Source organism: Scyliorhinus canicula, chromosome 13, assembly GCF_902713615.1.
Source record: "Scyliorhinus canicula chromosome 13, sScyCan1.1, whole genome shotgun sequence".
Classification (NCBI taxonomy): Eukaryota; Metazoa; Chordata; class Chondrichthyes; order Carcharhiniformes; family Scyliorhinidae; genus Scyliorhinus; species Scyliorhinus canicula.
Window position 1 is genome coordinate 1,054,553 of NC_052158.1, and position 67,148 is coordinate 1,121,700.

General features: G+C 50.1%; 1 protein-coding gene across 2 annotated transcripts; it reads right to left on the bottom strand.

Annotated features, from left to right (window-relative positions):
* Positions 1 to 25,249: 25,249 nt before the first annotated feature.
* daxx (death-domain associated protein) lies at positions 25,250 to 60,495 on the bottom strand. Of its 2 annotated transcripts, none has more exons than XM_038815303.1 (5): positions 59,586 to 60,495; positions 58,013 to 58,528; positions 48,789 to 49,758; positions 35,423 to 35,591; positions 25,250 to 26,619 (listed from the first exon to the last, which is right to left on the bottom strand). In XM_038815303.1, exons 1-5 carry the CDS (start codon positions 60,427 to 60,429, stop codon positions 26,560 to 26,562), a joined length of 2,559 nt encoding a protein of 852 aa, XP_038671231.1. In that variant the 5' UTR covers positions 60,430 to 60,495; the 3' UTR covers positions 25,250 to 26,559. The 2 variants fall into 2 exon arrangements, with proteins under 2 accessions (XP_038671231.1, XP_038671230.1); XM_038815302.1 differs by having other exon boundaries at positions 35,408 to 35,591.
* Positions 60,496 to 67,148: the final 6,653 nt, after the last annotated feature.

Consider the following 67,148-nt stretch of genomic DNA (forward strand, 5'->3'; position numbering starts at 1 on the left):
GCCACTCACAAGGTCTCCCCAGGACAGTAGATCCAGATTGAAACTTAACATAAGAGGCAGACTCAGGGGCGCCTATTCACCTTATTTGGGAGGGCATACGTGCCTTGGACAATAACAACTAGGACCCACCCAGCCACCAAGTACCAGCCCCTAAGTGGCCAGAATCGATCAGGGTGATTAAAATCCTATTGATCCATTTGATCCCTACCTGGGACTGCCCAAAACAGCACGAAAGATCGGAGGGTAAGAGGCACCGTGCAACCAACATTCTGCCTCTTTTGGGACCAGCCTCTGCCCCATCAACTGCAGCACATCCACCAGCCAAGTACAAGGAGCCGTGGCCTTCCCCTTAAGACGACACTCAGCCGAGGACAAACCAGACAACTTCCAGCCGCCACACATGGGGACCAGGTAAAGGCCTTATCTACCCTGCACAAAGCCGCTCACTTGGAAGTTAAGTAAAGGTCGTTTAACTGCTAGGTATAGTAACGTGTAGTGGCATGTAATTTATCAAGTGTAGAACCAATCCTATGTTTGACAATAAACTATAGTTGCACTAAACACTGGTTGTGTGGTCATTTGTCCAATACACGAACACACTCGCACATTATGGTTATTAATAAAGGTAGGAAGTCAACAAATTGGCGAATCTGGTGGGGATCGACCAGAAGTCAATTTGTTACTCCGAAAGATCCCACAACTTTGATTAAATTGGTAAAGGGGAAAAACGAACCACAACTGTGAGTTCCGTCTTGGCCAAAAAAACGAATTTGGGAAGTGTGTACTAACCGCGTGCAAAACTAAAAGGGAAGGCTAGGGTAAACTCTGCTCGCAAATCCAGAGGGATTGTGAACGGCAACACAGACATAAGCCGCACCCGTTGTTCGATCGACTCCCTTGATCCAAATTAAATAGTGAGGAAATGGCAATGCAATTGATAGAAAAGAAGGTGAATCCATAGCAAACTGAAGTAGAGGTATTGACATGTTGGAGAAGTGCCCCATTTGGGAGGATGTACTGAGGAAATACTTAAAAGGGAAAAGATGGCCCCTATGGGCAGATTTCTGTGCGAACACAAAGTCAGGTCCAGGGAAGATAGGGCAAACTTGGTGGGAGGATATATGCAAGATTTACAAGAAGAATGTGACAAAGTTTTAAAATCCAATGGCCGTAGTGTGCTGCTTGCCTCAGTTAAGGGAACCGAGGAAGTCTTGGAGACGCTCCGCGGTCAGTTAGTAGAGAAGGCGTAGGTGATTAATAAAAAAGATGAGGAACAGCTGGAAAAGTTAGCCGCGAAGGACAGGGAAATCACGGATGTTGACATGCCCACCAGTCCAGTCCAATCCAATCCATTTTAACAGCTCCCAACGCAGTACGACAAGGCCTACCAGGACACATAAAGTGCTGTGTCGGTAAGAGAGAAGACCAAACAGAAGGTCACACAGTTAGAGAATAAATGTGCCAATTTACAGGCAGCTCCACCAGTCAACTAAGGAGCAAAGGTAAAGTACCGCTGACCACACCAAGTGTCAGTGAGAAATAGAGAGACTCCATTCATTGCTTTCAGTTCAAGGGGGATTTGTATGTACCTTCGGGACAATAGGGTCAGAGGAAGCAGAGATGGCTGATTGGGAGGAGTTACAGGAAAGCGCTCAGATATATGTAATAAGAACAGAAAGCCAATAACAACCACCACCAGTCCCAGTAATAAATACAGGAGCCGGACCAATAGACACGGCTGGATAGGATAGGCCAGCCGCAGGGAGTAGAGAAACTGCCACAGCAGCCAGGAATCTGGTCACTTCAAAAAGAAGGGTATGAATATTGCAGATCCCCCTACCACATTGAAAAACACCAACCATTTCAACAACTTCACTGAAAAACACCAACAAATCCAACAACAACTTCACATTGAAAACACCAACAAATCCAACAACAACTTCACACTGAAAAACACCAACAAATTCAACAACAACTTCACACTGAAAAACACCAACAATCCAACAACAACTTCACACTGAAAAACACCAACAAATTCAACAACAACTTCACACTGAAAAACACCAACAAATCCAACAACAACTTCACACTGAAAACACCAACAAATCCAACAACAACTTCACACTGAAAACACCAACAAATCCAACAACAACTTCACACTGAAAACACCAACAAATCCAACAACAACTTCACACTTGAAAACACCAACAAATCCAACAACAACTTCACACTGAAAAACACCAACAAATCCAACAACAACTTCACACTGAAACACCAACAAATCCAACAACAACTTCACACTGAAAACACCAACAAATCCAAAACAACTTCACACTGAAAACACCAACAAATCCAACACACAACTTCACACTGAAAAACACCAACAAATCCAACAACAACTTCACATTGAAAACACCAACAAATTCAACAACAACTTCACACTGAAAAAACACCAACAAATTCAACAACAACTTCACACTGAAAACACCAACAAATCCAACAACAACTTCACATTGAAAACACCAACAAATTCAACAACAGCTTCACACTGAAAAACACCAACAAATTCAACAACAACTTCACACTGAAAACACCAACAAATCCAACAACAACTTCACATTGAAAACAGCAAAAAATCCAACAACAACTTCACACTGAAAACAGCAACAATCCAACAACAACTTCACACTGAAAAACACCAACAATCCAACAACAACTTCACACTGAAAACACCAACAAATTCAACAACTTCACACTGAAAAACACCAACAAATCCAACAACAACTTCACATTGAAAAACACCAACAAATTCAACAACAACTTCACATTGAAAAACACCACCAAAAACACTGGGCAGCATGGTAGCATTGTGGATAGCACAATGGCTTCACAGCTCCAGGGTCCCAGGTTCGATTCCGGCTTGGGTCACTGTCTGTGCGGAGTCTGCACATCCTCCCTGTGTGTGCGTGGGTTTCTTCCGGGTGCTCCGGTTTCCTCCCACAGTCCAAAGATGTGCAGGTTAGGTGGATTGGCCATGATAAAATGCCCTTAGTGTCCAAAATTGCCCTTAGTATTGGGTGGGGTTGCTGGGTTATCAGGATAGGGTGGAGGTGTTGACCTTGGGTAGGGTGCTCTTTCCAAGAGCCGGTGCAGACTCGATGGCCGAATGGCCTCCTTCTGCACTGTAAATTCTATGATAATTCTATGATTAACTCAGAAAAACACCAACAACAACTTCACTCTGAAAACACCAACAACTTCACACTGAAAACACCAACAAATTCAACAACAACTTCACATTGAAAACACCAACAAATCCAACAACAACTTCACATTGAAAAACACCAACAAATCCAACAACAACTTCACATTGAAAAACACCAACAAATTCAACAACAACTTCACACTGAAAAACACCAACAAATCCAACAACAACTTCACACTGAAAAACACCAACAAATCCAACAACAACTTCACACTGAAAACACCAACAAATCCAACAACAACTTCACACTGAAAACACCAACAAATCCAACAACAACTTCACACTGAAAACACCAACAAATCCAACAACAACTTCACACTGAAAACACCAACAAATCAACAACAACTTCACACTGAAAACACCAACAAATCCAACAACAACTTCACACTGAAAACACCAACAAATCCAACAACAACTTCACACTGAAAAACACCAACAAGTCCAACAACTTTACATTGAAAAACACCAACAAATCCAACAACAACTTCACACTGAAAAACACCAACAAATCCAACAACAACTTCACATTGAAAAACACCAACAAATCCAACAACAACTTCACACTGAAAAACACCAACAAATCCAACAACAACTTCACACTGAAAAACACCAACAAATCCAACAACAACTTCACACTGAAAACACCAACAAATCCAACAACAACTTCACATTGAAAACACCAACAAATCCAACAACAACTTCACACTGAAAAACACCAACAAATCCAACAACAACTTCACACTGAAAACACCAACAAATCCAACAACAACTTCACATTGAAAACACCCACAAATCCAACAACTTCACATTGAAAACACCAACAAATCCAACAACAACTTCACACTGAAAAACACCAACAAATTCAAGAACTTCACCCTGAAAAAAAACAACAAATCCAACAACAACTTCACACTGAAAAAAACAACAATCCAACAACAACTTCACACTGAAAAACACCAACAAATCCAAAAACAACTTCACATTGAAAACACCAACAAATCCAACAACAACTTCACACAGAAAAACACCAACAAATTCAAGAACTTCACCCTGAAAAAAACAACAAATTCAACAACAACTTCACACTGAAAACACCAACAAATCCAACAACTTCACACTGAAAAACACCAACAAATCCAACAACAACTTCACTGAAAACACCAACAAATCCAACAACTTCACACTGAAAACACCAACAAATCCAACAACAACTTCACACTGAAAAACACCAACAAATCCAACAACAACTTCACATTGAAAACACCAACAAATCCAACAACAACTTCACACTGAAAAACACCAACAAATCAACAACAACTTCACACTGAAAACACCAACAAATCCAATACAACTTCACACTGAAAACACCAACAAATCCAACAACAACTTCACACTGAAACACCAACAAATCCAACAACAACTTCACACTGAAAACACCAACAAATCCAACAACAACTTCACACTGAAAACACCAACAAATCCAACAACACTTCACACTGAAAACACCAACAAATCCAACAACAACTTCACACTGAAAACACCAACAAATCCAACAACAACTTCACACTGAAAACACCAACAAATCCAACAACAACTTCACACTGAAAACACCAACAAATCCAACAACAACTTCACACTGAAAACACCAACAAATCCAACAACAACTTCACTGAAAACACCAACAAATCCAACACAACTTCACACTTGAAAACACCAACAAATCAACAACACTTCACCACTGAAAACACCAACAAATCCAACAACAACTTCACACTGAAAACACCAACAAATCAACAACAACTTCACACTGAAAACACCAACAAATCAACAACAACTTCACACTGAAAAACACCAACAAATCCAACAACAACTTCACACTGAAAAACACCAACAAATCCAACAACAACTTCACATTGAAAACACCAACAAATCCAACAACAACTTCACACTGAAAAACACCAACAAATTCAAGAACTTCACACTGAAAACACCAACAAATCCAACAACAACTTCACACTGAAAAACACCAACAAATCCAACAACAACTTCACATTGAAAACACCAACAAATCCAACAACAACTTCACACTGAAAACACCAACAAATCCAACACACTTCACACTGAAAACACCAACAAATCCAACAACAACTTCACACTGAAACACCAACAAATCCAACACAACTTCACACTGAAAACACCAACAAATTCAACAACAACTTCACACTGAAAACACCAACAAATCCCAACAACTTCACATTGAAAACACCAACAAATCCAACAACAACTTCACACTGAAAACACCAACAAATCCAACAACAACTTCACACTGAAACACCAACAAATCCAACAACAACTTCACTGAAAACACCAACAAATCCAACAACTTCACACTGAAAAACACCAACAAATCCAACAACAACTTCACACTGAAAACACCAACAAATCCAACAACAACTTCACACTGAAAACACCAACAAATTCAACAACAACTTCACTGAAAACACCAACAAATCCAACATCTTCACACTGAAAACACCAACAAATTCAACAACAACTTCACTGAAAACACCAACAAATCCAACAACTTCACACTGAAAAACACCAACAAATTCAACAACAACTTCACACTGAAAAACACCAACAAATCCAACAACTTCACATTGAAAAACACCAACAAATCCAACAACAACTTCACTGAAAAACACCAACAAATCCAACAACAACTTCACACTGAAAACACCAACAAATTCAACAACAACTTCACTGAAAACACCAACAATCCAACAACTTCACACTGAAAACACCAACAAATCCAACAACAACTTCACACTGAAAACACCAACAAATCCAACAACAACTTCACAATGAAAAACACAACAAATTCAAACAACTTCACACTGCAAAACACCAACAAATTCAACAACAACTTCTCTCTGAAAAACACCAACAAATCCAACAACAACTTCACACTGAAAACACCAACAAATTCAACAACAACTTCACACTGAAAACACCAACAAATTCAACAACTTCACACTGAAAAACAACAACAAATTCAACAACAACTTCTCTCTGAAAAACACCAACAAATCCAACAACTTCACACTGAAAACACCAACAAATCCAACAACAACTTCACACTGAAAACACCAGGAAATCCATCAACAACTTCACACTGAAAACACCAACAAATCCAACAACAACTTCACACAAAAACACCAACAAATCCAAGAACAACTGCACACTGAAAACACCAACAAATCCAACAACAACTTCACACTGAAAACACCAACAAATCCAACAACAACTTCACACTGAAAACACCAACAAATCCAACAACAACTTCACACTGAAAACACCAACAAATCCAACAACAACTTCACACTGAAAACACCAACAAATTCAACAACAACTTCACACTGAAAACACCAACAAATCCAACAACAACTTCACACTGAAAACACCAACAAATCCAACAACAACTTCACACTGAAAACACCAACAAATCCAACAACAACTTCACACTGAAAACACCAACAAATCCAACAACAACTTCACACTGAAAACACCAACAAATCCAACAACAACTTCACACTGAAAACACCAACAAATCCAACAACAACTTCACACTGAAAACACCAACAAATCCAACAACAACTTCACACTGAAAACACCAACAAATCCAACAACAACTTCACACTGAAAACACCAACAAATCCAACAACAACTTCACACTGAAAACACCAACAAATCCAACAACAACTTCACACTGAAAACACCAACAATCCAACAACAACTTCACACTGAAAACACCAACAAATCCAACAACAACTTCACACTGAAAACACCAACAAATCCAACAACAACTTCACACTGAAACACCAACAAATCCAACAACAACTTCACACTGAAAACACCAACAAATCCAACAACAACTTCACATTGAAAAACACCAACAAATTCAACAACAACTTCACACTGAAAACACCAACAAATCCAACAACAACTTCACACTGAAAAACACCAACAAATTCCAACAACAACTTCACACTGAAAACACCAACAAATCCAACAACAACTTCACACTGAAAACACCAACAAATCCAACAACAACTTCACATTGAAAACACCAACAAATCCAACAACAACTTCACACTGAAAACACCAACAAATCCAACAACAACTTCACACTGAAAACACCAACAATCCAACAACACTTCACACTGAAAACACCAACAAATCCAACAACAACTTCACACTGAAAACACCAACAAATTCCAACACAACTTCACACTGAAAAACACCAACAAATTCAACAACTTCACACTGAAAACACCAACAAATCCAACAACAACTTCACATTGAAAACACCAACAAATCCAACAACAACTTCACACTGAAAACACCAACAAATCCAACAACAACTTCACACTGAAAAACACCAACAAATCCAACAACAACTTCACACTGAAAACACCAACAAATCCAACAACAACTTCACACTGAAAACACCAACAAATCCAACAACAACTTCACACTGAAAACACCAACAAATCCAACAACAACTTCACACTGAAAACACCAACAAATCCAACAACAACTTCACACTGAAAACACCAACAAATCCAACAACAACTTCACACTGAAAACACCAACAAATCCAACAACAACTTCACACTGAAAACACCAACAAATCCAACAACAACTTCACACTGAAAACACCAACAAATCCAACAACAACTTCACACTGAAAACACCAACAAATCCAACAACAACTTCACACTGAAAACACCAACAAATCCAACAACAACTTCACACTGAAAACACCAACAAATTCAACAACAACTTCACACTGAAAACACCAACAAATCCAACAACAACTTCACACTGAAAACACCAACAAATTCCAACACAACTTCACACTGAAAACACCAACAAATCAACAACAACTTCACATTGAAAACACCAACAAATCCACAACAACTTCACACTGAAAACACCAACAAATCCAACAACAACTTCACACTGAAAACACCAACAAATCCAACAACAACTTCACACTGAAAAACACCAACAAATCCAACAACAACTTCACACTGAAAAACACCAACAAATCCAACAACAACTTCACACTGAAAACACCAACAATCCAACAACAACTTCACATTGAAAACACCAACAAATCCAACAACAACTTCACACTGAAAACACCAACAAATCCAACAACAACTTCACACTGAAACACCAACAAATCCCAACAACACTTCACATGAAAACACCAACAATCCACACAACTTCACATGAAACACAACAAATCCAACAACAACTTCACACTGAAAACCAACAATTCAACAACAACTAACAAATCCACATTTGAAACCCAACAATCACAACAATTCACATTGAAAAACCCATCCAACACATTGACCGTTGAAAACACCACAAATCCACAACACTTCACATGAAAACCACAAATCCAAACACTTCACTGACGAACTTGTTGTCCACAAAACTTACATTGAAATTTTCACAAATCCAATTGTTGTTGGATTTGTTGGGTTTTCAATGTAAGTGTTGGATTTGTGTTTTCAGTGTGAGTTTGTTGTATTTGTTCAGTGTGAAGTTGTTGTTGATTTGTGTGGTTTCATGTGAGTTGTTGTGGATTTGTTGGTGTTTTCAGTGTGAAGTTGTTGTTGAATTTGTTGTGTTTTTCAGTGTGAAGTTGTTGTTGGATTTGTTGGTGTTTTCAGTGTGAAGTTGTTGTTGGATTTGTTGGTGTTTTCAATGTGAAGTTGTTGTTGGATTTGTTGGTGTTTTCAGTGTGAAGTTGTTGTTGGATTTGTTGGTGTTTTCAGTGAAGTTGTTGTTGAATTTGTTGGTGTTTTCAATGTGAAGTTGTTGTTGGATTTGTTGGTGTTTTTCAGTGTGAAGTTGTTGTTGGATTTGTTGGTGTTTTCAGTGTGAAGTTGTTGTTGGATTTGTTGGTGTTTTCAGTGAAGTTGTTGTTGAATTTGTTGGTGTTTTCAATGTGAAGTTGTTGTTGGATTTGTTGGTGTTTTTCAGTGTGAAGTTGTTGTTGGATTTGTTGGTGTTTTCAGCGTGAAGTTGTTGTTGGATTTGTTGGTGTTTTCAGTGTGAAGTTGTTGCTGGATTTGTTGGTGTTTTCAGTGTGAAGTTGTTGTTGAATTTGTTGGTGTTTTCAATGTGAAGGTGTTGTTGGATTTGTTGGTGTTTTCAATGTGAATTTGTTGTTGGATTTGTTGGTGTTTTCAGTGTGAAGTTGTTGTTGGATTTGTTGGTGTTTTCAATGTGAAGTTGTTGTTGGATTTGTTGGTGTTTTCAGTGTGAAGTTGTTGTTGGATTTGTTGGTGTTTTCAATGTGAAGTTGTTGTTGGATTTGTTGGTGTTTTTCAGTGTGAAGTTGTTGTTGGATTTGTTGGTGTTTTCAGTCTGAAGTTGTTGTTGGATTTGTTGGTGTTTTCAATGTGAATTTGTTGTTGGATTTGTTGGTGTTTTCCAGAGAGAAGTTGTTGTTGAATTTGTTGGTGTTTTCAATGTGAAGTTGTTGAATTTGTTGGTGTTTTTCAGAGAGAAGTTGTTGTTGAATTTGTTGTTGTTTTTCAGTGTGAAGTTGTTGAATTTGTTGGTGTTTTCAGTGAAGTTGTTGTTGGTGTTGTTGGTGTTTTTCAGTGTGAAGTTGTTGTTGAATTTGTTGGTGTTTTCAATGTGAAGTTGTTGTTGAATTTGTTGGTGTTTTCAATGTGAAGTTGTTGTTGGATTTGTTGGTGTTTTCAATGTGAAGTTGTTGTTGGGTTTGTTGGTGTTTTACAGTGAAGTTGTTGTTGAATTTGTTGGTGTTTTCAGTGTGAAGTTGTTGTTGAATTTGTTGGTGTTTTCAGTGTGAAGTTGTTGTTGGTGTTTTCAGTGTGAAGTTGTTGTTGAATTTGTTGGTGTTTTCAATGTGAAGTTGTTGTTGGATTTGTTGGTGTTTTCAGTGTGAAGTTGTTGTTGGATTTGTTGGTGTTTTCAGTGTGAAGTTGTTGTTGGATTTGTTGGTGTTTTCAATGTGAAGTTGTTGTTGGATTTGTTGGCGTTTTCGGTGTGAAGTTGTTGTTGGATTTGTTGGTGTTTTCAATGTGAAGTTGTTGTTGGATTTGTTGGTGTTTTCAGTCTGAAGTTGTTGTTGGATTTGTTGGTGTTTTCAGTGTGAAGTTGTTGTTGAATTTGTTGGTGTTTTCAGTGTGAAGTTGTTGTTGGATTTGTTGGTGTTTTCAGTGTGAAGTTGTTGTTGGATTTGTTGGTGTTTTCAGTGTGAAGTTGTTGTTGGATTTGTTGTTGTTTTCAGTGTGAAGTTGTTGTTGGATTTGTTGGTGTTTTTCTGTGAAGTTGTTGTTGGATTTGTTGGTGTTTTCTGTGTGAAGTTGTTGTTGGATTTGTTGGTGTTTTCAGAGAGAAGTTGTTGTTGAATTTGTTGGTGTTTACAATGTGAAGTTGTTGTTGGATTTGTTGGTGTTTTTCAGTGTGAAGTTGTTGTTGAATTTGTTGGTGTTTCCAGTGTGATGTTGTTGTTGGATTTGTTGGTGTTTTCAGAGTGAAGTTATTGTTGGGTTTGTTGGTGTTTTACAGTGAAGTTGTTGTTGAAATTGTTGGTGTTTTTCAGTGAAGTTGTTAAATTTGTTGTTGTTTTTCAGTGTGAAGTTGTTGTTGGATCTGTTGGTGTTTTTCAATGTGAAGTTGTTGTTGGATTTGTTGGTGTTTTCAGTGTGAAGTTATTGTTGGATTTGTTGGTGTTTTTAGTGTGAAGTTGTTGTTGGGTTTGTTGGTGTTTTACAGTGAAGTTGTTGTTGAAATTGTTGGTGTTTTTCAGTGAAGTTGTTAAATTTGTTGTTGTTTTTCAGTGTGAAGTTGTTGTTGGATTTGTTGGTGTTTTCAATGTGAAGTTGTTGTTGGATTTGTTGGTGTTTTCAGTGTGAAGTTGTTGTTGGATTTGTTGGTGTTTTCAGTGTGAAGTTGTTGTTGGATTTGTTGGTGTTTTCTACGTGAAGTTGTTTTTGGATTTGTTGGTGTTTTTCAGTGTGAAGTTGTTGTTGAATTTGTTGGTGTTTTCAATGTGAAGTTGTCAAGGGCAGCACGGTAGCATGGTGGTTAGCATAAATGCTTCACATCTCCAGGGTCCCAGGTTTGATTCCCGGCTGGGTCACTGTCTGTGCGGAGTCTGCACGTCCTCCCCGTGTGTGCGTGGGTTTCCTCCGGGTGCTCCGATTTCCTCCCACAGTCCAAAGATGTGCGTGTAATGTGGATTGGCCATGCTAAATTGCCCGTAGTGTCCTAAAAAAAATGTAAGGTTCAGGGGGAGCGTTATTGGGTTACGGGTATAGGGTGGATACGTGGGTTTGAGTATGGTGATCATGGCTCGGCACAACATCGAGGGCCGAAGGGCCTGTTCTGTGCTGTACTGTTCTATGTTCTATGTTGTTGTTGGATTTGTTGGTGTTTTCAGTGTGAAGTTGTTGTTGGATTTGTTGGTGTTTTCAATGTGAAGTTGTTGTTGGATTTGTTGGTATTTTCAATGTGAAGTTGTTGTTGGATTTGTTGGTGTTTTCAATGTGAAGTTGTTGTTGGTGTTTTCAGTGTGAAGTTGTTGTTGAATTTGTTGGTGTTTTCAGTGTGAAGTTGTTGTTGGATTTGTTGGTGTTTTCAGTGTGAAGTTGTTGTTGGATTTGTTGGTGTTTTCAGTGTGAAGTTGTTGTTGAATTTGTTGGTGTTTACAATGTGAAGTTGTTGTTGGATTTGTTGGTGTTTTTCAGTGAAGTTGTTGTTGAATTTGTTGGTGTTTTCAGTGTGAAGTTGTTGTTGGATTTGTTGGTGTTTTCAGTGTGAAGTTGTTGTTGGATTTGCTGCTGTTTTCAGTGTGAAGTTGTTGTTGAATTTGTTGGTATTTTCAATGTGAAGTTGTTGTTGGATTTGTTGGTGTTTTCAGTGTGAAGTTGTTGTTGGATTTGTTGGTGTTTTCAGTGTGAAGTTGTTGTTGGATTTGTTGGTATTTTCAATGTGAAGTTGTTGTTGGATTTGTTGGTGTTTTCAGTGTGAAGTTGTTGTTGGATTTGTTGGTGTTTTCAGTGTGAAGTTGTTGTTGGATTTGTTGGTGTTTTCAGTGTGAAGTTGTTGTTGGATTTGTTGGTGTTTTCAATGTGAAGTTGTTGTTGGATTTGTTGGTGTTTTCAGTGTGAAGTTGTTGTTGGATTTGTTGGTGTTTTCAGTGTGAAGTTGTTGTTGGATTTGTTGGTGTTTTCAGTGTGAAGTTGTTGTTGGATTTGTTGGTGTTTTCAATGTGAAGTTGTTGGATTTGTTGGTGTTTCAGTGTGAAGTTGTTGTTGGATTTGTTGGTGTTTTCAATGTGAAGTTGTTGTTGGATTTGTTGGTGTTTTCAGTGTGAAGTTGTTGTTGGATTTGTTGGTGTTTTCAGTGTGAAGTTGTTGTTGGATTTGTTGGTGTTGTCAATGTGAAGTTGTTGTTGGATTTGTTGGTGTTGTCAATGTGAAGTTGTTGTTGGATTTGTTGGTGTTTACAGTGTGAAGTTTTTGTTGGATTTGTTGGTGTTTTCAGTGTGAAGTTGTTGTTGGATTTGTTGGTGTTTTCAGTGTGAAGTTGTTGTTGGATTTGTTGGTGTTTTCAATGTGAAGTTGGTGTTGGATTTGTTGGTGTTTTCAGTGAAGTTGTTGTTGGATTTGTTGGTGTTTTCAGTGTGAAGTTGTTGTTGGATTTGTTGGTGTTTTCAGTGTGAAGTTGTTGTTGGATTTGTTGGTGTTTTCAGTGTGAAGTTGTTGTTGGATTTGTTGGTGTTTTCAGTGTGAAGTTGTTGTTGGATTTGTTGGTGTTTTCAATGTGAAGTTGTTGTTGGATTTGTTGGTGTTTTCAGTGTGAAGTTGTTGTTGGATTTGTTGGTGTTTTCAGTGTGAAGTTGTTGTTGGATTTGTTGGTGTTTTCAGTGTGATGTTGTTGTTGAATTTGTTGGTGTTTTCAATGTGAAGTTGTTGTTGAATTTTTTTGTGTTTTTCAGTGTGAAATTGTTGGATTTGTTGGTGTTTTCAACGTGAAGTTGTTGAATTTGTTGGTGTTTTCAGTGTGAAGTTGTTGTTGGAATTTTTGGTGTTTTCAGTGTGAAGTTGTTGAATTTGTTGCTGTTTTTCAGTGTGAAGTTGTTGTTGGATTGGATTGGATTGGATTTGTTTATTGTCACGTGTACCGAGGTACAGTGAAAAGTTTTTTTCAGCAAGCAGCTCAACAGATCATTCAGTACATGGAAGAAAAGTTGAAGTTGTTGCTGGATTTGTTGGTGTTTTTCAGTTTGAAGTTGTTGTTGGATCTGTTGGTGTTTTTCAGTGAAGTTGTTTTTGGATTTGTTGGTGTTTTCAGTGTGAAGTTGTTGTTGGATTTGTTGGTGTTTTCAGTGTGAAGTTGTTGTTGGATTTGTTGGTGTTTTCAGTGTGAAGTTGTTGTTGGATTGGTTCGTTGAATAGACGTTTTCGCTTCTGTGTTGCAAGACGCTGAACCCAAAATGAAGGCAGTAGGAAAGAAGCCTTTGCTCATCTCTGTGCTCCCATAGCTGGCCCTATGCTGTGCCAATAGTGTCTGTTCAGGAAAGGTCCCTCGGCAAGTGCTACATGACGTGCCAGACAGATTTGTGGCTGCTGTGTTAGCACTTGCACAGCCTCATGACCAGAATGTACCACTCTGTACGAGTTCAGGAAAATGCTGATATGGTTCCACTCGTACATTCGTTCCAGTGTCTCACCTTTGGGAATGGAGTGGGAGGAATATATTTTTGTTTGCACTGGAGTGCTGAACTTGGTGCATTTGTGTGCCACAGTGAGTTTGGTGACTGAGGGAGTATACGGGTTCATTTTTATCTAAAGTCTAGTATTTCTTTTATTGAGTTAATTAACTTAAAAGTTGCTGTTTGATTTAGTAGAAGGTGAATTTTGAATCAGCTTTAAACAAGGTTCTACCTGTCGGTACTTGCAGCTGGAGCTTGTTAATTAGTTAATTGGATTAGGCTACTTTTCAGAGGCTCGATTCACAGTATAAAAGGATCCAGCCACAGTGCAGACTTTGTTTGCACTGGAGTGCTGAACTTGGTGCATTTGAGTGCTATAGTGAGAGTTTGGTGACTGAGGGAGTGCTGAACTTGGTGCATTTGAGTGCTACAGTGAGAGTTTAGTGGGAGTGCTGAACTTGGTGCATTTGAGTGCTATAGTGAGAGTTTGGTGACTGAGGGAGTGCTGAACTTGGTGCATTTGAGTGCTACAGTGAGAGTTTGGTGACTGAGGGAGTGCTGAATTTGGTGCATTTAAGTGCTACAGTGAGAGTTTGGTGACTGAGGGAGTTAGGTGAGGAGGGAGCAAGGTGCTCCTTTCATTTCATTTCCGCAAAGAGCGAGAAGGGAGCCAGGGGTTTACAGAGAGTGCAGCTGACTGGAAGCAGTGTCGGAGGGTGGAGGTCCAGTTGGTCCACAGGGCAGCTTTATTCTGTAAAGTAAGAGGGGATGGAGGCTAGGGCAGTTGCATGATCCTCCTGTAGGATGTGGGTGGTGAGGGATACCACCGGTGTCCCTGCTGACTATACCTGTGGGAAGTGCACTCAACTCCAGCTCCTCAGAGACAGTGTTAGGGAACTGGAGCTGGAGCTGGATGAACTTCTGATCATCCGGGAGGCAGAGGGCGTCATAGAGAAGAGTTACAGGGAGGTAGCCACACCCAAGGTACAGGACAAGAGTAGCTGGGTTACAGTCAGGGGAGAGAAAACTAACAGGCAGACAGTGCAGGGATCCCTCGTGGCCGTTCCCCTTCAAAACAAGTATACCATTTTGGATGCTGGGGGGTGGGGACCTACCGAGGGAAGGCCCTAGCGGCCAGGTCTCTGGCACTGAGTCTGGCTCTGGGGCTTAGAAGGGAAGGGGGAGAATAGAAAAGCAACAATAATAGGAGATTCAAAGGTTAGGGGAATAGATAGGAGATTCTGTGGTCGCGAGCGAGACTCCCAGAAGGTAAGTTGCCTCCCGGGTGCCAGGGCCAGGGATGTCTCGGATCGTGTCTTCAGGATCCTGAAGGGGGAGGATGAGCAGCCAGAAGTTGTGGTGCACATTGGTACGAACGACATAGGTAGGAAAAGGGGTGTGGAGATAATAAACAAGTTTAGGGGGTTAGGCTGGAAGTTAAAGGCCAGGACAGAGTTGTCATCTCTGGTTTGTTGCCGGTGCCACGTGATAGCGAGGCTAGGAATAGGGAGAGAGTGCAGTTGAACACGTGGCTGCAGGAATGGTGTAGGAGGGAGGGCTTCAGGTATTTGGATAATTGGAGCGCATTCTGGGGAAGGTGGGACCTGTACAAGCAGGACGGGCTGCATCTGAACCAGAGGGGCACCAATATCCTGGGAGGGAGGTTTTCTAGTAGACTTCGGGAGGGTTTAAATTAATTTGGCAGGGGAATGGGAACAGGATTTGTAGTCCAGCAACTAAGGAAGCCGATATTCAGGACGCCATAGCACGCAGTGATGCAGTGGGGAAGGTAACAATGACAAAGGAGAGTACTTGCAGGCAAGGAGATGGGTTGAAATGTGTATACTTCAATGCAAGAAGCATCAGGAATAAGGTGGGTGAACTTAAGGCATGGATCGGTACTTGGGACTACGATGTGGTGGCCATCACAGAAACTTGGATAGAAGAGGGGCAGAAATGGTTGTTGGAGGTTCCTGGTTATAGATGTTTCAACAAGATTAGGGAGGATGGTAAAAGAGGTGGGGGGGTGGCATTGTTAATTAGAGATAGTATAACAGCTGCAGAAAGGCAGTTCGAGGGGGATCTGCCTACTGAGGTAATATGGGTTGAAGTCAGAAATAGGAAAGGAGCAGTCACCTTGTTGGGAGTTTTCTATCGGCCCTCCAATAGCAGCAGAGATGTGGAGGAACAGATTGGGAAACAGATTTTGGAAAGGTGCAGAAGTCACAGGGTAGTAGTCATGGGTGACTTCAACTTCCCAAATATTGAGTGGAAACTCTTTAGATCAAATAGTTTGGATGGGGTAGTGTTTGTGCAGTGTGTCCAGGAAGCTTTTCTAACACAGTATGTAGATTGTCCGACCATAGGGGAGGCCATATTGGATTTGGTACTTGGTAATGAACCAGGGCAGGTAATAGATTTGTTAATGGGGGAGCATTTTGGAGGTAGTGACCACAATTCTGTGAATTTCACTTTAGTAATGGAGAGGGATAGGTGCGTGCAACAGGGCAAGGTTTATAATTGGGGGAAGGGTAAATACAATGCTGTCAGACAAGAATTGAAGTGCGTAAGTTGGGAACATAGGCTGTCAGGGAAGGACACAAGTGAAATGTGGAACTTGTTCAAGGAACAGGGACTGCGTGTCTTTGATATGTATGTCCCTGTCAGGCAGGGAAGAGATGGTCAAGTGAAGGAACCATGGTTGACAAGAGAGGTTGAATGTCTTGTTAAGAGGAAGAAATAGACTTATGTAAGGCTTAGGAAACAAGGTTCAGACAGGGCGCTGGAGGGATACAAGATAGCCAGGAGGGAACTGAAGAACGAGATTAGTAGAGCTAAGAGAGGGCATGAAAAATCTTTGGCGGGTAGGATCAAGGAAAACCCCAAGGCCTTTTACACATATGTGAGAAATATGAGAATGACTTGAGCGAGGGTGGGTCCGATCAAGGACAGTAGCGGGAGATTGTGTATTGAGTATGAAGAGATAGGAGAGGTCTTGAACGAGTACTTTTCTTCAGTATTTACAAACGAGAGGGGCCATATTGTTGGAGAGGACAGTGTGAAACAGACTGGTAAACCCGAGGAGATACTTGTTAGGAAGGAAGATGTGTTGGGCATTTTGAAAAACTTGAGGATAGACAAGTCCCCCGGGCCTGACGGGATATATCCAAGGATTCTATGGGAAGCAAGAAATGAAATTGCAGAGCTGTTGGCAATGATCTTTTCGTCCTCACTGTCAACAGGGGTGGTACCAGGGGATTGGAGAGTGGCGAATGTTGTGCCCCTGTTCAAAAAAAGGGAATAGGGATAACCCTGGGAATTACAGGCCAGTTAGTCTTACTTCGGTGGTAGGCAAAGTAATGGAAAGGGTACTGAGGGATCGGATTTCTGAGCATCTGGAAAGACACTGCTTGATTAGGGATAGTCAGCACGGATTTGTGAGGGGTAGGTCTTGCCTTACAAGTCTTATTGTTTAAGGAGGTGACCAAGCATGTGGATGAAGGTAAAGCAGTGGATGTAGTGTACATGGATTTTAGTAAGGCATTTGATAAGGTTCCCCATGGTAGGCTTATGCAGAAAGTAAGGAGGCATGGGATAGTGGGAAATTTGGCCAGTTGGATAACGAACTGGCTAACCGATAGAAGTCAGAGAGTGGTGGTGGATGGCAAATATACAGCCTGGCACCCAGTTACCAGTGGTGTACCGCAGGGATCAGTTCTGGGTCCTCTGTGGTTTGTGATTTTCATTAATGATTTGGATGAGGGAGTTGAAGGGTGGGTCAGTAAATTTGCAGATGATACGAAGATTGGTGGAGTTGTGGATAGTGAGGAGGGCTGTTGTCGGCTGCAAAGAGACAGAGATAGGATGCAGAGCTGGACTGAGAAGTGGCAGATGGAGTTTAACCCTGACAAGTGTGAGGTTGTCCATTTTGGAAAGACAAATATGAATGCGGAATACAGGGTTAACGGTAGGGTTCTTGGCAATGTAGAGGAGCAGAGAGATCTTGGGGTCTATGTTCATAGATCTTTGAAAGTTGCCACTCAAGTGGATAGAGCTGTGAAGAAGGCCTATGGTGTTCTAGCATTCATTAGCAGAGGGATTGAATTTAAGAGCCGTGAGGTGATGATGCAGCTGTACAAAACCTTGGTAAGGCCACATTTGGAGTACTGTGTGCAGTTCTGGTCACCTCATTTTAGGAAGGATGTGGAAGCTTTGGAAAAGGTGCAAAGGAGATTTACCAGGATGTTGCCTGGAATAGAGAGTAGGTCTTACGCGGAAAGGTTGAGGGTGCTAGGCCTTTTCTCATTAGAACGGAGAAGGATGAGGGGCGACTTGATAGAGGTTTATAAGATGATCAGGGGAATAGATAGAGTAGACAGTCAGAGACTTTTCCCCCCCGAGTGGAACAAACCATTACAAGGGGACATAAATTTAAGGTAAATGGTGGAAAATATCAGGAGATGTCAGAGGTAGGTTCTTTACCCAGAGAGTAGTGGGGGCATGGAATGCACTGCCTGTGGAAGTAGTTGAGTCGGTAACATTAGGGACCTTCAAGCGGCTATTGGATAGGTACATGGATTATGGTAGAATAATGGAGTGGATTAATTTGTTCTTAAGGGCAGCACGGTAGCATTGTGGATAGCACAATTGCTTCACAGCTCCAGGGTCCCAGGTTCGATTTCGGCTTGGGCCACTGTCTGTGTGGAGTCTGCACATCCTCCCCATGTGTGCGTGGGTTTCCTCCGGGTGCTCCGGTTTCCTCCCACAGTCCAAAGATATGCAGGTTGGGTGGATTGGCCATGATAAATTGCCCTTAGTGTCCAAAATTCTATGATTAACCTAGGACAAAAGTTCGGCACAACATCGTGGGCCGAAGGGCCTGTTCGGTGCTCTATATCTCTTTGTTCTAAAAAGTCACTCCCACACCTATCAATGCAAAATGCTCATCCATATTGTGCTTTTTAACCATCTGAAATGAGTCAAAATATTAAAGATTTCAAAGCAAATTGCAAAACAAATCACAATGATTTCCATTGGAATTTATTATTTTTTTTAAGAATTGGATACTTTAGAGTACCTAATTCCTTTTTGCCAATTAAGGGGCAATTTAGCGTGGCCAATCCGCCTACCCTGCACATCTTTGGATAGTGTGGGCGAAACCCACGCAGACACGGGCAGGATGTGCAAACTCCACATGGACAGTGACCCAGAGCCGGGATCGAACCTGGGACCTCGGCGCCATGAGGCAACACTGCTAACCCACGCTGCCACCGTGCTACCCTCCAATGGAATTTCAAATGAGTGAATTATGTTTTTTTAAACACGGGATATTTTTAATATATTCACATTCAGTGGCCCGTAAGTAAAAGCAGAGGCTGGAAATGTGAAATATAAACAGAAAACGCTGGATAAACTCAGGTCTGACAGCGGCTGTGGAAAGAGGAAGAATTAACGTTTCGAATCTGAATGACACTTTCAGAGCTTACCGTGTGGTTCAATAGACAGGCTGCTAATAGTAAAACGCTTGTGCTATACCTCCTGCCATAACATGGAAAGGCTCTGACATTTCAAACTGATTGACATGGGAAATCGGACAGCGTCTTGTCCTCCACAGCCTCTGCGGTTGGCATTTCCACAGGTTCACTCGCCAGTCAAGAAGTTTCACCTCATCTCTGTCCGAAATGGCCCACCCCACATCCTGAGAATCTTTTGTCCCCCCCCCCCCCCCAGCCAGAGAAAAAAAAAAACCATTGAGTCTGAATTTTGTATGTTTCAATGCGATTCCCTCTCGTGGTTCCTTTTCTTCTCAATTTAAAGTACCCGATTCGTTTTTCCAATTAAGGGGCGGTTAGCACGGCCAATCCACCTACATCTTTGGGTTGTGAGGGCGAGACCCACGTCGACACGGGGAGAACATGCAAACTCCACACGGACAGTGACCCGGGTCCTCAGCGCCATGAGGCAGCAGTGTTAACCACTGTGCCACCGGGCTGCCCCTGGGGAATATTTCCACACATTTCCAGTGTCAGCAGGCTTCCGCTTTCGGCCAACTTGTTGGGCACCTGCCCCAGTCTCTCGTGTGGTGTGGCTTGTGGGGCACTTTTAGCCAATGGGATACTTTAAGGTTGGTAAAAGGTGGCATATAAGCACACGTCGTTATCGAAAACATGAAGCTTCAAACACCAGCGGTAGATTTTCAACATGCTCAGGTGGCTGCCGGTCCGATTAGTGAGGGTCACCAGGCAGTCATCCGGGACAGAGGGCGATCAAACAATGCCCGTCACTGCGCAAGCAGCAGAGACAAGTTCAGCCAGTCCCCCCCCCCCCCCCCCCTGCCATGATGCTGTGGACAAGTAGGTTCCAAAAGGGCAGTTACGCGAGAATACAACACTTCCAAAGAACCAAGCCTCGTTCAAAAAAAAGTACCTTTAATGTGACACCAAACCCACAATTCAATTGTTCATGAGACATCAACAGAAAATTAACGTTGGAATTTGAAAACTTGCAGTGTACAGCATACTTGAGGTAAACGCTTAATCCCTGTTCGCCAACTCCACCCCACCCACCCATCCATACTTACTCTCTGTAAGCCCTCTGAGCAGCAAGTTGGAAGAGCCTGGGTTACGAATGTGACACGGAAGGACATTATTCTCCCCTCTCGTGATGTTGGATCACACTTATACAGTTCACCCGAAAGATCGCCCAGTGGCAAACCTTTCCAGCACCAAACAAGGGGCTCGGAGTGTTGCGTTAAGGGGCGCTCCTTAAAAACCAGTTCATCAAATTAATTCACCCCAAAGAGCGCAGCAGGAAAGATAAAAATGAACCCTGATCCATCGGTGTCGTGACCTGTTCGCTCGGCCTCGATCTATCAAGTGGGGAGGTTGTGGCAGAGACGAGAGGCAGAAGCCGGGGGAGTGAAGCACCTCGTGCAAGGAGAGGGTGGAGGGCAGCGTCGGAGTGCGTGCGCGTGCTTGCGAGTGCGAAGGACAGAGACGACACATCGGAAGGAGAGCCAACAAATCCTGATATTAATAAAATTCTCCCCCCTGGTGGTGGGAGGAGAAAAGAGAGATTTTGGGGGAATGGGGGGGGGGGGGGGGGGGGGGGGGGGGCGATTAAGAGATAAGATATGGGGGGGGGGGGGGGGGAAGGAACAACGAACCAAAGGCAGAAAGATAAATATTCTCACAGAAACTGCCCCACGGCAGTTTAGAAACCCACCTGCCATGATAGCACCAGAGAGCCGCATGGCGTATGTCCAAAATCCCCAGATTAGTGGGTGGCAGGGTGTGAGGGGGAGGGGGGCAAACGTCACTAAACCACCCCGTGCCATTGTCACCTTGCAGCTCATTATTTTTAAATAGCATTATTTAAAAAAAGAAAAGACCTTGACATTATGCGTAAAAAAGATGTAAATGACTCTGGAATAAATCCTGTTTTGTATGAAAGAAAAAGGAACATTTATCCAGCATTTCTTCCCTGCATTGCTTTGCTGGGATCAGATAGGAGATGAGGCAGGGCACCCCCCCTTGCGACACTGCCCCTTTGAAGACACTCTCCGCAGTGTTCAGCACGTCCCAAAGCAACCCCGGGGCGGTGGAGCAACTTTGAAATGTTGTCATGAGTGTTGTTTTTAAACTTGAGTGTGTCCAATTCATTTCTTCCGATGAAGGGGCAATTTAGCATGGCTGATCCACCTAGCCTGCACATCTTTTGGGTTGTGGGGGCGAAACCCATGCAGACACGGGGAGAATGTGCAAACTCCACCCGGACAGTGACCCAGGGCCGGGATTCGAACCTGGGGCCACGGCGCCGTGAGGCAGCAGTGCTAACCCACTGCGTCACCATGCCGCCCCGTAGTTTCTGAAGCAGGAAATACGGCAGTCAATCTGTGCAGAGATCCCGCAAAGAGATAAACGCAGCCTGTTCGAAAAAGGCTTTTGTGAAGGCGGCTTGCGGACGCACATTCTCCCCACCCCCAAACATCAAATAGGTCATTTACACATCCAACCCGGTGTCTGCATGTATCTCCACACATGCTGCCTAACCGGTTCACTGTCTCCATAAATTCTCTTTTATACAATCAAGCCCTGCTCTCTCACTATCAGCCTTGAGAAAGCAGCCCGACGTCCAAAGTTCACATTGTCAAATCAAAACTAGACCGAGGAGGGAGTCAGTTTGACAAGTGAGGCTCAGGGAGTAGGAATAAAATTAAATTACAGTTGCTGAGAGAGGGTTCAAAGCGAAGGCTCGTCACCTCCGGCAGGAGGTTGGGATTCAGTGTCACGGGAGGAGAGAAGCTGAAATATTCATTGAAGAATCACAGCAGCCCTGCAAAGAGGTCGAGGGAGCGGCGCCCAACGTCCGCTGCTTGGGGGCAGGTGATGGGTTTGGCTTTTCACAGAATAAACAAGGTGAAATGGTAAAGTTTGACCAGGCCGCACGTGCAGTACTGTGAATGGGATGGACAAGGAACAAAAAAAAAAACAAGAAGCCATGTTGCAGGACGGATAGAGGGGAACTGGAGGATGTGCAGAGAGAGTGACGAGAATGATACCAGAGAAGGGTGTGGGATAAAAACAGAAAATACCGGACAATCGCAGCGGGTCTGACAGCATCTGCAGAGAAAAGGGAGCTCCCATCGAGTCTGGATTTTGTAAAATAAATTTCTAGCGCCCAATTTAGAGTGGCCAATCCCCCCACCCTGCACATCTTTGGGTGTGGGGGCGAAACCCACGCAAACACGGGGAGAATGTGCAAACGCCACACCGTCAGTGACCCAGAGCCGGGATCGAACCTGGGTCCTCGGCGCCTTGAGGCAGCAGTGCTAACCCACTGCTCCACCATGCCACCCTCTCGTTTCGATTCTGGATCACTCTTTGTCAAAGTGAATGGGATAGGCCGAGACCTGCTCCTCTGAACAAGGAAAGTGGAAAGGAGTGTCGACCAGATAAAAGGTCTTCACGGTCATGAGCAGGTTCAATAGGATAGTTCAAGATGTTTTGTCTTGCACGGGGGACTGGAAATGAGAGATAATTCATCAACAGGTAATTTGGGAGACCCCCCTTCACCCAGGGGAGAATGTGGAACACCGGCGAGGAAGTGGAGGAGAAAGGAAGAGGATACTTTCACGGGGTCAGGTGGAGGAAGGTGGGAAGAGGTTTATGTGGAGTAAATACCAGCAGAAGCTGAACCCCTGGATTGAATGGGCAGTTCCTGGGCTGTACACTTGTTGTTATAAACCTATGTTTCCAACAAAGATCAGCAATTCATTCCCTTTCTCAATCATTTACGCAGGAACTTAGTAGGTTGGAAAGATGGTGAGGTGGAGGACGGTAGGGAAAGCATGGTGAAGAGAAGTCAGGGCGGGAGGGGGGGGGAGGAGAGAGCGATAGAAGGAGCAAGAGAGAGGGGAGAGAGAGGGTAAGCCACAGAGGGGGGATGAGAGAGGGTAAGCCACAGAGGGGGGATGAGAGAGGGTAAGCCACAGAGGGGGGAGCGAGAGAAAAGGGAGGGAGAGAGAGGGGAAAGAGAGACAGGGGGAAGCGAGAGAGGGGGAGAGAAGAGAGAGGGGGAGCGAGAGAGTGGGGGGTGAGTGAGAGGGGAAAGAGAGAGAGGGGAGTGAGAGAGAGGGGTGAGTGAGGGGGGAGCGAGAGTGGGAGAGAGAGAGAGGAGCGAGAGGGAGGGAGGGGGGGGGTGGGGAGGGAAAGAGTGGAGAGAGGGAGCGAGAGAGAGATAGGGGGCGAGAGAGAGAGAGGTGGCGGTGGGGAGGGATAGAGGAAAGAGAGAGGGGGCGAGAGATGTGGGAGGGAAGAGAGAGGGGGGAGCGAGAGAGAGGGGAGGAGTGAGAGCGGGGGAGCGAGAGAGAGGTGGGGGAGCGAGAGGAGGGGAGGAGAGAGCGGGGGAGCGAGAGAGGTGGGAAGGAAGAGAGGGGCGCGAGAAGGGGGGAGCGATAGAGAGGGGAGGAGTGAGAGCGGGGGAGCGAGAGAGAGGTGGGGGGAGCGAGAGGAGGGGAGGTGAGAGCGGGGGAGCGAGAGAGAGGTGGGGGGGAAGAGAGATGTGGGGGGGGGAGAGAGAGGTGGGGGGGGAAGAGAGAGGTGGGGGGGGAAGAGAGAGGTGGGAGGGGAAGAGAGAGGTGGGAGGGGAAGAGAGAGTGGGGGGGGGAAGAGAGAGGTGGGGGGGGGGAAGAGAGAGGTGGGGGGGGGAGAGAGAGGTGGGGGGAAGAGAGAGGTGGGGGAAGAGAGGGGTTGGGGGGGGAAGAGAGAGGTGTGGGAGGGGGGGGGAAAGAGAGGAGGGGACAGTCTGTTCATCAGGAAATAATTTGTGCTGAAAAGTTTCTGCTTTGGAGCACTTTGGAGGTCCCAGTCACCTGGTATGTTTATAGCCCTGTGAATTGGGACAATCGCTGCATAACTACAGGAACAAGCACCTCGCAGGAAGCTCTTGGGTTAACGTTCAAACTTGGTACCTACTTAAATTCACTGCTTCCCAACAACACTTTCACAAAGGCAAACGCACAAAGGATACGGGAGTCCACTTATGGAGGCAAAGGGGCCTGGTGGCCGGGTCAATGTTTTTCCACAGTGGTTGAGGATGAAATCGTTGCCTCTTCCAGGCGCTGGGTGCTCCCGAAAGCCAGGTACAAGGGCCAGCTCACCATCTCCAGTGCCGTCAATGTGCACAGAAGGTAGTGTGAAAATTGCAAGGCCTCTATTAGCACAGCGGACGCTTGGGAGGCAGCTTCTTTGATGGGTGGAGAATATACAGGCACTCCATTCCTTGGTCAAAGGGGAGGTGAACGAATGGCTGCCACCCTCGCCCCGTGCAAGCGGTCAGTGTCACCCGGCCTGAGCCTCGTTGTCAGCTCACGCTGTCGCTGTTTGGGACTCGAAAACCGTTCCTCGTTACCCTTTATCGCTTCCTAACTGCTTAAGGACGAGACGGGCGTTTGTGCGGAGTCGTATCATTGAGAAAGGAGACACTGGTCAAAAATGGTCAGCTCTGTTCAGCCCGACTCCAACCTGATATTGTCTTAAAATACACCCCTCTGGAAACTGGGGGGGGGGGGGAGAATCAGAGCCACGGGGCGGGATTTCACTGTAACCCCCCCCTCCTGTAAACACCCCACATTAATCCGCACCGATCAGCTGGCCAACGAGGCCATGAGTTAATTTCTATTCACAAGACATTCAGTAAAAACCGTCTACGTTTTCATACTCAGCTTTATTAATTCACCTAGAGCTAGATTGGCAGAATCGCCGCCCGGTAAACTCACTGGAGCTCTCTCAGTATACAATACATATAATACACGGTTCCCTGGGATTAATAGCATCAGCTTCTGTGACGTGTTCACTCGCTTGGAGCTCGTGCGAGCCCTTTTCGCTGCTCTGGGTCCGAAGATGTGCCGCGGGTCCCACTGCGAGGAAGCACAACGCGGAACGAGGGCAAACGACACGTTCCAAGGTGGCGAAAGGCGGCAGGAGTTCCAACAAAGTTAGCCAACACGCTTCTCTTGTCCCGACCAGGAATTATTTTTTTTTTTTTTTTTTTTTTGCAATTTAAACTTTTTTAGTACAGAAAGGAGAGCTCTGCCTGCATTAAAAAAAATGTTTGGCTATTACAAATTCTATCAAAGGGACGAGAAACTGTAAACCCCGGACCCCGCCCCCCCCCACGAGGCTGGGAAGGACAGCAACATCGAGCAATGAAACGGCCACCTCAACCCAGGCCAAGCAGTGATGTTAAACCTCACCCCATTCATTAAAAAAAGGCAGAACGTGTGCGCGGCTGCACTCCTGGGGGGAGGGGAGGGGGGTTTGTCACATGGTGTTGTACAGCTGATTACGGAATGGCCTTTCAACACCGGGGACCCAGAGGAGAATTATCAATCTCAAATTCTCTCTGGTTAATCCATTTTTTGGAAAGCACAGATATGAAGGGTTGATGCGAACAACCAGGCCCCGAAAGATATTTATATATTTTAAAAAGTACGGCTAATCTTTCGCTGTCAGAAAATGCACCGACTGCATTTGGTACGGTCTGATCTGTAGAAAGGACCTCTAACAAAAGATAGCAGATTAATTTATACATCAATTTCAAAAACAACCTTCCACCTTAAAGACGGTCAAAAATCCCTTCATCTCACCCCCCCCACTTCACCCTGTAAAACAGTGAAGTGGATATCTGATCGCTGGGGCGAGATTAGATGGGGAAAACCGCGTCCAGTTTGACAGCCTGGATCCCGACATTTCAATAAAACAGGAGTTCCCTTTGGCCCCAAATTGGGACCCAACTCAATATATTTTTTTTTAAAAAAAGTTTTCCTGCAGCTTCCATCTTGCACTGTACGAGAGAGAGAGCGCACGAGTGAGAGCGCGCACGTGTGTGAGAGAGAGAGAGAGAGAGAGAGAGAGAGGAGGCAGCACAGAGCATCAGTGCAAGCTTTCCCCCCCATTTCCTTGACAATTTACACTAACTCCCTGCCGTCGAGCAGAGTCCAATGGGCCTCAGTGCTTCAATCAGAGTCCGACAGAACAATGATTTCTTCCGGGTCACACTGGGTCGCCACGTTGACCTGGAAACAGGGGCAGACAAACACAAGAAGGTCAACTCAGCAGGAGGGCGAGGCTTTCAATTCAATATGCTACTTTTCCTGGCCCTCCATCTATGGGGCATTAGAACACACAGTGCAGGCCATTCGGCCCATCAAGTCTGCATCCATTAAAGCCCTCACTTCCACCCTATCCCCATAACACTTCCTAACCTTTTTGCACACTAAGGGCAATTTAGCACAGCCAATCCACCCAACCTGCACGTCTTTGGACTGTGGGAGGAAACCGGAGCACCCGGAGGAAACCCACGCACACACGGGGAGAACATGCAGACTCCGCACAGACAGTGACACGGCGGGGAATTGAACCTGGGACCCTGGCGCTGTGAAGCCACAGTGCTATCCACCTCTGCTACCGTACTGCTCGAATTAGGGTTCAATTCAACTGTTGTTTTAGCATTGCAAGCAAGAGGCTAATTCCCAAAGCTGGGAAAATATCCTGGAAACCCCATGCTTAAACACCTTCAGGTCGCATGCAGCCTGCATTCCTGCCCAGTAATTCACACCTGTATATGCCACTGTCTGTGACAGCAGAGAGATGGGCTGATTTCCCCAAGGCCATATGTGGGAAGGTGGCAATCAGGGAGACAAAACCCCTCCGCTCATCACCTCTCTGGTTCCAGGCCTGCTAACACAGCCCGACGACAGAGTACCTCGCTCGCTAATGCAGAGAGCTCGGAAAAGGGGCAAAGCAACAGGCCAAAGTGGGACCACCACGGCAAGCTGATTGCACGTTGGTTACCTGGTACAGGGCAGGAGGAGGTACCCAGGTCAGTAAATCCTAGTGTCACTCCTCTGTGCGGGCTTGCCTCCAGAGACACTTCTATCATCCTTACAGTATTCAACGTCCCTCCTTCAGTCAGTCAGGCAAGCTGGAAACTAAATCAGGTCCCCTTCCCCCAGCCCGTGGAGTTACCAGGGAAGGACAGGGTCAGTCTCAGCTCTGAGCCCACTGGTCTGGGCCCACTAATCAATGAGGACAGTGTACTCCAGTCCCTCGCTCACACAGGACGGCCACTGCAGTAAATAAATGTCGTGCAATCTAACCAGCACGCCGGAGAGGAACAGCAGCATCAACCCAGCCGGAATAAACACTACTGCCCACTTCTCTCCACACTCTGGCTCGTTAGCCAGTAGCCTATGAACAGCGAACAGCGAGCAGACTCGCGGAGAGCAAGCAGCCGGAGAGCAAGCAGCCGAACAGCGAGCAGACTCCCGGAGAGCAAGCAGCCGAACAGCGAGCAGACTCCCGGAGAGCAAGCAGCTGAGCAGCGAGCAGACTCCCGGAGAGCAAGCAGCCGAACAGCGAGCAGACTCCCGGAGAGCAAGCAGCTGAGCAGCAAGCAGACTCCCGGAGAGCAAGCAGCTGAACAGCGTGCAGACTCCCGGAGAGCAAGCAGCCGAACAGCGAGCAGACTCCCGGAGAGCAAGCAGCTGAACAGCGAGCAGACTCCCGGAGAGCAAGCAGCTGAACAGCGAGCAGACTCCCGGAGAGCAAGCAGCCGGAGAGCAAGCAGCTGAACAGCGAGCAGACTCGCGGAGAGCAAGCAGCTGAACAGCGAGCAGACTCCCGGAGAGCAAGCAGCCGGAGAGCAAGCAGCTGAACAGCGAGCAGACTCCCGGAGAGCAAGCAGCTGAACAGCGAGCAGACTCCCGGAGAGCAAGCAGCTGAACAGCGAGCAGACTCCCGGAGAGCAAGCAGCTGAACAGCGAGCAGACTCCCGGAGAGCAAGCAGCCGAACAGCGAGCAGACTCGCGGAGAGCAAGCAGCCGGAGAGCAAGCAGCTGAACAGCGAGCAGACTCCCGGAGAGCAAGCAGCTGAGCAGCGAGCAGACTCCCGGAGAGCAAGCAGCTGAGCAGCGAGCAGACTACCGGAGAGCAAGCAGCTGAACAGCGAGCAGACTCCTCCGGAGAGTCAAGCAGCTGAACAGCGAGCATACTCCGAGAGTAAAAAAAAAAAAGCAGCCGGAGAGCGAGGCAGACTCCCGGGGGGGGAGAGCGAGCAGCTGAACAGCAAGCAGACTCCCGAGTAGCAAGCAGCAGGCCGAACAAGCGAGCAGACTCCCGGAGAGCAAGCAGCCGAACAGCGAGTCAGATCCCGGAGAGCAAGCAGCCGGAGAGCAACAGCCGAACAGCGAGCAACTCCCGAGAGCAAGCAGCTGAACAGCGTGCAGACTCCGGAGAGCAAGCAGCCTAACAGCGAGCAGACCTCCCGGAGAGCAAGCAGCCGAACAGCGAGCAGACTCGCGGAGAGCAAGCAGCTGAACAGCGAGCAGACTCCGGAGGACAAGCAGCTGAACAGCGAGCAGACTCCCGGAGAGCAAGCAGCCGAACAGCGAGCAGACTCCCGGAGAGCAAGCAGCCGAACAGCGAGCAGACTCCCGGAGAGCAAGCAGCCGAACAGCGAGCAACTCCCGGAGGAGCAGCAGCCGAACAGCGAGCAGACTCCCGGAGAGCAAGCAGCCGAACAGCGAGCAGACTCCCGGAGAGCAGCAGCCGAACAGCGAGCAGACTCCCGAGAGCAAGCAGCCGAACAGCGAGCAGACTCCCGAGAGCAAGCAGCCGAACAGCGAGCAGACTCCCGGAGAGCAAGCAGCTGAGCAGCGAGCAGACTCCCGGAGAGCAAGCAGCCGAACAGCGAGCAGACTCCCGGAGAGCAAGCAGCCGAACAGCGAGCAGACTCCCGGAGAGCAAGCAGCTGAACAGCGAGCAGACTCCCGGAGAGCAAGCAGCTGAACAGCGAGCAGACTCCCGGAGAGCAAGCAGCCGGAGAGCGAGCAGACTCCCGGAGAGCAAGCAGCTGAACAGCGAGCAGACTCCCGGAGAGCAAGCAGCTGAACAGCGAGCAGACTCCCGGAGAGCAAGCAGCTGAACAGCGAGCAGACTCCCGGAGAGCAAGCAGCTGAACAGCGTGCAGACTCCCGGAGAGCAAGCAGCCGAACAGCGAGCAGACTCCCGGAGAGCAAGCAGCTGAACAGCGAGCAGACTCCCGGAGAGCAAGCAGCCGGAGAGCAAGCAGCCGAACAGCGAGCAGACTCCCGGAGAGCAAGCAGCCGGAGAGCAAGCAGCCGAACAGCGAGCAGACTCCCGGAGAGCAAGCAGCTGAACAGCGTGCAGACTCCCGGAGAGCAAGCAGCCGAACAGCGAGCAGACTCCCGGAGAGCAAGCAGCTGAACAGCGAGCAGACTCCCGGAGAGCAAGCAGCCGGAGAGCAAGCAGCCGAACAGTGAGCAGACTCCCGGAGAGCAAGCAGCTGAGCAGCGAGCAGACTCCCGGAGAGCAAGCAGCTGAACAGCGAGCAGACTCCCGGAGAGCAAGCAGCCGAACAGCGAGCAGACTCCGGAGAGCAAGCAGCCGGAGAGCGAGCAGACTCCCGGAGAGCGAGCAGCTGAACAGCGAGCAGACTCCCGGAGAGCAAGCAGCTGAACAGCGAGCAGACTCCCGGAGAGCAAGCAGCTGAACAGTGAGCAGACTCCCGGAGAGCAAGCAGCTGAACAGCAAGCAGACTCCCGGAGAGCAAGCAGCCGGAGAGCGAGCAGACTCCCGGAGAGCAAGCAGCCGGAGAGCGAGCAGACTCCCGGAGAGCGAGCAGACTCCCGGAGAGCAAGCAGCTGAACGCAACAGACAGAATCAGCCTGATGCTTCTTGGGATACAATCCTTGCCTTCCCAACAACCTGCTCTTTCCCAATCTGTAACATAATCATCTTTATTGTCACAAGTAGGTTTACATTAACACTGCAGTGAAGTTACTGTGAAAAGCCCCTCGTCATCACATTCCAGCGCCTGTTCGGGTACACAGAGGGAGAATTCAGAATGTCCAATCCACCTAACCTGCACATCTTTATTCTTTGGGAGGAAACCGGAGCACCTGGAGGAAACCCACGCAGACACGGGGAGAACGTGCAGACGCCGCACAGATAGTGACCCAGCCGGGAATCGAACCTGGGACCCTCCAGCTCTGAAGCGACAGTGCTAACCACTGTGCTACTGTAATGGGTGGGGGAAGAAACGACTGTGTATCCAGTCTAACATGGAGGCACTGACAGATCTGCTTGGGAATGAGGTGAGCCCAGGATCAAAGTGTCAGGAACACAGAATTTAGGAAACAGTGACCATTACATCGTAAGGTTTAAGCTGGCTAAGGAAAAGAACAAAAAGCAACCCAGAGTGAGATTAACTGGGGAGGGGAAAGGCAGCTTCAAAGGGGTAGCAATGGATCAGGTCTAGGCTAATTAGAATCAAAGATTAGCAGGCAAAATTAGAACAGAACGACGGTCTGCCTTTAAAGGAGAGTGTTGAGGTACAGTCAGTGGGAACAGGTGGCAATAACATCGAGGACTCCGCGTGGCATGGGGTAGATTAAAATGAAGCACACTTTGTAGTTGTAGAAGTTAACCTAAAACATGGCAGGAGATCCCAGACCCGTGTCATGCTCCTCTTGTGCAATGTGGGAGCTCAGGGACATGTCCACTGTCCCTGACTCCTTCACGAGCAAGAAGTGTGTCCAGCTGCAGCTCCTCTTAGACCGCTTGACCGCCGTGGAGCTGCAGATGGGCTCACTTTGGAGCATCCGCGATGCTGAGGACATTGTGGATAGCACATTTAGAGAGTTAGGCACACCGCAGATAAAGAATACTGAGAGAGATAGGAAATGGGTGACCAAAAGGCAGAGCAAGAGTAGGAAGGCAGTGCAGGGGTCCCCTGCGGTCATCTCCCTGCAAAACAGGTATACCGTTTTGGATACTGTTGGGGGAGATGGCTCACCAGGGGAAGGCAGCAGCAGCCAGGTTCATGGCACCGTGGCTGGCTCTGCTGCGCAGGAGAGCAGGAAGAGGAGTGGTAGAGCCATAGTGATAGTGGATTTGATTGTAAGGGAAGTACACAGGCGTTTCTGCGGACGCAAACGAGACTCCCGAATGGTGTGTTGCCTCCCGGGTGCAAGGGTCCTGGATGTCTGAGGGGCTGCAGGATATTCCCAAGGGGAAGGGTGAACAGCCAGCTGTCGTGGTGCACACAGGCACCAATGATATAAAAAACAGGATGAGGTCGTACATGCTGAATTTAGGGAGTTAGGAGCTAAACTAAAAAGTAGGACCTCAAAAGATAGTAATCTCGGGATTGCTGCCAGTGCCACGTGCTAGTCGAAGTAGGAATGACAGGATAGACGGGATGAATGCGTGGCTTGAGAGATGGTGCAGGAGGGAAGGGTTCAGATGTTTGGGACTTGGAACCAGTTTTGGGAGAGGTGGGACCATTACAAACCGGACGGTCTACACCTGGGCAGGACTGGAACCAATGTACTAGGGTGTTTGCTCGAGCTGTTGGAGAGGGTTTAAACTAATGTGGCAGGGGGATGGGATCCAATGCAGGAAGTCGGAGGGTAGTAAAGAGAGGACAGAAACAAAAGTCAGGAAGGAGAAAAGTTGAAGGCAGAGAAACAGATTGAACTGCATTTATTTCAATGCAAGAGGCCGAATGGGCAAGGCAGATGAACGGAGGGCATGGATAGGTACATGGGACTGGGATATTATAGCTTTAATGAAACATGGCTAAAGGAGGGGCAGGACTGGCAGCTCAAGGTTCTATAGGAAAAATAGAACAGGATGTGGAGGAGAAGGGGAGTTACGTTTTTGATTAGGGACAGTATCACGGCAGTACAGAGAGAGGATATATCCGAGGGTTCGCCCACTGAGTCTATATGGGTACAACTGAAATATAAGAAGGGTGAGATCACTTTGATAGGCCTGGACTATAGGCCCCCAAATAGTCAGCGGGAAATCGAGAAGCAAATATGGAAGGAGATTACAGATAGCTGCCGGAAAAATAGGGTGGTAATAGTTGGGGACTTTAACTTTCCCAACATTAACTGGGACAGCCATAGCACTGGGGGTTTGGATGGAGGGAAATTTGTCAAGTGTATTCAGGAAGAATTCCTCATTCAATATGTGGATGGCCTGACCAGAGAGGGAAAAACTTAACCTCCTCTTGGGGAATAAGGAAGGGCAGGTGACAGAAGTGTTAGTGAGGGATCACTTTGGGACCAGTGGCCATAATTCCATTACTTTTAAGATAGTTATGTGGAATGATAGTTCTGGCCCAAAAGTTAAAATTCTAAATTGGGGCACGGCCAACTTCGATGGTATTGGACAGGAACTTTCAAAAGTTGATTGGGGGAGTTTACAGGCATGGGGACAGCTGGAAAGTCTTTCAAAAGGGTGTTAATCAGGGTTCAGGGTGAGCACATTCCTCTTCGAGTGAAGGGAAAGGCTGGTAGGAGGGAATCCTGGATGACTCGGGATAGAGGCTCTGATCAAAAGGAAGACTGAGATATTTGACAAGCATAGGCAGCTGGGATTAAGTGGATCCCTTGAAGAGTATCGGGCCTGTGGGAATAGAGTTGAGAGAAATCAGGAGGGCAAAAAGGGGGCATGAGATTGCCTTGACAGATAAGGCAAAGGAAAATCCAAAGAGCTTTTACAGAAACATAAAGGGTAAAAGGGAGAGGGAAGGGCCTCTTCAGGATAAACAATGTGCAGATCCACAAGGGATGGGAGAGGTCCTAAATGAATATTTCTCGGCAGTATTTGCTGTTGAGAAAGGCAGGAATGTTCGGGAAATTGGGGAAATAAAAAGTGATGTCTTGAGGAGTGTACATATTACAGAGAGGGTGGTGCTGGAGGTATTAAAGTGCATCAAGATAGATAAATCCCCAGGACCTTATGAAATGTATCCCAGGGCATTGTGGGAGGCTAGGGAGGAAATGGCGGCCCCCTAGCTGAGATATTTGAATCATCGACAGGCACAGGAGAGGAGCCTGAAGATTGGAGGGTAGCAAATGTTGTGCATTTGTTTAAGAAGGGCTGGAGGGATAAGCCCGGGAACTACAGACCTCACCTCTGTAGTGGGTAAATTATTGGAAGGTATTCTGAGGGACACGGTCTACAGGCATTTACAAAGAAAAAAGAAAAGTACAGCACAGGAACAGGCCCTTCGGCCCTCCAAGCCTGCGCCGACCATGCTGACCGCCTAAACTAAAATCTACACTTCCGGGGTCCGTATCCCTCTATTCCCATCCTATTCATGTATTTGTCAAGGTGCCCCTTAAATGTCACTATCGTCCCTGCTTCCACCACCTCCTCCAGCAGCGAGTTCCAGGCACCCACTACCCTCTGTGTAAAAACACTTGCCTCGTACATCTCCTCTAGACAGGCAAGGGCTAATTAGGGAAAGTCAGCATGGCTTTGTAAGGGGAAATTCATGTCTCCAAAATTTGATTGAGTTTTTTGAAGGGGTACCAAACAGGTAGATATGGGAAGCGAGGTCGATGTTGTCTACATGGACTTTAGCAAGGTCTTTGACAAGGCACTTGTAGGTTGCTGCAAAAGGTGAAATCTCACGGAATCCAGGGTGAGGTGGTCAATTCAATACAACATTAGCTTGGCGACCGAAGCCAAAGGGTGATTGTGGAGGGTTATTTTTCAAACTGGAGGCCTGCGACCAGCGGTGTGGCTCAGGGATCGGAGCTGGGTCCACTGTTATTTGTTAGTTTTATAGGTCAGAACGTTGAATACAGGAGTTGGGACGTCTTGTTGAAGTTGTACAAGACATTGGTAAGACCACACATGGAATACTGTGTTCAGTTCTGGTCACCCTATTATAGGAAGGATATTATTAAACTAGAAAGAGTGCAGAAGAGATTTACGAGGATGCTACCAGGACTTGATGGTCTGAGTTTTCAATAATGTCTAATTTTGAATCCTTTATGTCCAGAGAATTGTGACGCTGAAATTGGTCACACTTAGATCATAGAATTTACAGTGCAGAAGGAGGCCATTTGGCCCATCGAGTCTGCACTGGCTCTTGGAAAGAGCACCCTACCCAAGGTCAACACCTCCACCCTATCCCCATAATCCAGTAACCCCACCCAACACTAAGGGCAATTTTGGACACTAAGGGCAATTTATCATGGCCAATCCACCTAACCTGCACATCTTTGGACTGTGGGAGGAAACCGGAGCTCCCGGAGGAAACCCACGCACACACAGGGAGGATGTGCAGACTCCGCACAGTGACCCAAGCCGGAATCGAACCTGGGACCCTGGAGCTGTGAAGCCATTGTGCTGTCCATAAGGAGAGGCTGGATAGACTGGGACTTTTTCCCTGGAACGTAGGAGGCTCAGGAATGATCTTATAGAGGTCTGTAAAATAATGGTAGATAAGGTAGATGGCCGACATCTTTTCCCAAAGGTAGGGGAGTCTAGAATTAGAGAGCAGAGGGTTTAAGGTGAGAGATATACAGGAGACCAGAGGGGCAATGCTTTCACACAGAGGGTGGTGAATATCTGGAACGGGCTGCCACAGGCAGTGGTAGAGGTGGCTACAGTTTTATTTTTTAAAAAGCAGTTAGACAGTTACATGGGCAGGGTGGGTATAGATGGATATGGGCCAAATGCGGGCAAGTGGGACTAGCTTAGTGATAGAAACTGGGCGGCATGGACAAGATGGGCCGAAGGGCCTGTTTCCATGCTGTAAACATCTATCTATAGTCACACGGCATGCTGATGGCAGATCTCAGCTGAGAACCTGGCTGAATAGAGCAAGTTCAGAGGTGGAGTGAAACGTTAGCTCTTTTCTCTCCCTACAGCTGCTGCCAGACGGGCTGCCCCCTACCACCCCCCCACTGCCCCACAGGGTGTTCCCAAACAGCAATGGTAACATGAAAACTGAAAGGCAATGAGAAGTAGGTTTACCCGTGTGTGTCTTACAGGGCTGGGTTGAGAGCTGGTGACCACACTGACGAGGGGCGAATCTGCTCGTGTTGAATCAACGGCAGGGAGAGGACTCTTCACCCCGACTCCACCCTCTGTTCGGTCGATCAGCGGCTCCTCCATCCCTTCGTCAGACTCCATCAGTTCGATGACTTCGACACCACTCCTTTGCGGGAGAAACAATGAAACACGAGGTGAGAAAGTGCTGCAGGGTCGATCAGTTTTCAATTCCAATCGGCTTGAAATTATTAAATGGCAGCCAACGGTAGATCCATTTCTTAATCAACGTCTCAAACCCATGACCCACAATCTGCCAGACGGTTGGCGATTGGGACTCACACTCAGTCTAACCTGCACCATCCGGATTCACACTCAGCCTAACCTGCACCATCCGGATTCACACTCAGTCTAACGTGCACCATCCGGATTCACACTCAGTGTAACCTGCACCTTCCGGATTCACACTCAGTCTAACGTGCACCATCTGGATTCACACTCAGTCTAACCTGCACCATCCGGATTCACACTCAGTCTAACCTGCACCGTCCGGATTCACACTCAGTCTAACCTGCACCGTCCGGATTCACACTCAGTCTAACCTGCACCATCCGGATTCACACTCAGTCTAACCTGCACCATCCGGATTCACAGTCAGTCTAACCTGCACCATCCGGATTCACAGTCAGTCTAACCTGCACCATCCGGATTCACACTCAGTCTAACCTGCACCATCCGGATTCACACTCAGTCTAACCTGCACCATCCGGATTCACACTCAGCCTAACCTGCACCATCCGGATTCACACTCAGTCTAACCTGCACCATCCGGACTCACACTCAGTCTAACCTACACCATCCGGATTCACACTCAGTCTAACCTGCACCATCCGGATTCACACTCAGTCTAACCTGCACCATCCGGATTCACACTCAGTCTAACCTGCACCATCCGGATTCACACTCAGTCTAACCTGCACCATCCGGATTCACACTCAGTCTAACCTGCACCATCCGGATTCACACTCAGTCTAACCTGCACCATCCGGATTCACACTCAGTCTAACCTGCACCATCCGGATTCACACTCAGTCTAACCTGCACCATCCGGATTCACACTCAGTCTAACCTGCACCATCCGGATTCACACTCAGCCTAACCTGCACCATCCGGATTCACACTCAGTCTAACCTGCACCATCCGGATTCACACTCAGTCTAACCTGCACCATCCGGATTCACACTCAGTCTAACCTGCACCATCCGGATTCACAGTCAGTCCAACCTGCACCATCCGGATTCACACTCGGTCTAACCTGCACCATCCGGATTCACACTCGGTCTAACCTGCACCATCCGGATTCACACTCGGTCTAACCTGCACCATCCGGATTCACACTCAGTCTAACCTGCACCATCCGGATTCACACTCAGTCTAACCTGCACCATCCGGATTCACACTCAGCCTAACCTGCACCATCCGGATTCACACTCAGTCTAACCTGCACCATCCGGATTCACACTCAGTCTAACCTGCACAATCCGGATTCACACTCAGTCTAACCTGCACCATCCGGATTCACACTCAGTCTAACCTGCACCATCCGGATTCACACTCAGCCAAACCTGCACCATCCGGATTCACACTCAGTCTAACCTGCACCTTCCGGATTCACACTCAGTCTAACCTGCACCATCCGGATTCACACTCGGTCTAACCTGCACCATCCGGATTCACACTCGGTCTAACCTGCACCATCCAGATTCACACTCGGTCTAACCTGCACCATCCGGATTCACACTCGGTCTAACCTGCACCATCCAGATTCACACTCAGTCTAACCTGCACCATCCGGATTCACACTCAGTCTAACCTGCACCATCCGGATTCACACTCAGTCTAACCTGCACCATCCGGATTCACACTCAGTCTAACCTGCACCATCCGGATTCACACTCAGCCTAACCTGCACCATCCGGATTCACACTCAGTCTAACGTGGGCCTTCCGGATTCACACTCAGTCTAACCTGCACCATCCGGATTCACACTCAGTCTAACCTGCACCATCCGGATTGACACTCATCTAACGTGCACCATCCGGATTCCAACTCAGCCTAACCTGCACCTTCCGGATTCACACTCAGTCTAACCTGCACCTTCCGGATTCACACTCAGTCTAACCTGCACCATCCGGATTCACGCTCAGTCTAACCTGCACCTTCCGGATTCACACTCAGTCTAACCTGCACCATCCGGACTCACACTCAGCCTAACCTGCACCATCCGGATTCACACTCAGTCTAACCTGCACCTTCCGGATTCACACTCAGTCTAACCTGCACCATCCGGATTCACACTCAGTCTAACCTGCACCATCCGGATTCACAGTCAGTCTAACCTGCACCATCCGGATTCACACTCAGTCTAACCTGCACCTTCCGGATTCACACTCAGCCTAACCTGCACCATCCGGATTCACACTCAGCCTAACCTGCACCATCCGGATTCACACTCAGTCTAACCTGCACCATCCGGATTCACACTCAGTCTAACCTGCACCATCCGGATTCACACAGTGTAACCTGCACCATCCGGATTCACACTCAGTCTAACCTGCACCATCCGGATTCACACTCAGCCTAACCTGCACCATCCGGATTCACACTCAGTCTAACCTGCACCATCCGGACTCACACTCAGTCTAACCTGCACCATCCGGATTCACACTCAGTCTAACCTGCACCTTCCGGATTCACACACAGTCTAACGTGGGCCTTCTGGATTCACACTCAGTCTAACCTGCACCATCCGGATTCACACTCAGTCTAACCTGCACCATCCGGATTCACACTCAGTCTAACCTGCACCTTCCGGATTCACACTCAGTCTAACCTGCACCATCCGGATTCACACTCAGTCTAACCTGCACCATCCGGATTCACAGTCAGTCTAACCTGCACCATCCGGATTCACACTCAGTCTAACCTGCACCATCCGGATTCACACTCAGTCTAACCTGCACCATCCGGATTCACACTCAGCCTAACCTGCACCATCCGGATTCACACTCAGCCTAACCTGCACCATCCGGATTCACACTCAGTCTAACCTGCACCATCCGGATTCACACACAGTCTAACCTGCACCATCCGGATTCACACTCAGTCTAACCTGCACCATCCGGATTCACACAGTGTAACCTGCACCATCCGGATTCAGACTCAGTCTAACCTGCACCATCCGGATTCACACTCAGCCTAACCTGCACCATCCGGATTCACACTCAGTCTAACGTGGGCCTTCCGGATTCACACTCCGTCTAACGTGGGCCATCCGGATTCACACTCAGTCTAACCTGCACCATCCGGATTCACACTCAGTCTAACCTGCACCATCCGGATTCACACTCAGTCTAACCTGCACCATCCGGATTCACACTCAGTCTAACCTGCACCATCCGGATTCACACTCAGTCTAACCTGCACCATCCGGATTCACACTCAGTCTAACCTGCACCATCCGGATTCACACTCAGTCTAACGTGGGCCGTCCGGACTCACACTCAGTCTAACCTGCACCATCCGGATTCACACTCATCTAACGTGCACCATCCGGATTCACACTCAGTCTAACCTGCACCATCCGGATTCACACTCGGTCTAACCTGCACCATCCGGATTCACACTCGGTCTAACCTGCACCATCCGAATTCACACTCGGTCTAACCTGCACCATCCGGATTCACACTCAGTCTAACGTGGGCCATCCGGACTCACACTCAGTCTAACCTGCACCATCCGGATTCACACTCGGTCTAACCTGCACCATCCGGATTCACACTCGGTCTAACCTGCACCATCCGGATTCACACTCGGTCTAACCTGCACCATCCGGATTCACACTCAGTCTAACGTGGGCCATCCGGACTCACACTCAGTCTAACCTGCACCATCCGGATTCACACTCATCTAACGTGCACCATCCGGATTCACACTCAGTCTAACCTGCACCTTCCGGATTCACACTCAGTCTAACCTGCACCATCCGGATTCACACACAGTCTAACCTGCACCTTCCGGATTCACACTCAGTCTAACCTGCACCTTCCGGATTCACACTCAGTCTAACGTGCACCATCCGGATTCACACTCAGTCTAACCTGCACCTTCCGGATTCACACTCAGTCTAACCTGCACCATCCAGATTCACACTCAGTCTAACCTGCACCATCCGGATTCACACTCAGTCTAACCTGCACCATCCGGATTCACACTCAGTCTAACCTGCACCATCCGGATTCACACTCAGCCTAACCTGCACCATCCGGATTCACACTCAGCCTAACCTGCACCATCCGGATTCACACTCGGTCTAACCTGCACCATCCGGATTCACACTCGGTCTAACCTGCACCACCCGGATTCACACTCGGTCTAACCTGCACCTTCCGGATTCACACTCAGCCTAACCTGCACCATCCGGATTCACACTCAGTCTAACCTGCACCATCCGGATTCACACTCAGTCTAACCTGCACCATCCGGATTCACACTCGGTCTAACCTGCACCATCCGGATTCACACTCGGTCTAACCTGCACCATCCGGATTCACACTCGGTCTAACCTGCACCATCCGGATTCACACTCGGTCTAACCTGCACCATCCGGATTCACACTCGGTCTAACCTGCACCATCCGGATTCACACTCAGTCTAACCTGCACCATCCGGATTCACACTCAGTCTAACGTGGGCCATCCGGATTCACACTCAGTCTAACGTGGGCCTTCCGGTTTCACACTCAGTCTAACCTGCACCATCCGGATTCACACTCAGTCTAACCTGCACCATCCGGATTCACACTCAGTCTAACCTGCACCATCCGGATTCACGCTCAGTCTAACCTGCACCATCCGGATTCACACACAGTCTAACCTGCACCATCCGGATTCACACTCAGTCTAACCTGCACCTTCCGGATTCACACTCAGTCTAACGTGCGGTGTATGCTCAGTCTGCCCTGACTTTTACCAAGTCCCCTTTACTGATCGACCCGTGCTCGACTCCCGGTCCACCAACACCTCCATTTTAAAAATCCCATCTGTGTTCCCAGTCGCTCCATAGCTTCACCCCCGCCGCCCCCTCTCTGATGCTTCTCCAACACACACCTAATGCACCTCTTGCCCTTGATGCTTCCTAAAGCCAACTACTGGCAAGCTTCTAACCTCTCCCACATCGCCTTTGGCTTGGTGTCAATTTACGACCCCCTCCCCGGAGTGCCTTGTAGCCAGGAATACTTCATCTCCAGCACTGCCCGTCATCCTGCTCACTGTGTGAAAATGGTCCATCACGTCTTTCGCCCGTCACACAGTGTTCCCGATCCTTCCAGTAAAAGCAGAGTGGTAAAGTGGTGCAGCAAACCAGAGCAGCAACGGTGAAACAACACTGATAGGATTGTGCATACATTGTGCCCCCAACCCAATAACTCCAGTCCCCAAAACTCACCCACCTCGGAACCTGGCAACATTAGGAGGCCTGGAATTAGGAGGTCAGTGGCATCGCAGCCGATTTGCCATCTTAATGCCACCTTGCTGCAGATTATTGACATTAAACAAACACCAGTCTTGGTCCTGACACTTCCAACACACCGTACAAATCCATATAGATAACAACCGTGGACACACCCCGCCTGAAATCATTCAGTTCATCTTGTGTGGCGTGCCCGTTACCAATCCACACCATCCACTCAGATTTCTCCACATGCCCATTGTAGCTTCAGTACAATAAATGCTGAACCGATAGGCCTGCAGTTAGCCTGGTTCCCCTCTCCAGCTTGGACGCGATATGCTCCCAGGAGACTGAAATCCTGCACGGGGCGGCACAGCATCACAGTGGTTAGCACTGTCGCCTCACAGCGCCAGTGTCCCAGGTTCGATTCCCGGCTTGGGTCACTGTGCGGAGTCTGCACGTTCTCCCCGTGTCTGCGTGGGTTTCCTCCGGGTGCTCCGGTTTCCTCCCATAAGTCCCGACAGACGTGCTTGTTAGGTGATCGGGCTGGTTTAGCTCACTGGGCTAAATCGCTGGCTTTTAAAGCAGGCCAAGCAGGCCAGCAGCAAGGTGCCATCGGTCCGTGCCGTCGGTCCGTGCCGTCGGCCCGTGCCGTCGGTCTGTGCCGCCAGCCCGTGCCGTCGGCCCGTGCCGTCGGTCTGTGCCGTCGGCCCGTGCCGTTATCCGTGCCGTCGGCCCGTGCCGTTATCCGTGCCGTCAGTCTGAACAGCCGGTGCCCAGGAGAATCAGCAAACGTGATGATCTGCACAAAATGGCTCATTGGCAGCATTGACTGGAAAACAACCACGACAGTCTTGGATACCACCACCCCTCGCCAATTCTACTACCTTCAGACCACTCCAGCCCCTCAACAGAAATAAAAACCAACATCAGCCAGATTTTAAAAAAAACATTTGGGGCGATGCCAGACCCCTGCAGCAAGAGGGAGCCAGCTAGCGAGGGCTGGGTCTGCTCTTTGTCTGGCTCACTGGTATATGCTGCCGATCAAATACAGACGGGACACAGGCAGACCACAATAACCTCAATGCCCCAGGAGGCGTACAACTCCTCAACATAAAATACAGGTGCTGCAGAGAAAGGACATATGGTCGGCTCAATCAGCACCAATTAGCTAGACTGAAAACAACGCGCATGTTTTGCAATTGAAGGGGGGCACGGTGGCGTTGTGGTTAGCACTGCTGCCTCACAGCGCTCAGGACCCGGGAAAAAAAATAATTGGGTACTTTAAATTTATATTTTTTAAAAATATGTTTTGCAATTGAACTCTGGACGGTTAAACAATGGCAGAGGGACCTGGGTAAATCTCAGATTTAATGTGCACCGTAGCAGTAATCAGGAAGGCCAACGGCACGTTAGCTTCTGTTACAATAATCCTGCTCCAATGAAACGGGATCTTGGCAAGAGTACTTGGGGAGCAGTGTGCACAGTTGTGTTCTGCTTATTCAAGGATATACTTCCCTCGCAGGGGGAGATGGAACAAGGGTTCGCGAGATTGCCTCCTGGGTTGAGGCTGCACTAGCACGAGAGACTGAGTCAACAGACTTTGAAGTGTAGCTGCGATAGAGGAAACGTGGCCACTACGTTGCAGTGTAGCTGCGATAGAGGAAACGTAGCCACTACGTTGCAGTGTAGCTGCGATAGAGGAAACGTGGCCACTACGTTGCAGTGTAGCTGCGATAGAGGAAACGTGGCCACTACGTTGCAGTGTAGCTGCGATAGAGGAAACGTGGCCACTACGTTGCAGTGTAGCTGCGATAGAGGAAACGTGGCCACTACGTTGCAGTGTAGCTGAGATAGAGGAAACGTAGCCACTACGTTGCAGTGTAGCTGCGATAGAGGAAACGTGGCCACTACGTTGCAGTGTAGCTGCGATAGAGGAAACGTGGCCACTACGTTGCAGTGTAGCTGCGATAGAAGAAATGTGGCCACTACGTTGCAGTGTAGCTGCGATAGAGGAAACGTGGCCACTACGTTGCAGTGTAGCTGCGATAGAGGAAACGTGGCCACTACGGTGCAGTGTAGCTGCGATAGAGGAAACGTGGCCACTACGTTGAAGTGTAGCTGCGATAGAGGAAACTTGGCCACTACGTTGCAGTGTAGCTGCGATAGAGGAAACGTGGCCACTATGTTGCAGTGTAGCTGCGATAGAGGAAAGGTGGCCACTACGCTGCAGTGTAGCTGCGATAGAGGAAACGTGGCCACTACGTTGCAGTGTAGCTGCGATAGAGGAAACGTGGCCACTACGTTGCAGTGTAGCTGCGATAGAAGAAACGTGGCCACTACGTTGCAGTGTAGCTGCGATAGAGGAAACATGGCCACTGCGTTGCGGTGTAGCTGCGATAGAGGAAACGTGGCCACTACGTTGCAGTGTAGCTGCGATAGAGGAAACGTGGTCACTACGTTGAAGTGTAGCTGCGATAGAGAAAACGTGGCCACTACGTTGCAGTGTAGCTGCGATAGAGGAAAGGTGGCCACTACATTGAAGTGTAGCTGCGATAGAGGAAACGTGGCCACTACGTTGCAGTGTAGCTGCGATAGAGGAAACGTGGCCACTACGTTGCAGTGTAGCTGCGATAGAGGAAACGTGGTCACTACGTTGCAGTGTAGCTGCGATAGAGGAAAGGTGGCCACTACATTGAAGTGTAGCTGAGATAGAGGAAACGTAGCCACTACGTTGCAGTGTAGCTGCGATAGAGGAAACGTGGCCACTACGTTGCAGTGTAGCTGCGATAGAGGAAACGTGGCCACTACGTTGCAGTGTAGCTGCGATAGAAGAAATGTGGCCACTACGTTGCAGTGTAGCTGCGATAGAGGAAACGTGGCCACTACGTTGCAGTGTAGCTGCGATAGAGGAAAGGTGGCCACTACGTTGCAGTGTAGCTGCGATAGAGGAAACGTGGCCACTACATTGAAGTGTAGCTGCGATAGAGGAAACGTGGCCACTACATTGAAGTGTAGCTGCGATAGAGGAAACGTGGCCACTACATTGAAGTGTAGCTGCGATAGAGGAAACGTGGCCACTACGTTGCAGTGTAGCTGCGATAGAGGAAACGTGGCCACTATGTTGCAGTGTAGCTGCGATAGAGGAAACGTGGCCACTACGCTGCAGTGTAGCTGCGATAGAGGAAACGTGGCCACTACGTTGCAGTGTAGCTGCGATAGAGGAAACGTGGCCACTACGTTGCAGTGTAGCTGCGATAGAGGAAACGTGGCCACTACGTTGCAGTGTAGCTGCGATAGAAGAAACGTGGCCACTACGTTGCAGTGTAGCTGCGATAGAGGAAACATGGCCACTGCGTTGCGGTGTAGCTGCGATAGAGGAAACATGGCCACTACGTTGCAGTGTAGCTGCGATAGAGGAAACGTGGCCACTACGTTGAAGTGTAGCTGCGATAGAGAAAACGTGGCCACTACGTTGCAGTGTAGCTGCGATAGAGGAAAGGTGGCCACTACATTGAAGTGTAGCTGCGATAGAGGAACCGTGGCCACTACGTTGCAGTGTAGCTGCGATAGAGGAAACGTGGCCACTACGTTGCAGTGTAGCTGCGATAGAGGAAACGTGGCCACTACGTTGCAGTGTAGCTGCGATAGAGAAAACGTGGCCACTACGTTGCAGTGTAGCTGCGATAGAGGAAAGGTGGCCACTACATTGAAGTGTAGCTGCGATAGAGGAACCGTGGCCACTACGTTGCAGTGTAGCTGCGATAGAGGAAACGTGGCCACTACGTTGCAGTGTAGCTGCGATAGAGGAAACGTGGTCACTACATTGCACACCTGCTAACCTTTGGGCTGCAGAAGGAAACCGGAGCACCCAGAGGAAGCCGATGCAGACAGGGGGAGAACATGCAGACTCCGCACAGACAGCCATCCAAGGTCGGTATGGAATCCAGGTCACTGTGCACCGCGCCATGCTAACATACTACATCATTCTTCCAACATCTCAGGCTCCCTCTGTTACACCCTCAACAACTTCAATTTGGCAAACCTTTCATAAAACCATGGCAACCAGGTTAGATTATATTCAGCTATCCTAAATAATGAGCTATTTCCAGTTTGATTACTGACTCCAGCATCTTGCCAATAATAGATGTTCAGCTAACAAACCAGTAGATTCCTGCCTTCTGACCGTCTCACTTTTTGAATCACAATCACAGAAGCATGCAGTGCAGAAAAGGCCCTTCAGCCCATCGAGTCTGCAGTGCCGCATGGAAGGCACCTGGCCTGCCAATCCTAATTCCATTTTCCAGCACTTGGCCCACAGCCTTGAATGTTAAGATGTGCCAAATGCTCATCATGTACATTTTAAAGGCTGTGAAGGAACCTGCCTCTACCACCCTCCCAGGCAGCGCATTTCAGACCGTCACCACCCTCGGGAGGGGGGGGGGGGGGGGGGGGGGGGGGGGGAAGAGCTTTTCCTCAAATCCCCCCTGAACCTCCTGCCCCCCTCGTAACTGACCCTTCAACTAAAGGGGAACAGCTGCTCCCTATCCACCCTGTCCATGCCCCTCAATCAGGTCACCCCTCAGTCTTCTCCCCTCCAGAGAAAACAACCCAAGCCGAGTCTATATGTCCCTGTAACAAGACTCTCAGCCTCACTGTTAACCAGGCGGCCATTTTGTCGTCCGCAAACTTACTGCTTCTACCCCCCACAGTCTTTTCTTTTTTTATAAATTTAGAGTACCCAATTCTTTTCTTTTCCCAATTAAGGGACAATTAACGTAGCCAATTCACCTACCCCACACATCTTTGGGTTGTGGGGGTGAAACCCACGCAGACACGGGGAGAATGTGCAAACTCCACACGGACAGTGACCCAGAGCCGGGATCGAACCAGGGACCTCGGCGCCGTGAGGCAGCAGTGCTAACCACTGCGCCACCCCACGCCCCTTATAGTCATCTATGCCATTTATATAAATGAGATACAGTAGGGGACCCAGCACAGATCCATGTGGTACATGTTCCAGTCACTAAAGCAGCCGCCTGTCATCACCCTCTGTCTCCTACAGCTGAACCTTCTCCAGGTCCCCTGTAGTCCATGCCTTCTTTATAAATCTCCCATGTGGGACCTTGTCAAAGGCTTTGCTGGAATCCATGTTAACTACATCAACTGCAGCCCTCATCTACACACTTAGACACGTGCTCAAAAAATTTGTTAGGCCTGACCTCCCTCTGACTATTCCTGATCAAACCTCATCTCTCTAAGTGGAGATTGATCCACCGTCAAATTATTCCCTACTTTTACCAGCTAGAGGTTTCTCATTTGCTCTCTAATTGCTTTCTTAAACTCCATTCCGCACTTCCTGTACGACACTAGCGTCTCTGTTGATTTGCTCCCCTTGTACTTATTGACAGCCTCACTTTTCCTTCTCATTGTATCCTGACTATCTCTGGTCATCCACGGTTCTTTGGGCTTGTTACTCCTTCCTATTACCCTGGAGGGAACATGTTGGGCCAGTGCCCTCCCCAATTCCTCTTTCTGTAGATCTCCCCACCAGTAACTTGTTCCAATCTACCATGACCAGATCCTGCTATTTTACTAACATCTGCTCTTCCCCCAATCCAAGCTTGTTTTCTGAAATTTGTCTATTTCCCTGTCCATAACAAACTTGCATTGCACCGTGTTGTGGTCGCTATCACTAAAATGCTCCCCCACCATAACATCAACCAACTGTCCCGCTTCATTCCCTAGAATTAGGTCCAGCACCGCACCATCCCTTGTTCGCCATTCCACATGTTGAGCTAAAAGGTTTCCCTGGACATATTTTACAAACTCCGCTCCATCTAAGCCCGCAACACAATGACTATCCCAGTTAATGTTGGGAAAGTCGAAATCGTCCACTATAATTACCCTATTATTTTTTACACACTTCTGCAAATTGCGCACATATTTGCTCCTCAATTTCCCACTATCCAACACCTAACAAAGTGGCTGTCTCTTTTTTATTCCTAAACTCTACCTACAAAGCTTCATTTAACAACACCCTCCCAAGATATTATCTCTCCTTCCTGTAGTAATTGACTCCTTAACTAATAGTGCAATGTCTCCCCCTCCTTTGCCCCGCCCCCGATCCCTCCTGAAGATTCTGTATCCCGGGATATTAAGCCGCCAATCTTGTCCCTCCCTCAATCACATCTCCATGATGGCTACGGAATCATAATTCCACTGGTCAACCCTCGCCCTAAACTCATCCGTCTTATCTCTCGTTCATAGATAAGTCAGTCCGGTTGAATGAATGGAAGCAACGTTTTTATTTCTTATATACACATTTTGGTACTTTATACGAAATTAACTGGAAAATGCTTTTTCAGTGGCTCTCAAAGTGTCCTTGAACAAGTAAAGCAAAAACGTCCAAGATAAAAGTGACCTCAGATTTTTAAAAGTCATTTCAACAGAGGCCGACGACTATTATAATAATTTTTTAATCAGTTAGAGTCGAACTGTTAGACGGATCACATGCTTAAGGGAATCCTTGTCTGGATTTAGCCCCTTACTTAGTTTCATTGGTTCTAGTTCTCAGCTGAGACCCCCTTGATTTGTTCAGGGAAGTGTCAGTCACTTAACAGTTGATTGATTAATGAGACATCAATCAATTATCCCAAATCAATTAAGTGTCCCATGACTTTTGTCCCACGTTCAAACTCCTTACGTCACATCTGGTCTCAGATATGATACGGTTTCCATCTTGTTGAACGTACCTTCATATCAGATGTCAGAACTTGTAATTCATTATTTGTAACATTTGATACAGCCATGGACAGTATTCAAAATTCTAACTTACTCATATTATTTCTACAAATTCAGTAATTTTCAGGAATTCTTTAGCTAATATTTTAAAGGACCCCCCTCTATAATTGCTGATTCCAACAAACTGTAATACTCCGGTCACTAAAATAGAGGCCATTCAGCCTCGTCTTACTCTCCTGAAAGTTACCACTGCTGTATTCTCTCTGACTTGATTGTTTTTCTGTGATTCACAGTGCCCCTAATTCTGCTAACAGTCTGCGCCCATGGCCCTATTCCAAATTAATCGAGAGATGGTCTTGCTGTAGGACATCGTGGTGGCTGGCTTGTGTGACTGGTTGAAGCGTGGAACTGTCAACAGACCCAACGTTTCAATACGGATGGTTGTTTGGCAGGACAGGTTTTGAATATGGCTGAGCAGTTGCCATTGCCAAAGCTGTGTGTCTTGCACTCATCACGCCAAATTTCAAACAATCATAGTTTACATCACGGGAAACGAGGAAGTGGACTGGTTGGCAATCAGTTTGATTGTCCTTGGAAAAACCTTAGCCAAAGCAAACTCAAGGCCCACGTGTAATTTAAAAGAGGCGCAAGGCTTGGGCATGTTACTTTTGTCTGCAGAGAAACGGCTCCCCGTGTATGAACAAGTGTCGCTTCTAGCAAGGGTAAAGGTACCACGTTACGAGCGTGGTTGATCAACTTTGATTGGCTGTTAATGCGACTGTTAGCACACTCAGGGTTGTTCAGTAAGCACTGTCCAATCAACCCCATCCCATCGACTTTCTGTTTGCTCAATCCCAGTGCCTCCCTCTCTTCTCTTTCCTTCACCCCCATCACCCGTAGCTAGTCCCAGGATTCACTGGCGGTTGATCCAATTTCCACGTTGCCCTTGACAGGGAAAGGGCAGGCAGGATGGGAAGCTCTCTTGCGCCTGCTCACATCCACAGCTGCCCAGAGTGTGGGCGGCAAGAGCAGGCAAGACAGGAACTTCGCACCGACCGAGGGGAGGAACAAAAAGAGACAGTCCAAAGGAACTTTGATACAACTTTCTACTTACCGCATCTCCACATCTTGCCCTCGCTTAATTCTCTTTGCGATAGGTGACGAGTCCAGATTGATGGAATCTTTCTGCTCCCCATTTATTGCAGTTAAATAAATGTCTGGACTGTGCTCATCAGTTTCCAGTATATCCAAGTTCTCCTTCTTGACAACACACTTTCTGTCCAGGTTTGTATCATCTACTGTGCTCAAAGAGTTTGGCTCATAGCAAGGGGAGGTTGCTGCATTGCACTTTTCATGTGCAGCCAGATTGTTTGTTATTGTTTCACCGTCTGCTGCAAGATCCTGGAGTGCTTTGGAAACGGTTTTGGGGTTTGGTTTGGCAGTCGGTGCCTCCAGTGTCTGCCCGCTCGAGTCAGCTCGTTTCCGCTTTGGACGCCTCACTGCCAGTTCCCCGAGGTCACCTTTCACCCCCTCGTGATCGGTCGGCGGGGGGCTGACCTCGTCACTCCCAACCTCTTCCTCGGCTGCGCACAGAGGGCTATCCTCGATGGCGGAGCAGTCCCCTTTCCCTGCCACACAGACGGGGCTGTGCGCATCGTCGGACCCAGCACCTTCGCCCGCGGGGGAAGCAGCCCTGTTCTCACTGCTGGACCCCACCCGTTCCTCCGCAGCCTCTCTCTCACTGCTGGATCCCACCTCTCCCTCGGCAGCGGGAAGGGCCTCGCTTGCGAAGCTCGAACCAACTCCCTCCTCCACGATGCATGCGGGGCTATCGTCGCCGTCGTTATCCGCCGCTGGTCCCCCAATTTCATCGTTGCACTCAGACCCATCGTGCGTAGTGCAGACAGGACTGCTCTCGCTGTCGGAGTCGACATCTCCCTCCGCAAGCCGAGCAGCGCCCAACCCCAATCCTTCTTCCACCTGGCCTTCAACCGATTCCGCGTTCTCCTCACTATCGTCTGAAGACTGATCAGACTCTCCAGACTCGTCCACCTCTTCCACGTCACTGCCGTCGGCTTTTTCATCTGAAACACAATTTTAAAAGGTGTGAACAGCCTCCAGGGAAAAGACAGATTAACCACTTAACCGCTGACTGAGCTGAAGGAAGCGAGAGCAAGTAAACCGGAAACGGGAGAGGTGGCAGCACCCACGTCTGACCCACGTTAATAGCTCCTGTCCACAACACAGGTGGTATTTTACTGGATTGCGAATAGACACAAACCACTGTGACCTTCAATTTTGCCCTCCAACTCGGTCTATCCCCAAAATGGTACCTCTACTATACCCCCTATACACATACACATGACTGTATGGTAATATACATACATACAATTTACAGTGCTGAAGGAGGCCTTTTGGCCCATCGAGTCTGCACCGGCCCTTGGAAAGAGCACCCAATCTAAGCCTACGCCTCCGCCCTATCCCCGTAACCCAACCTAACCATTATTGGACAATAAGGGGCAATTGATCATGGCCACCTAACCTGCACATCTTTGGACTGTGGGAGGACGCAGTCATGGGGTGAACGTGCAAATAGTTACCCAAAGCCAGCAATCAAAGGATCCGGGGAAATTGCTCCAGGAGAGGCTGAGGGAGGAGGCTGAGGATCCGGGGAAATTGCCCCAGGAGAGGTTGAGGGAGGAGATGGAGGATCCGGGGAAATTGCCCCAGGAGAGGCTGAGGGAGGAGATGGAGGATCCGGGGAAATTGCCCCAGGAGAGGCTGAAGGAGGAGGCTGAGGATCCAGGGAAATTGCCCCAGGAGAGGCTGAAGGAGGAGGCGGTGGTGAATCCGGGGAAATCGCCCCAGGAGAGGCTGAGGGAGGAGATGGAGGATCCGGGGTCGCTCCAGGAGAGGCTGAGGGAGGAGATGGAGGATCCGGGGAAATCGCCCCAGGAGAGGCTGAGGGAGGAGGTGGAGGATCCGGGGTCGCCCCAGGAGAGGCTGAGGGAGGAGGCTGAGGATCCGGGGAAATCGCCCCAGGAGAGGCTGAGGGAGGAGATGGAGGATCCGGGGAAATCGCCCCAGGAGAGGCTGAGGGAGGAGGCTGAGGATCCGGGGAAATCGCCCCAGGAGAGGCTGAAGGAGGAGATGGAGGATCCGGAGAAATCGCCCCAGGAGAGGCTGAGGGAGGAGGTGGAGGATCCGGGGAAATCGCTCCAGGAGAGGCTGAGGGAGGAGGTGGAGGATCCGGGGAAATCGCTCCAGGAGAGGCTGAGGGAGGAGATGGAGGATCCGGGGAAATCGCCCCAGGAGAGGCTGAGGGAGGAGATGGAGGATCCGGGGAAATCGCCCCAGGAGAGGCTGAGGGAGGAGATGGAGGATCCGGGGAAATTGCCCCAGGAGAGGCTGAAGGAGGAGGCTGAGGATCCGGGGAAATTGCCCCAGGAGAGGCTGAGGGAGGAGATGGAGGATCCGGGGAAATTGCCCCAGGAGAGGCTGAGGGAGGAGGAGGAGGATCCGGGGTCGCCCCAGGAGAGGCTGAGGGAGGAGATGGAGGATCCGGGGAAATCGCCCCAGGAGAGGCTGAGGGAGGAGGTGGAGGATCCGAGGCTGAGGGAGGAGATGGAGGATCCGGGGAAATCGCCCCAGGAGAGGCTGAGGGAGGAGGTGGAGGATCCGGGGAAATCGCCCCAGGAGAGGCTGAGGGAGGAGGTGGAGGATCCGGGGAAATTGCCCCAGGAGAGGCTGAGGGAGGAGGTGGAGGATCCGGGGGAATCGCTCCAGGAGAGGCTGAGGGAGGAGGCGGTGGTGAATCCGGGGAAATCGCCCCAGGAGAGGCTGAGGGAGGAGATGGAGGATCCGGGGAAATCGCTCCAGGAGAGGCTGAGGGAGGAGATGGAGGAGCCGGGGTCGCCCCAGGAGAGGCTGAGGGAGGAGATGGAGGATCCGGGGAAATCGCCCCAGGAGAGGCTGAGGGAGGAGGCTGAGGATCCGGGGAAATCGCCCCAGGAGAGGCTGAGGGAGGAGGTGGAGGATCCGGGGAAATCGCCCCAGGAGAGGCTGAGGGAGGAGGTGGTGAATCCGGGGAAATCGCTTCAGGAGAGGCTGAGGGAGGAGGTGGAGGATCCGGGGAAATCGCCCCAGGAGAGGCTGAGGGAGGAGGTGGAGGATCCGGGGAAATCGCCCCAGGAGAGGCTGAGGGAGGAGGTGGAGGATCCGAGGCTGAGGGAGGAGGTGGAGGATCCGAGGCTGAGGGAGGAGGTGGAGGATCCGAGGCTGAGGGAGGAGGTGGAGGATCCGGGGAAATCGCCCCAGGAGAGGCTGAGGGAGGAGGTGGAGGATCCGGGGAAATCGCCCCAGGAGAGGTTGAGGGAGGAGGTGGAGGATCCAAGGCTGAGGGAGGAGGTGGAGGATCCGAGGCTGAGGGAGGAGGTGGAGGATCTGGAGAACTCGGGAGGGGGATTGCGATCGGAACAAGGGCACAGGCGTGGAGGAGGTCACAGGTCGGCGAGCGAGCCGTCGAGGGTGAAGGTCGTGCGGTACAAGATCCTTTTCAGTGTGAGGCAGAAATATACTTGGGAACCATAGAATTTACAGTGCAGGAGCCATTCGGCCCATCCAGTCTGCACTGGCCCCTGGAAAGAGCACCCTACTTAATCCCTTTCATCCTAACACCACCTAACTGTTTGGACACCATGGGGCAATTTAGCGTGACCAATCCACCCTAACCTGCACACCTTTGGGCTGTGGGAGGAAACCGGAGCACCCAGAGGAAACTCACGCACACACGGGGAGAACGTGCAGACTCCGCACAGACAGTGACCCAAGGCACTGAAGCAGCAGTGCTAGCCACTGCGCCGAGTCATAAGCTGAGGGTGTTCCAGGACCTGGGTGCGGGGAGGGTTTAATCGGATTAAGGCTGACCTCTTTGGAAAGGGGGTGAAGTTTGGGGTATTTCAACACGCCAGAGGAGGCGATGAAATTTATGAGGGACAATGGGGTGGGGGGAGTGCCAGGACATTGAACTTTAGAGGAGTTTTGTGAGCTTTTTAATGTGCTTGGGTGGTGGGTTTTCTGGGGGAGGATCGATGGTGAATGTGCCTATTGTTGCGACGGTTGGCTTGATCGGTGGTGGGGGGGGGGGAAGCAGGGCCGGCTAGTTAACGGGAGTGAGGGGGGGGGGGGGGGGGGGGGGGGGGGGGGGGGGAAACGGGGGGGGGGGGGACAGAGGGGGTAGCCAAGAGGAAGGCAGAACGGGGGGGGGGGGGGGGGGGGGAAGAGGGAGAGAGAGGAGGGAGCTTGAGTTGGTTCTTTGTTCGAGGGTGTTGCTGACATGGGTGCAGTTGGTGTGGCGCAGTTGGAAAGGGATCGATGACGATGGGCATCCGGAAGGCTGCCCTGGAGGGTTGCCTGACGCGGATGCAAAGAACAAAGAAAATTACAGCACAGGAACAGGCCCTTCGGCCCTCCCAGCCTGCGCCGATCCAGATCCTTTATCTAAACCTGTTTCCTATTTTCCAAGGTCTACTTACCTCTGTTGCCGCCCATTCATATATCTGTCCCCATGCATCTTAAATGATGCTATCGTGCCCGCCTCTACCACCTCCGCTGGTAAAGCGTTCCAGGCACCCACCACCCTCTGCGTAAAAAACTTCCCACGCACATCTCCCTTAAACTTCCCCCCTCTCACCTTGAAATCGTGACCCCTAGTAACTGACACCCCCACTCTTGGGAAAAGCTTATTGCTACCCACCCTGTCCATACCTCTCATAATTTTGTAGACCTCAATCAGGTCTCCCCTCAACCTCCGTCTTTCCAATGAAAACAATCCTAATCTACTCAACCTTTCTTCATAACCAGCACCCTCCATACCAGGCAACATCCTGGTGAACCTCCTCTGCACCCTCTCCAAAGCATCCACATCCTTCTGGTAATGTGGCGACCAGAACTGCACGCAGTATTCCAAATGTGGCCGAACCAAAGTCCTATACAACTGTAACATGATCTGCCGGCTCTTGTACTCAATACCCCGTCCGATGAAGGCAAGCATGCTGTATGCCTTCTTGACCACTCTATCCACCTGCGTTGCCACCTTCAGGGTACAATGGACCTGAACTCCCAGATCTCTCTGTACATTAATTTTCCCCAGGACCCTTCCACTCTTGAGTTAGATCTTCCAAAATGCATCACCTCGCATTTGCCTGGATTGAACTCCATCTGCCATTTCTCTGCTCAACTCTCCAATCTATCTATATTTTGCTGTATTCTCTGACAGTCCGCCTCGCTATCTGCAACTCCACCAATCTTAGTATCATCTGCAAACTTGCTCATCAGACCACTTATACCTTCGTCCAGATCATTTATGTATATCACAAACAACAGTGGTCCGAGCACGGATCCCTGTGGAACATCACTAGTCACCCTTCTCCATTTTGAGACACTCCCTTCCACCACTACTCACTGTCTCTGTTGCCCAGCCAGTTCTTTATCCATCTAGCTAGTACACCCTGAACACCATACGACTTCACTTTTTCCATCAACCTGCCATGGGAAACTTTATCAAATGCTTTACTAAAGTCCATGTATATGACATCTACAGCCCTTCCCTCATCAATTAACTTTGTCACTTCCTCAAAGAATTCTATTAGGTTTGTAAGGCATGACCATCCCTGCACAAAACCATGCTGTCTATCACTGATAAGTCTATTTTCTTCCAAATGTAAATAGATCCTGTCCCACAGTATCTTCTCCAACAGTTTGCCTACCACTGACATCAAGCTCACCGGTCTATAATTCCCTGGATTTTCCCTGCTATCCTTCTTAAACAAAGGGACAACATTAGCAATTCTCCAGTCCTCCGGGACCTCACCCGTGCTCAAGGAAGCTGCAAAGATATCTGATAAGGCCCCAGCTATTTCGTCCCTCGCTTCCCTCGGTAACTTGGGATAGATCCCATCCGGTCCTGGGGACTTGTCCACCTTAATGCCTTTTAGAATACCCAAAATCTCCCCCTTCCTTATGCCGACATGACCTAGAGTATTTAAACATCCATCCCTAACCTCAACATCAATCATGTCTCTCTCCTTGGTGAATACCGATGCAAAGTACTCATTAAGAAGCTCACTCATTTCCTCTGACTCCACGCATAAATTCCCTCTTTTGTCTTTGAGTGGGCCAATCCTTTCTCTAGTTACCCTCTTGCTCCTTATATAAGAATAAAAGGCTTTGGGATTTTCCTTAACCCTGTAAGCCAAAGATATTTCATGACCCCTTTTAGCCCTCTTTATTGCGCGTTTGAGATTTGTCCTACTTTCCCAATATTCCTCCAAAGCGTCATCAGTTTTGAGTCGCCTCGATCCTATGTATGCTTCCTTTTTCATCTTAGCTAGTCTCACAATTCCACCCATCATCCATGGTTCCCTAATCTTGCCATTTCTATCCCTCATTTTCACAGGAACATGTCTGTCCTGCACTCTAATCAACCTTTCCTTAAAAGACTCCCACATTTCAAATGTGGATTTACCCTTAAACAGCTGCTCCCAATCCACATTCCCGAGCTCCTGCCGAATTTTGTTATACTCTGCCTTTCCCCAATTTAGCATTCTTCCCTTAGAGCCACTCTCGTCTTTGTCCATGAATATTCTAAAACTTATGGAATTGTGATCGCTATTCCCAAAGTAATCACCGACTGAAACGTCAACCACCTGGCCGGGATCATTCCCCAATACCAGGTCCAGTATGGCCCCTTCCCGAGTTGGACTATTTACATACTGCTCTAAAAAACTCTCCTGGATGCTCCTTACAAACTCTGCTCCATCTACGCCTCCAACACTACACAAATCCCATTCAATGTTGGGGGAAGTTAAAAATCCCATCACAACCACCCTATTGCAGGGAGCCCCCTAACCAGACTGGTCACATGGAACATGAGGGGGGTTGAATGGGCCGGTCAAACGGTTGCGTGTGTTGATGGCCACAGTAGACGTGGCCTTTTTGAAGGAGAGAGACGCACCCGAAGGTCGGGTATTGGGGTGGGGGGGGACCAGACAAGGTTGAGAAAGGGATGGGTGGGGTAGTTTTCCAGTCAGAGTTGAATGTGAAGATGAGGGGGATGGAGGTGTTGGTTAATAGGCAGGTTGCGTCCGAGTATGGTGGCTGACCCAGTGGAGAGATAGCGGCTGGTGAGTGGGAAGTCAGAGCGGCTGGCGAGTGGGAAGTCAGAGCGGCTGGCGAGTGGGAAGTCAGAGCGGCTGGCGAGTGGGAAGTCAGAGCGGCTGGCGAGTGGGAAGTCAGAGCGGCTGGCGAGTGGGAAGTCAGAGCGGCTGGCGAGTGGGAAGTCAGAGCGGCTGGCGAGTGGGAAGTCAGAGCGGCTGGTGAGTGGGAAGTCAGAGCGGCTGGCGAGTGGGAAGTCAGAGCGGCTGGCGAGTGGGAAGTCAGAGCGGCTGGCGAGTGGGAAGTCAGAGCGGCTGGCGAGTGGGAAGTCAGAGCGGCTGGCGAGTGGGAAGTCAGAGCGGCTGGCGAGTGGGAAGTCAGAGCGGCTGGCGAGTGGGAAGTCAGAGCGGCTGGCGAGTGGGAAGTCAGAGCGGCTGGCGAGTGGGAAGTCAGAGCGGCTGGCGAGTGGGAAGTCAGAGCGGCTGGCGAGTGGGAAGTCAGAGCGGCTGGCGAGTGGGAAGTCAGAGCGGCTGGTGAGTGGGAAGTCAGAGCGGCTGGTGAGTGGGAGGTCAGAGCGGCTGGTGAGTGGGAAGTCAGAGCGGCTGGCGAGTGGGAAGTCAGAGCGGCTGGCGAGTGGGAAGTCAGAGCGGCTGGCGAGTGGGAAGTCAGAGCGGCTGGCGAGTGGGAAGTCAGAGCGGCTGGCGAGTGGGAAGTCAGAGCGGCTGGCGAGTGGGAAGTCAGAGCGGCTGGTGAGTGGGAAGTCAGAGCGGCTGGTGAGTGGGAGGTCAGAGCGGCTGGTGAGTGGGAAGTCAGAGCGGCTGGCGAGTGGGAAGTCAGAGCGGCTGGCGAGTGGGAAGTCAGAGCGGCTGGTGAGTGGGAAGTCAGAGCGGCTGGTGAGTGGGAGGTCAGAGCGGCTGGTGAGTGGGAAGTCAGAGCGGCTGGTGAGTGGGAAGTCAGAGGGGGTGCCGAGTGTTTATGCCTCGCACTGGGGCGATGTGGACTGAGGCAGGTGTTAGGGAGATTCTGGACTTAGGACTCACATCGGTTGATTATTTGTGGGGGGGTGGATAGATTATACCACAGCCATAAATCTGAGCTTTGGTGGAGGGGTTCATTTCAATTCGCATAGGGAGAAAAGAGGAGGAGAGAGTAGGCTGCTGGGCAAGATTTTAGAACACAAGAACATACAGTGCAGAAGGAGGCCATTCGGCCCATCAAGTCTGCACTGACCCACTTAAGCCCTCACTTCCACCCTATCCCCGTAACAAAATAACCCCTCCTAACTTTTTTGGTCACTAAGGGCAATTTATCATGGCCAATCCACCTAACCTGCACGGCTTTGGGCTGTGGGAGGAAACCGGAGCACCCGGAGGAAACCCACGCAGACACGGGGAGGACGTGCAGACTCCGCACAGACAGTGACCCAAGCCGGGAATCAAACCTGGGACCCTGGAGCTGTAAAGCCACTTGTGCGGCTGTGCTGCCCTTGAGGGTGGGCTGGAGACGTTCAGAGGTGCCAAAGGTAGTAGTGCTGAAGGTGAGGGGGGGGGGGGGCTGCCCTCTACATTGCCGCAGGTTTCCACCTCTCTGATATTAAAGAAGACAAAGGAACCGGAGCAGCATGGGTCGTAACACTCGTTATCACTATTGAACGTGGATGCCAAGCTCTTGGTGAAGAGAAGACTGTCTCCTGGGGTATTAGGCGAGGATCAGACGGGTTGTGTGAAGGGTAGGCAGTTGCTGGCAAATGAGGAGGTCACTCAATGTAATTGAGGTCGAGCAGAGGGTCTCATTTTATGCGGACGATCTGTGATTATATTTCGGAGCCAGCGGGCAGCACATGGGGCATCATAGAGATCCCGGGGAAACCGGAGACTTTGCTAGGTTTGGGGGACTCTGAGCCGCCGTAGGCAGATGAGCGATCTGGCAGATTTGCTGAGGCTGGGGAAGGTCCATATTCGCTCTGAGGGGTTGGGCAGAGAGCTTCACCTGGAGGTGGAAGCCCTTCATTGATTTTTAAGGAGGTCTGAGGGGTCAATAAGGGAGGGGTGGGGGGGGGGGAGCGCTGGGTGTCAGGGGAGCAGGTGAGGTCTGGTTATTTACGGAATTCTTTTGTTGTTCCTGACTCTTTTTTATATGTGTGAAAATGCCTTGAATCAAAACATTTCTAAAATAGTACGTTACCTTCTTGTGCCGGCCCCTCCTCGGCTTCTACAACCTCCTCGATCTTTGACAGTTCCTCTTCGATATCTGGATCAGAAGATGAGTCCTCCTCCTCATCTTCCTCCTCCTCCTCCGAGCCACGGGCACCCTCCTCGTCTGAGCCACAGGCACCCTCCTCGTCTGAGCCACGAGCACCCTCCTCGTCTGAGCCACGAGCACCCTCCTCGTCTGAGCCACGAGCACCCTCCTCCATCTCCTCTTCCTCTGGATCTTTCCCTTTGCTTTCATCCACCTTTGGAAGCTTCTCTTGTTCCTCCTTTACTTCCTCGGTCTTAGCTTTCGAGGCCTCGGAGGTGGAGCTGACCGCTGACTGGAGCAGTTTCTTCTTCTTTTTCCTCTTCTCTTCCTCCTCCAGCTCCCCGACATCCTGGATCTCAGTGTATTTCTTCACCACGTCGTCAAGGCGGCCAAGAGCGATGGAGCGGTTTGACCGCAGGCGTTTCTCTAAGGTGATGTCACTCATGGCTGGGTCCTTGCCTGGAAGTAAATGAAAAACAGAAAGGGGGTTATATTGCCATGCTGATGAAAGGTCAGGTGGGGCAGCCAGCCCGGAGGTGACACTGACTGTTCCACAGTCTCTCTCAGGCCAGTCAGGGATCGGACCAAAACACGGCTGTGCACCCAGTTCTGCACTGATCCCAAATGGCAGACAGTCAGTGAAAGAAGCGTCAAGGACCCCCACCTCATTTACACTGGGTGGGGGGCATGTGCAGACAGTGTACGTGCGGCATTAATTGGCCAGCCGAGTCTTCAGTACAATTCCGGCCGGTTCAAATGGGATGGAGGTCTATTGAGTTCTTGGAATCACTAGAGGTCGCACCTCCCAGTTCTGAAACAGCGCGAGGTTTGCTGCATAAACCGCTCTCGACCCCATCACCAACAAGCCAAGGAGAACGAGTCTCTTCGATCGAGGTCGCTCACACAACAGCATCACGGCTCGGTCGGAGCTGTGGGACCATTTGGTGCAACGTGCAGCCGTGTGCAGAAATTCACAGGATTGCACACAATCCCACGTCACCACGCAACAACTGCAGGGGGCGGGACCAGGGGGGCGACACAAATATTCCACTGGCAGGACAGGCCGATGAGTCACAGCCCGGACTGAGCAGGAACGGGGGAGGGGGCGACACAAATATTCCACTGGCAGGACAGGCCGATGAGTCACAGCCCGGACTGAGCAGGAACGGGGGAGGGGGCGACACAAATATTCCACTGGCAGGACAGGCCGATGAGTCACAGCCCGGACTGAGCGGGAACGGGGGGGGGGGGCGACACAAATATTCCACTGGCAGGACAGGCCGATGAGTCACAGCCCGGACTGAGCGGGAACGGGGGAGGGGGCGGGCAGGCGGGGGGGGGGAGTCACAGCCCGGACTGAGCAGGAACGGGGGAGGGGGCCGGGGGACACAAATATTCCACTGGCAGCGAAGCGCCTGGAACAGGAGTGATGGATTCGGAACTAACCGGAATGGTTACTGCAAATGGTCCCAAGATGCGGTTTTATCCCGCGCACAGTTATTAGCCGCTAACCCACCTGGCTTATAATCATCAGTCAGGTGGCTGCCAAAGTTGTACACCAAGTCCAGATGTCGCCGCTCCTGCAGACGATTGCCAACCTCTCTGAATACGTCCTGCGCCATGCTCTGGATCTGCCTTTGGCTGAGTCCTAGCGAATGCTTGATGCTGACTTGCTGCATGATGTTGCGAATGTCCTGGTAGTCGGGGAAGTGGTCCGGCTTGTTGATGAACCTCTCTACCTTGCGGTTGATCTCGGGGTAGCGGGTGCCCGTGAAGGCGATGCGCTGCTCGATGACGCGGCCAGTCAGGCTCGAGCATCTCTTCAGCTCGCACAGCTTCTCGAAGATCTTCACCATTTTCTTCTTCAGCCGGTGCTCCTGGATGTACGAGGAGTCCTCGTCCTCCAGCTCGTTCAGGTCCAGCTCCTTCTCCTGAAGCCGCTGGATCTCGTCCGCGTAAACCTTCAGCAGGTTCTCCAGGTAGCGGATCTGGCGGCGCGAGCCGCTGCCCGCGTGCTTCTTCTTAGCAGCTGCCGGGCCCGACTCAACTGAGGTAGAGGCAGCGGCGGCATCCCCCGACTGGGTAGCAGTCCTCTCGGGGCAGCCGCTTTGCTCTTGGGCACCCGGACCCTCGGGACCCTCGGCCGGCACCGGCAGCTTGGAGTTCTCCTTGCTGGCTAAGGCGAGTTTTGTTTTCTGAGAGTTGGCTTTGAGCGCTGTACACAGCTCATTGATGTAAACAAAGACTTTGCTTTTCTTGCCCTGCACCCGGGTGAGGCAGCGACCCAGCACGTTGCGGAATTCTGTTGAGGACAAATAGTCCGGAAAGGCTTTGGTGTACTTCAGCTGCAGGAAGTTCATCACCTCCGGATTCTCTTCCGTTAAATTCCCGCAGAATTCGATAAACTAAAGTGGAAACAGACAGTAGAAGCATGAATCAAAGATCACAGCATGTTTACATACAGACAGGACAGCCCTGGGCAGTGTTCCTTCCCCATACAGCCCATGGTGTGAGACAGGACTGCCCTGGGCAGTGTTCCTTCCCCATACAGCCCATGGTGTGAGACAGGACAGCCCTGGGCAGTGTTCCTTCCCCATACAGCCCATGGTGTGAGACAGGACTGCCCTGGGCAGTGTTCCTTCCCCATACAGCCCATGGTGTGAGACAGGACAGTCCTGGGCAGTGTTCCTTCCCCATACAGCCCATGGTGTGAGACAGGACTGCCCTGGGCAGTGTTCCTTCCCCATACAGCCCATGGTGTGAGACAGGACAGCCCTGGGCAGTGTTCCTTCCCCATACAGCCCATGGTGAGAGACAGGACAGTCCTGGGCAGTGTTCCTTCCCCATACAGCCCATGGTGTGAGACAGGACAGCCCTGGGCAGTGTTCCTTCCCCATACAGCCCATGGTGTCCGACAGGACAGCCCTGGGCAGTGTTCCTTCCCCATACAGCCCATGGTGTGAGACAGGACAGCCCTGGGCAGTGTTCCTTCCCCATACAGCCCATGGTGTGAGACAGGACAGCCCTGGGCAGTGTTCCTTCCCCATACAGCCCATGGTGTCCGACAGGACAGCCCTGGGCAGTGTTCCTTCCCCATACAGCCCACGGTGTGAGACAGGACAGCCCTGGGCAGTGTTCCTTCCCCATACAGCCCATGGTGTGAGACAGGACAGCCCTGGGCAGTGTTCCTTCCCCAGGCTTTATTGCTTTCCTCAGCAGGTAGGCCCAGACCTTGGAATCTGCCCATTTGCTTTGCAGCTGAATGCCTGCAGGTATCGGACAGACCGATGAGCGACGTTCAGAGTTTTTAAAAAAATAATTTCTATTGAAAAATTTTGATTTTATACAACAACGAACCATAATAAAATACCAAAAATAATAATAATCGCAATCATAAACATTCGCCCCACCTCCATGAACAACACCGCATATCAACAACAACGCAAATTAACACAATATCAAGTAACATAATAGAAACTACAATAAGGAACACCTCCTCCCCCCCCCCCTCCCCGGGTTGCTGCTGCTATTGACCAAGATACCTATCTTTGAGCCAGGAAGTCCAGAAAAGGCTGCCATCGTTTATAGAACCCTTGTACTGATCCTCTCAGGGAAAATTTGACCCTTTCCAATTTTATAAATTCCGCCATGTCACCGATCCAGGTCTCCACACTTGGGAGCCTCACATCCTTCCACTGCAGCAAGATCCTTCGTCGGCTACTAGGGACGCAAAGGCCAGAACACCGGCCTCTTTCGCCTCCTGCACTCCCGGCTCCACCCCAACCCCAAAGATCGCGAGTCCCCATCCTGGTTTGACCCTGGATCCAACCATCCAACAACCACCTGGATCCAGCCACCTCCTTCCAGAATTCTTCCAGTGCTGGGCATGCCCAGAACATATGGGCGTGGTTCGCTGGACTCCCCGAACATCTGGTGCACCTGTCCTCACCCCCGAAGAACCTACTCATCCTAGTCCCGGACATGTGGGCCCGGTGCAGCATCTTAAATTGGATGAGACTAAGCCTCGCACACGAGGAGGAAGAGTTGACTCTCTCCAAGGCATCCGCCCAAGTCCCGTCCTCTATCTGCTCCCAGAGTTCCTCCTCCCATTTAGCCTTCAGCTCCTCCACTGACGACTCCTCCACCTCCTGCATTACCTTATAGATGTCAGACACCTTCCCCTCTCCGACCCACACCCCCGAAAGCACTCTGTCCATCGTCCCCCGCGAGGGCAGCAAAGGGAATCCCTCTACCTGTCGCCTAGCAAACGCCTTTACCTGCAAGTATCTGAACATGTTCCCTTGGGGAAGCCCAAATTTATCTTCCAGTTCCCCCAGGCCCGCAAACCTCCCGCCAATAAACAGGTCCCTCAATTTACTGATGCCCACCCTTTGCCACCCCCAAAATCCCCCATCCGTGTTCCCCGGGATGATCCGATGGTTGCCACCCAGTGGAGCCTCCATCGAGCTCCCTGTTTCCCCCCGATGCCGTCTCCACTGTCCCCAGATTCTTAGGGTCGCTGCCACCACCGGGCTCGTGGCAAACTTCTTAGGGGAGAGCGGCAACAGCGCCGTTACCATGGCACCCAGGCTCGTACCTCTACATGACGCCATCTCCATTCTTTTCCACGCCGCCCCTCCCCCCTCCATCACCCATTTAAGCACCATTGACACATTGGCCGCCCAATAGTACCCCAATAGGTTGGGCAGCGCCAGCCCGCCTCTATCCCTCCCTCGCTCCAGGAACACCCTCTTCACTCTCGGAGTCCCATGTGCCCACACAAAGCTCAAAATACTGCTAGTCACTCTCCTAAAGAAGGCCCCACAGCAATGTTCACAGTGACCGCCGGCCCACAGCAATGTTCACAGTGACCGCCGGCCCCACAGCAATGTTCACAGTGACCGACTCCGCCGGCCCCACAGCAATGTTCACAGTGACCGACTCCGCCGGCCCCACAGCAATGTTCACAGTGACCGCCGGCCCACAGCAATGTTCACAGTGACCGACTCCGCCGGCCCCACAGCAATGTTCACAGTGACCGACTCCGCCGGCCCCACAGCAATGTTCACAGTGACCGCCGGCCCCACAGCAATGTTCACAGTGACCGACTCCGCCGGCCCACAGCAATGTTCACAGTGACCGACTCCGCCGGCCCACAGCAATGTTCACAGTGACCGCCGGCCCCACAGCAATGTTCACAGTGACCGACTCCGCCGGCCCCACAGCAATGTTCACAGTGACCGCCGGCCCCACAGCAATGTTCACAGTGACCGACTCCGCCGGCCCACAGCAATGTTCACAGTGACCGCCGGCCCCACAGCAATGTTCACAGTGACCGCCGGCCCACAGCAATGTTCACAGTGACCGACTCCGCCGGCCCCACAGCAATGTTCACAGTGACCGACTCCGCCGGCCCACAGCAATGTTCACAGTGACCGCCGGCCCACAGCAATGTTCACAGTGACCGCCGGCCCCACAGCAATGTTCACAGTGACCGCCGGCCCCACAGCAATGTTCACAGTGACCGACTCCCCCGGCCCACAGCAATGTTCACAGTGACCGCCGGCCCCACAGCAATGTTCACAGTGACCGACTCCGCCGGCCCCACAGCAATGTTCACAGTGACCGCCGGCCCACAGCAATGTTCACAGTGACCGACTCCGCCGGCCCCACAGCAATGTTCACAGTGACCGCCGGCCCCACAGCAATGTTCACAGTGACCGCCGGCCCCACAGCAATGTTCACAGTGACCGACTCCGCCGGCCCCACAGCAATGTTCACAGTGACCGACTCCGCCGGCCCCACAGCAATGTTCACAGTGACCGCCGGCCCACAGCAATGTTCACAGTGACCGCCGGCCCCACAGCAATGTTCACAGTGACCGACTCCGCCGGCCCCCAGCAATGTTCACAGTGACCGCCGGCCCACAGCAATGTTCACAGTGACCGCCCGGCCCCACAGCAATGTTCACAGTGACCGCCGGCCCCAGCAATGTTCACAGTGACCGCCGGCCCCACAGCAATGTTCACAGTGACCGCCGGCCCCACAGCAATGTTCACAGTGACCGCCGGCCCACAGCAATGTTCACAGTGACCGCCGGCACCACAGCAATGTTCACAGTGACCGCCGGCCCACAGCAATGTTCACAGTGACCGACTCCGCCGGCCCCACAGCAATGTTCACAGTGACCGACTCCGCCGGCCCCACAGCAATGTTCACAGTGACCGACTCCGCCGGCCCCACAGCAATGTTCACAGTGACCGCCGGCCCACAGCAATGTTCACAGTGACCGCCGGCCCCACAGCAATGTTCACAGTGACCGACTCCGCCGGCCCCACAGCAATGTTCACAGTGACCGCCGGCCCCACAGCAATGTTCACAGTGACCGCCGGCCCCACAGCAATGTTCACAGTGACCGCCGGCCCACAGCAATGTTCACAGTGACCGCCGGCCCCACAGCAATGTTCACAGTGACCGCCGGCCCACAGCAATGTTCACAGTGACCGCCGGCCCACAGCAATGTTCACAGTGACCGCCGGCCCCACAGCAATGTTCACAGTGACCGACTCCGCCGGCCCCACAGCAATGTTCACAGTGACCGCCGGCCCCACAGCAATGTTCACAGTGACCGCCGGCCCCCACAGCAATGTTCACAGTGACCGCCGGCCCCACAGCAATGTTCACAGTGACCGACTCCGCCGGCCCCACAGCAATGTTCACAGTGACCGCCGGCCCCACAGCAATGTTCACAGTGACCGCCGGCCCCACAGCAATGTTCACAGTGACCGCCGGCCCCACAGCAATGTTCACAGTGACCGACTCCGCCGGCCCCACAGCAATGTTCACAGTGACCGACTCCGCCGGCCCACAGCAATGTTCACAGTGACCGCCGGCCCACAGCAATGTTCACAGTGACCGCCGGCCCCACAGCAATGTTCACAGTGACCGCCGGCCCACAGCAATGTTCACAGTGACCGCCGGCCCACAGCAATGTTCACAGTGACCGCCGGCCCCACAGCAATGTTCACAGTGACCGCCGGCCCCACAGCAATGTTCACAGTGACCGCGGCACCAGCAATGTTCACAGTGACCGACTCCGCCGGCCCCACAGCAATGTTCACAGTGACCGCCGGCACCCAAGCAATGTTCACAGTGACCGCGGCCCCACAGCAATGTTCACAGTGACCGCCGCCCCACAGCAAGTTCACAGTGACCGCCGGCCCCACAGCAATGTTCACAGTGACCGCCGGCCCCACAGCAATGTCACAGTGACCGACTCCGCCGCCCCACAGCAATGTTCACAGTGACCGCCGGCCCCACAGCAATGTTCACAGTGACCGCCGGCCCCACAGCAATGTTCACAGTGACCGCCGGCCCCACAGCAATGTTCACAGTGACCGCCGGCCCCACAGCAATGTTCACAGTGACCGACTCCGCCGGCCCACAGCAATGTTCACAGTGACCGACTCCGCCGGCCCACAGCAATGTTCACAGTGACCGCCGGCCCCACAGCAATGTTCACAGTGACCGCCGCCCCACAGCAATGTTCACAGTGACCGACTCCGCCGGCCCCACAGCAATGTTCACAGTGACCGCCGGCCCACAGCAATGTTCACAGTGACCGACTCCGCCGGCCCACAGCAATGTTCACAGTGACCGACTCCGCCCCCACAGCAATGTTCACAGTGACCGACTCCGCCGGCCCACAGCAATGTTCACAGTGACCGCCGGCCCACAGCAATGTTCACAGTGACCGCCGGCCCACAGCAATGTTCACAGTGACCGCCGGCCCACAGCAATGTTCACAGGACCGACTCCGCCGCGGCCCCACAGCAATGTTCCCAGTGACCGCCGGCCCCACAGCAATGTTCACAGTGACCGACTCCGCCTGCCCCACAGCAATGTTCACGTGACCGACTCCGCCGGCCCCCACAGCAATGTTCACAGTGACCGACTCCGCCGTCCCACAGCATGTTCACAGTGACCGACTCCGCCGGCCCCACAAGATGTTCACAGTGACCGCCGGCCCACAGCAATGTTCACAGTGACCGCCGGCCCCACAGCAATGTTCACAGTGACCGCCGGCCCACAGCAATGTCACAGTGACCGACCCGCCGGCCCACAGCAATGTTCACAGTGACCGCCGGCCCCACAGCAATGTTCACAGTGACCGCCGGCCACACAGCAATGTTCACAGTGACCGCCGGCCCCACAGCAATGTTCACAGTGGACCGCCGGCCCCACAGCAATGTTCACAGTGACCGCCGGCCCCACAGCAATGTTCACAGTGACCGCCGGCCCCACAGCAATGTTCACAGTGACCGCCGGCCCCACAGCAATGTTCACAGTGACCGCCGGCCCCACAGCAATGTTCACAGTGACCGCCGGCCCACAGCAATGTTCACAGTGACCGCCGGCCCCACAGCAATGTTCACAGTGACCGCCGGCCCCACAGCAATGTTCACAGTGACCGCCGGCCCCACAGCAATGTTCACAGTGACCGCCGGCCCCACAGCAATGTCACAGTGACCGCCGGCCCACAGCAATGTTCACATGACCGCCGGCCCACGCAATGTTCACAGTGACCGCCGGCCCCCAGCAATGTTCAGTGACCGCCGGCCCCACAGCAATGTTCACAGTGACCGACTCCGCCGCCCCCACAGCAATGTTCACAGTGACCGCCGGCCCCACAGCAATGTTCACAGTGACCGCCGGCCCACAGCAATGTTCACAGTGACCGCTCCGCCGGCCCCACAGCAATGTTCACAGTGACCGCCGGCCCACAGCAATGTTCACAGTGACCGCCGCCCACAGCAAGTTCACAGTGACCGACTCCGCCGGCCCACAGCAATGTTCACAGTGACCGCCGGCCACAGCAATTGTTCCAGTGACCGGCCCCACAGCAATGTTCACAGTGACCGCCGGCCCACAGCAATGTTCACAGTGACCGCCGGCCCCACAGCAATGTTCACAGTGACCGCCGGCCCCACAGCAATGTTCACAGTGGACCGCCGGCCCACGCAATGTTCACAGTGACGACTACCGCCGGCCCACAGCAATGTTCACAGTGACGACTCCG

Bases quoted from the DNA above. Each gene is read 5' to 3' on its own strand.
- daxx (XM_038815302.1), bottom strand. From the start codon at position 60,429: ATGAACTTCCTGCAGCTGAAGTACACCAAAGCCTTTCCGGACTATTTG. The intron at 58,529-59,585 runs GTGGGTTAGCGG...ATTTACTTCCAG, and splicing joins GACTGATGATTATAAGCCAG to GCAAGGACCCAGCCATGAGT. The intron at 49,759-58,012 runs GTAACGTACTAT...ATTGTGTTTCAG, and splicing joins GGAGGGGCCGGCACAAGAAG to ATGAAAAAGCCGACGGCAGT.